We start from the raw sequence: 72,076 nt of genomic DNA on the forward strand, positions 1-72,076 counted from the left end.
ACAGAACCAAGGCCTTGCATGGTCCTCGGACTCAAGCCTATGGGGAAACCAAGTACATAGAAAGATCATAAGTTTTGGACAGAACCAAGCCCTTGCATGGTCCTCGGATTCAAGCCTATGGGGAAACCACGTACATAAAAAGATCATAAGTTTTGGACAGAGCCAAGGCCTTGCATGGTCCACGGACTCAAGCCTATGGGGAAACCAAGTACATAGAAAGATCATAAGTTTTGGACAGAACCAAGGCCTTGCATGGTCCTCGGACTCAAGCCTATGGGGAAACCAAGTAGAAAAAAGAAAGCTCATAAGTTTTGGACAGAACCAAGGCCTTGCATGGTCCTCGGACTCAAGCCTATGGGGAAACCAAGTACAAAAAAGAAAGCTCATAAGTTTTGGACAGAACCAAGGCCTTGCATGGTCCTCGGACTCAAGCCTATGGGGAAACCAAGTACAAAAAAGAAAGCTCATAAGTTTTGGACAGAACCAAGGCCTTGCATGGTCCCCGGACTCAAGCCTATGGGGAAACCAAGTACAAAAGAGAAATATTACAAGTTTTGGACAGAACCAAGGCCTTGCATGGTCCCCGGACTCAAGCCTATGGGGAAACCAAGTACATAGAAAGATCATAAGTTTTGGACAGAACCAAGGCCTTGCATGGTCCTCGGACTCAAGCCTATGGGGAAACCACGTACATAAAAAGATCATAAGTTTTGGACAGAACCAAGGCCTTGCATGGTCCACGGACTCAAGCCTATGGGGAAACCACGTACATAGAAAGATCATAAGTTTTGGACAGAACCAAGGCCTTGCATGGTCCACGGACTCAAGCCTATGGGGAAACCAAGTACATAGAAAGAATCTTATAAGTTTTGGACAGAACCAAGGCCTTGCATGGTCCTCGGACTCAAGCCTATGGGGAAACCAAGTACACAAAATAAAAACTGTTACTAGAGCATTAAAATCCATCCGAAGAGGACTTCTCGTTAACAGTTGGGTCAGTCTTTAATTGCACGGGTTCCCCGGTCTACCCGCAGATCCCTAGTGCCAAAGGGGCTAATACGATACGGCATAGTATGTTGTCCCAAGGGCACGATCCAAGTCCATCGCTGCTCGGCTGCTCTCTCGGATATTCGTCTAGCGTGCATCACGCAGCGCTCAGCAGCTATCTCGGTTAGTTCCATAAATTCAATCTATTGAGGATTATCATTGTTATACTTGATAATATTTGCGAGTTTAAACTAATAAGGGTTTGTATTAAAGCGTTCTTCCGTCCAGAATATTGTTAAAGGCATGTTTAGACTTAATATTTAGACCCAAAGTGGTTGTTGCAAAAAAAATAACATATGCATAAAGAAATAAACACATCTTTTATTAAGACAAAAGAACAATACAGTGTACAATAAAAGCTGAAACCAGCTTACATTAGAGTTAACTGCGTAAGCAAAAGAAAAGCACAAAAGAGTAAAGATGATGCCGAGGAGATATCTCAGAGGAGAGGTTGGCTACTGTTCCAAGATGTCGTCTAAGGAAACTATTCCTCGACGCTTCTACATGCCCATAACTCAGGCAGCCAAAGAACCTGACCTCAGGCTAACACCATCTACAGAAAAGATGCAGGGAGCCGGAAGTTGGGAAGCCCCCGCAGAAATTTGCCTGCTACAAGGCAGACGGCGCTGATGGCGGAAATTCCTTCTTCGGGCATACCAAAAATCTGGCATGACCAGAACCTGCTTCGGATTTTGACTAAAAGAAGGAGAAACATCCTTTCCCCTCTCTCGAACTGAAATATTCTCTTGAGTCTACGCCTCCTTGGCCCGTACCTCACTATCTGGAATCTCAAGAAGACACGGCACTTTTGTGGCGGAGAGAGCTCCTTTGCCCCAATCCTCGCCTCAAACATGATGTACTGAGAGAGGAGACTGAAGAATTCGTGCGAAGGTAAAGCAACTCTCTCTCCTATTTATTTAAAAGATGAGGTGATGGCATTTAATTCACGCAGCATCCCAAGGAACGCTACAGACAAAATGTCTCCGGCTCGATTTCCCATGCCGTCTGCAACCCTAAGATTAAAGGAGCCTCGTGAAGACGCACCTCGAATACTGGGACGCCAAAAAGTACCGCGTGACCAAAGACTACGGAAATGCCTCTAAATCTGTGGGCCTAATAAATTCGCGGCCCAGGCCCGTTCAGCATGGAAGCCCACGGACTATGACCCACACCAAGAAATAACCTTCGCCGAGGACAACTACTTGCTCGGCAGATTATGAGACACCTAAGGAAAGGGCATAAAGTTTTGGACAGAACCAAGGCCTTGTATGGTCCTCAGACTCAAGCCTATGGGGAAACCAAGTACAAAAAAATTATTATTATTGAAGTTTTGGACAGAACCAAGGCCTTGTAGGTCCTCGGACTCAAGCCTATGGGGAAACCAAGTACAAAAAGTTATTATTATTAAAGTTTTGGACAGAACCAAGGCCTTGTATGGTCCTCAGACTCAAGCCTATGGGGAAACCAAGTACAAAAAAAATTATTATTATTAAAGTTTTGGACAGAACCAAGGCCTTGTATGGTCCTCGGACTCAAGCCTATGGGGAAACCAAGTACAAAAAAATTATTATTATTGAAGTTTTGGACAGAATCAAGGCCTTGTAGGTCCTCGGACTCAAGCCTATGGGGAAACCAAGTACAAAAAATTATTATTATTAAAGTTTTGGACAGAACCAAGGCCTTGTATGGTCCTCGGACTCACGCCTATGGGGAAACCAAGTACAAAAAAAATTATTATTATTAAAGTTTTGGACAGAACCAAGGCCTTGTATGGTCCTCGGACTCAAGCCTATGGGGAAACCAAGTACAAAAAAAATTATTATTATTGAAGTTTTGGACAGAACCAAGGCCTTGTATGGTCCTCGGACTCAAGCCTATGGGGAAACCAAGTACAAAAATTATTATTATTAAAGTTTTGGACAGAACCAAGGCCTTGCATGGTCCTCGGACCCAAGCCAGGGGGTAAGTATTACTTTTTATTGGTCTGCCTTATCATGCCAGGCACTTCCATTAAAGTTATGGCAACATCTTTTTATTATTAAGTATTTTGGTCTTAGTCGTCATTGATTTAGATGCTATATGATTGTGCCGAGCGGCGCTTACAAATTTATAAAAAACAAAGAGACCGAACATGCAAAGTGAAATAGAAACAAGTTTTATTAATATGAAAAATTATTACATATATATATACAAAGAGAGGCTTCAACCAGCCTATACAAAAGAGGGGCTGCCGAAGCAGTACTAACATCCACAGTACAGATAAGCAAACGGTCAAGCGCCTTTTTAAACTTGTCTTCAAGGTCCCTCCGATCTCTGCCTCATAGCTGCTCATACTAAGAGAAGAACTCACTTTAAAAAAAAAAAAAAAAACGAAGAAGAAGGAAATAGTAAGGAAGAAATCAATGAAGAAGATGGAGGAGATGGATGAAGAAGATGGAGGACATGAGTAAGGAAGGAGGAGAAGAAGAGAGAAGAGATAAAAAGAAAGAAAAGGAGCAAAAGAGGGAGAAGCAAAAGCACTTAGCCCCTGCCTCAGCCCTAACTCCTAACACGCTGGTGCCATATTAGGTACGCTCGTGAGGAGCCGGGTGGTGCTGGTCTTGGTTGTTCTCGACTCAGTCATGCCGAGAATTCGACATGACGAGCCCCTGCTTCGGATTTTGGCTAAAAGAGAGGCGGAACAGATCTTAAGTCTGCGCCACCCTTGCCCTGACCGAGCCATTTCCAGTTTTGTCAGGATATGGTGTTTTGAGGAGGAGTGTGTCTCCTTCATCATTCGTTATGGAGGACGTGTACGGATATGATGTATAACAAACAGGCTAAGCAGACGCTAAAAGAGGCTACGGGTTTCAGATCTCAGAAGGAAGGGGAGGAGTCTGTACGAAAGTGATTGCCTCCTACTTGCCTTCTTATAGGAAGAACCAAACAGAGGGAATTAAACGCATTCAAAGTTTCCAAAAGAATCTGAAGAAAAAGAGGCGTCCATTCCGCTTCCCCACCTTATCAGATGAGCCGCCGGACATAAATGAGCCTCGTAAAGGGGATTTACTAAAGGCGTGTCTGGGATAGTTAATCGGCAGGAGCAGATCACGAGCAGATTAAACGGACTCCCTTGAAAAACGGCTAACTTCGTGGACAGGCGGAAAACCGCTCACATAAATGCGGGGTCAAATTAAATGGGCCATATTGAGGGCCCGGGTTTGCCAAAACCCTCCTTTCCAACCCGGAAGTCGGACAGAAGGGTTTTGAGGGGCTATTGTGGGGCCCAACAATTCGTGGACCAGGCCCATTTATCCTTAGAGCGTCCGAAGGCCCAATCCGAGGAGAGCTGTGGCCCAAGCTCTACAACGCAGAGCACAAAACAATTTTTGGAAAGCAGCCGAGGACAGTTTAGTCCTCGGCAGATCCATAATCCCACCAGAATAAAGGGGCAAAACTGGTATAGGGACGAATTAGTAAGGAAATCCAGAATATCTTGGGGAAGTTATCCATACTACCCTTCTAGATAAGGCCCAACGCCTGACAGAGCCGTACTCTGCAGCTTTATCAAACCATCCCCAACAATTCCGGGATTGGACTGATGGGACAAATGTCAGTGTTCGTAAAGATTGACCCTACACGTGGACGAAGGGCAATGAATGCAAGCTAGTATAAAATAAGGAAGTAAGTAGATCTGAAGGGGGTCCCTTTTTCCACCTCTGAAAAAAGAGAGACGACATGGGAAAACATCTCAGGAACACCGAACTTCATGGAAGAAAGTCCGTCGTTGGGCAACCGAGAGAAGACCTCAACAGGTCCTCGGATCAACTCCGAGGAGCTCCATCCCACGGGGTACGACGCCTCAGGGCTTAAATGTTCATACCCAATCCCCTTTTTCTACGTAGATTCCTCTAAAGCCATGACCGGACAACGCCACTTGACCAACGGCTAGCTTTTCAAGCCCACTCTCTACAAATTATATTGTGAGGGATCTTCCGTATGCGAGCCCAACATCCTTATTGGACCGCCAGAGAATTGTGTCCTTACATTTCTCATGACTCAAAGTTTTTCTGAGCATCAATTGGGATCAAATTCTAATGGAATCAGATGCCTCCCCATGCGTTTGATTTTCAGTTTTCGATAAAAGCTATTTGGACTTGACTTTTTCTTTCTAATGGGTAGGTATTTGATTTGTTGGATTTTCTACTTGATGTCTGTACCCTTTTTTCCTTTGCAGTTGTCATGTTGTTCTCTTTCGTCTTTTGCTGACTTCCCTCGTTGGTTATTTATTACTCCTTTACTTTTCATTTATTAGGCGGCCCAATCCAATGCCTTTTAAAATGATTAAACTTTAGTAAGTGTAGGAGAAGTTACGCATACACGTGGCATATGCATTACCTTTCTTATAATATGTAAATTATTTTCACAATAGAGTGTAATCAATATATTGTGAGAGATAATACTAAATTGATATGTTAGATATATGAGATAATTATTGATAAGTAAATGACACATAAACTGATTAAAAGATTTGCATGTCTTATTGAGATCAAAGAAACAATAAAAATTATTTAAATGATAAGTGAATGCAAAAGTAATATTACTTTAATTATAATTTGTCACTTTAATAAGTTTGCAGAAAAAAATGGTGAAAAAAAATAGGACAGATAGGTCTACTAAATTATTGTGAAATGGTATTCTCTTTCGTACTCACGTGTAATCAAAGTTGTCAAAATCGGAATCTTATGTAGGATTGTGAGAGGTAAGTGGGATTGTGGACCTTAGGATCGGATTGTGAATTGTAAAATCCTATATTATTTGAGAAAAAAAACACATTGATATGTCAAATAATTACATAAATTATACATTTATTCTTAAAAAACCAAAAATTTACGAAAAATTATTAAATATTCCCGGAGTACCATAAATGCGTACTCTCTCCTCTCACATGAATGGTAGGTCCCACCAATGGTAGGTCCTACCATGAATTGGTGGGACCTATCATTTATGTGAGAGGAGGGAGTACGTATTTATGGTACTCCGAGAATACACAATAATTTCCCAAAATTTACATCAATTTAATATAATTATCATACATCATTACATCCATTCATAAGTATCATTTAAAGATGCCAAAAACCTTAAAATGTGGCACTCTACTCTCCGCCCATATTCCCATTCCCACCTACCACCACCATTTGTTCTCCTTTTCCTCCTACGTTACTTTACATTCCTTTATCTCCCTCTTCTACCATTCACTTTCTCCTTCATTTGAACTCAAACTCTCTAATTATGAACTATGAATCATCAATGGATAGGAAGAATAAAGATCTACTTCAATTTTTTTTTTTTACTTCTTGATATGTATTTATCTCGCTTTTACAAACATGTAGGTATCACTGTACATGTAAGTATCATCGTTGTGGGTTTGTTTCGGTTAAATTTTGTACTCTGTTTTTTCTCATAACACCTAGAATAGCAAAACTGAGTCTATTAGGATGTTATTTTTCATTTGGGTCCAACTAAGCCTTCTGTCAAGTTAGAGAAGATTACAAGAAACCAGTATCGTTTATTGTTTAGGATCGTCAAAATTGTACGATCCTATCGATCCTGAATGATCGAAGTGATCCTACTAAAGATTTTTAAAAGATCCAGATAATTTTGGATAGGTGGAATCATAAAATCTTAGGATCGTAGGATCCAAATTAGAATTTTGATAATCATACATGTAACACAGTTATAGAAAGACAATTTTTTTTTTTTTTTTGTTTTTTTGTGGTAAATATGAGTGAACAATATAAAGAATAAGGAACAACATTTCTAACTAAGAGACATCAGACTAATGGTGTATCTCTCAATTAGTGAGTTGCAAAAACAATAAATAAGTCAAACAAATATGAAATCATGGATATAAAAATGGCTGCTTGATATGGTTATAATTCTTAAGTAAAACTCCATTAATGAGCAAAAATTCACGGTGAAGAATTGGATTTTCAATTAATGGGAAAATAAATTACAAATATTATTTTCTATTAAAATATCCCAATTGTAACAAATATACAGCTGAATTTTTCATATATAGATGTAAGGTAAATTATATATAATTATCTTTATAATTTAGTTTGTGTTTTAAACTTTATTAAGGACAACACTTACTTATAATTCCTTTTAAGTGTTGTGGTGGGCATAGATAGATAACTAGCGTGTTACTTTTTGCACACACAATTCATTTTTAGAGGTGGGATGCAAGGTCAACCTTTAAATACCCAATTATATGATAGATAATGATAATCATATTAATTTCAAATGTGAAGTAAGTGTATTCAATGAGAAAAAGCTCTGAAAACACTAAGTGTTCGTCCTCAGGTTTGGTCCGAGGAAGATGTTACAATTGGATAATCTCTCTCTTTCTCTTCTATTTTTCTCTCACCCAAAACCAGCCTCCATTGATCCAAGTGCTTCTTGGCTTTATATAGTTAGCCAAAATGCATTTGGACTTTACATTTGGAGGGTTAGGATTAGACTTTCTTGATACCTGTCTCATCAAAGCCTTGCTAGAAGGCTTTACACTTAGGTGTGAGTTATGTGGGCACTGTTTATAGTCACTTCCTCATTAATGCGGCTAGCTAAGTGGTTGCAATGCATTTAATGCGAAAGGGATGACTACTTTGTCCTTCATTTTTCTTCTCTTTCTTGTTCAACGCCAAGCTACCCTTTTCCACCCGTAGGTTGCGTCGTGCTCCCTTTAACCCTGATTCTTGGCTTTCCGAGGTTAGGTAGGCATCCTCGGTGCCCTTGCCAATTATGGTTGCTCAACCTCTCCATGAGTTAAGTGTGTACGACATTCCACTAATATTTCCCAAGGTTTACTTCCTCATAAATACCCTCACCTATCTCATCAACTGTTTTTGGATCCTCGTCCCCCCACAAGTGTTGTATTTTAGATTCTCCATATAATTATTATCAAAAAAATAAAATCCATCCAATTAAATTCAATTATATTTATATTAACCAATGTAATAAAAAGCTTTTTTTTTTTTAAAGTCAAATTCAATCATTTTTTTTTTAATTACAAATACAAGCTGCCCAAATACTCTAAAAATGTGACAGTCACCACTGCACATCCTTGATGCGATGGTTACTCCATAAGTATAAATGTTTGTAGGGTGTGGGGGGTAAGGGTCGGGATTTAAGTTTTCATGAGGAAGTTTCACATGTATATATATTTATAAATTAGGTTAGAGTAGAATTCTATCTTGTAAAAAAAATTAAAAAAAAAAAAGAAAAAGAAGAAGAAGAAGAAGAAGAGTGACAGTCGAAATCATTTTGGCAGTGTGTGTAAAACACACTGTCTGCTAATTTTATCCAATTGTTTATACTTTATATAGCCAATGGCATCACCAAGCCGTGAATACCAGGTCATCGTTAATTTGTGTTAATTATGAACTACCTAGCTAAAATGCACACGTGTTATTCCTCCTGTTATAACAGTTTCTTCGTCCCCACCTGCCTGGCGTTTTCTTTATACTATATATTCTAGTGTCTCCTTCTTTCTCAAAGCATGTTACTGCGCTCTTCCATCGTAGCCAACAAAAGATTTTGCCTCCTTTCCATTTATAATATTATTTTTAGTGCTCAGTGCCTATTGAATAATACAAAGCTGTGTTGGAAAAAATTCAACACTACTGTCTTTTCTAGAATGGCATGATGAATTACTTGCAACGAGAAAGAACAAAACAAAAATAGTAGTAAAGCAGGTATGATTTTACTTTAAGCAAGTTGGCAATGGCATGCCATGATGATATTTTAGACTTTCTTCTAGAGCATTAATCCAAAGATGCAAAAAAAAAAAAAAAAACTCTATTTTACCTTCTCAAACATTATTTTATAACTCATCTAATATTTTAGTTTTATTTTTATATACAACTCATTAAAATAATACAAACCATCCCATCAAATAACAATATAAATATAAAGTGCGTGAGACAAAGTGAAAGGGAGAGAAAAAAAAATTGAATAAAATATATTATTTTAGTTTACAAACTCATGAATAGTAAGTTCTAAATATAAGACCTTACTATTCACATGTTGTAAAAAAAATTTAATATACGTCCCCAGATGGAGCTTTATTTTAGCAACTTAGGGGGTTTTACACCCCTCAATGCTAATGCTCTAATATTTTAGGCTTTCTTTTGTTACCGGTGTCCTTAAAAATTTATTAATTGATTATTTTTAAAAAATTAATATTATTTTTATGAGAAATATAAATAGTTATTAAAAAAATAAGTTGTTATTTTTCTTTTCCTATAAAAAAAATTTTCTAAAAATAATTGTTATATCAATGCTCTTAGGACATTTGTTAACTTTTCCCATTAACTAATTATACATTTTCTTTGGTTAGTTTCAATAGAAGGGTTGACTATACTAAAAACCACAACTATCTACCATATAAGCAAGAGAGGCAGTTGTCTAAGGCCCCCAAGTAAAAAAGGTATTTTCATTTTAAGCAATAGAGTTATTTTTTTCATTGTAATAGTATTAATTAAGCCCAAGCATTAGCCAATAAATAAAATAATATTTTTTTATCAAAAGAGAAATTCTTCGTTCACAATATTTTTCACAATAAATCTTAAGTGATAGGTTATTACTAGCTATTATTGGTAGTTAAAAATGCAATTTCAATGGTGAGTTTAAATTAAAACTAGTTACAACTTAACATTTAGGATCTGTTGTGAAAATATTGTGAATGTAGCACTTCTAAAAAAAAGAGTAATACACAATAAATTTCACATTTTTCATAACAGTTAAGTTGACAAACTTTTATTAGTTCTTATCAATGTTAAGCACTAACATTGCTTTTTTACTTGCCACTACTGATTTGCCACATCAATAGCTGTGAAAAGTTTTGTCAAATCTTTTTTTGCATTTATAGATTTTATCCAAAAACAATTTTACATGGTTCATGTTAATTAATAATTTTGCATCTAAACACAAGAGAATAGAGTTTAAGTAATTTTAATTTTTTTTAAAATCATAATTGTAGGGTCACAATTTGGAGCCCAAGCCCAAAATGTATGAAGTCTTGGTCCAATGAGCCCAATACAATGAATTTATAGAGAATTGGTTGGAAACTTAGACCTTAGCGAATCAGACGATCGACAAACAAGTATAAATGATAAAGAAAAAAAGATAACATAGGTTTACTAGGGAGAGACGTTATCGGATTTTATCTGAGGAAGTTGATTCTTAATATACTGTTCGTAATACTTTGTTACCAGTCCCGTCCCCCCTTTTGTTCTCCCATTCTCTTTTATTTTATACTATTTTCCTCTCATTTCCACCATCCACGTGTAAATTTAGATTGATAGTGCTGATACTTGTCCCTTCAGCTCCTCCCTGAAGTCGTTGGGAGTGATTGTAAAGGCTGAAAAACATGGTTCAGTTAGTTGCAGAGCACTTAATGCAATAGTAGCAGCTTTCTCTTAGATATTTTCATGCCTTCCTTTGTCATTTTCTTTCTTAATACTTATCCTCTTCCATGGAATAGTCTGGAGTGTCACTCTTAATGGCAGGCCGTTCGCTTTGTCCTCGGCCTTACTTGGCCGAGGAGGAGTTCTTCCTTGGACTGGGCCCTTGGCCCAACGTATACATTAGTATGGGCTCCCAGGTTTGTTACCCCCACAATATTTAATATATAAAAGGCCTCAATTCATTTTTCGCCTTAAGCCCCCAAATGCATCAAGCTGCCTTTGCTAAAAATATGTTTACTGGTGTTTTGATTTAATGATAAAAATAATTATTATAGAATGGACATCATAAATTTTAAATCTTGTTGTATTGTTTATCAAAGAAGAAGAAGAAGGAGGGGATAGATTGCCTACTATTTTGTGGATGTGAAGTTAAAATTATACTACTATTTTTCAACCTTATGAATGACATATTTAATGTAAAAGTCTTATGGTTCAATAGTATTGTTTAGTCTCTTTTATAAGAAGAATCTAAATTCAAATCCTCTACCTCCTCACTTGTTGTAAGCCAAGGTAAAACTCAACTTGAATTTTTGTTAAAGACAAGTAGTATGAGAGATATTTTTGTATTTAATTTAGTAATACTCAGTATTGGAATTCAAATAAATTTTAGTTAGATTCAAGTAAAGCTTTCATCAAAATTGTTCTCTTCGATTTGCTTTAAACAGATTTAGTCAATTCCTTAGTTCTATCCGACATATTTTATGTTAGTTTTTGCTTTCATATTTACTTTGTTTTCTCTTTCTTTTTCATTAAGAATTTAAAAGTATTATTGATTGAGGTATTACCAAACTTATTAAATTTCACTCCAAATTGAATTCATTTATTGTGTTAGAATTAGAAATTATTTGTATTCAAACAATGTATTTTAATTAAATTATGAATTTGGATTTTTCTTTTGTGGTGGGCCTTTTTTGCAACTCTAGGCTGGATTGTTTCCTGCCACGTTATAGCCTAATGGATTTGGGTTAGGAGAGTTGGGACTGGCTTAACTGCAACACACCCCAAGCCAACTTGTGCACAAGCTAGAACCCCTTTGCTAGGACCTTGGACACGTGCCAACGATAGAGGATGCTGTTACAAAAACGTTATGGAAGATAGGTGTAATATAACAAAAATAAGAAGAATATGCTTACTGTCAGTCAAAAACAAAAAAAAAAAAAACTAAATCATTTTCTTAGTAAAGGATGAAATAATACAGTGATATAAATGCGGCAAAAATGAGTTAATAATAACAATAAAAAGAAAATGAAATAATATTAATGCTTGATCAATAAAAGGTAGAAAGATTAGTCTGTCGTGCTTGATTTCTCAACAGAGTTAAGTCTAGAAAGGGAAGCACTCTTCAATGTGGGCAATCTCACAGGGAAGTCCTACCATAGAAATTGCCCACTTTGAAAGAATGGGCCTAGATGGCTTGTCCTCGAATTCCTTAATCCTCACTATATAGCAGACTACTAGAGGAAGAAAAGGGAATAGCCTATTGGTCCATGCCCACCGTCGCACTCTTACTCACTCTCTGTTTTTCCTTTTTTTTTTTTATATTCCTTTTTCCTTTCTAAGTTTCCTATTTTCTCTCTTATCTTTCACTTCTTTTCTTACTTGTTTTTTTTTTTTTTTTTTTTTTTTTTATCTCTCCTGTTTTCCTTCCCCCTTCTTCTATTCTCCTCCCCTCATTGTCCCTACTATGCATAGCTAAGACCCTTTTTATATTTCTTGTCGTGACAAGTTTTTACTATTTTACCCCTTAACTGCTTTTGTCCTGGTATAAGTGTCCCTCCCAGACCACCCACTGGTCTATTGGCTGCCCAACCATCACTACTTACCTATGTTGGCCGTGCCACATTCCATACCTAGACAAAAAGAGTTTTATTTTGTTTTCTTGCTCTCTGTGGCATTCTCATCCAGATAAGGGTGGGTATTCTCTCTTACTAACCCCTATGGCATGCACCTAGTGATTCCAGCTCATCTTTTTCTCTTTTGGATGGTATGTCATTCCAATAGGATATTTCCCCCAAAAGAGCTTGAACGGGAACCCCAGAATAGGCTTCCCCTTTCTCCCCACTGTCAGACCGCATCCTCTCTTACCTTTGAACCATGGCCCACCACTCCTGTATTGATTGGGTACAAGTGAGTGATGCCTAAGCCTTATGCGTACTCCACTTCCATGTGAGTCTAGGGCTTGTCTGCCATTCATGCATTTGCCATGGCCTAAGGGCTTGTCTGGTCTTCACTACCCGTTCTGCCACTTATTCTTAATCTCTTGTGGCGTGGATGAGTTACTAGGTCTTCGTTCTTTGTATCTTGCTTTCTCCCTGGGTTGAGTTTTGCTTAAGCATGAGTCTTTCCTTCTTCAATCAAGCCCTTGCCTTCTTTGTGGGTTGGCTGACACCTTTGCCATGTCGCCTTGTTGTTTCTGCCATGTTATCATTTCACTTGTGCTTGCTGGACCTTTTTTGGGCTTGTTATACACTTTCCTTATGCTTAGTTCCCATAGCCCAACACTGTCGTTGGGCTTGTACTCACGCCGTTTTGGGCTTTCTTGGTCCATTTCATTCATTTGGGGCTTCCTTGGCCCATTTTATTCCTTTGGGCATCCTCGGCCCGTTTCATTTCTTCGGCATCCTCAGCTCATTCCAATCCTTCATTCCCACGAGTTTTGCTAAGTCTTTTGGGCTTCCCTGGCCCAAATTATCATATCCTTTACTTTCGAGGTTTATAAGCTTTTCCACTAACCCCATTTACTTAGTTCTTTCCTTTGGGCTTCTTCAGCCCATTTTTACTTACTTTCCATTTCTCATAATGCCCATGGGTTTACTACTTTCTTATTTGGACTCCTTTGGACTCGCTTGTTTTTTTTTTGAGATACTTTTACTATTTTACAAGCCTATGGACCATTATTCCTGTTATTCGGGCTTGATGGTTTTTTTCTCAATTTGCTAATTCTTCTTTTTTATTCCTTCCCATATTGTTGGACTTCTTCTTATTATTGGGCCTCCTTGCCAAAGTGGGCATCAACATCTTTTTAATCCCAAACCAAATTTGTATCAATTTCAAGTCACACTCTTGAAAGATCTAATTATTAAGGATTTGGATCAGACTAAACACGAGGTAATTACTGATCCAATTGACCATGATTCCAGATTTGTTAATTACATGTTATCAACACAAATAAATTTACAACTTTTTCACGATTACCTTACAAGATAAATTATAACTTATCCTGAGAAGATTTGTGATAAAAGTTGTATATTTGTTTATGGTAGTAGATTTTTATTTTTATTTTGGAATGAGATGACCTTATCATTTACTTTGAGAAATCAATGTGAATATAAAAATAATTAAAAGTACATGCATGCCATCTCCCTAAAAGAAAAAAATAGAATTGGTCGGGCCAGTCTAAACTCCAATATTACTGGAATTAGTCTGGTTGGCTTTCCTGTCATTTCAGACAGCAAAACCAAAAACCAATCCCATTGAGATTCTCTAAACCACACGTGTGACTCAAAGTTGGTACGGCACGTGCAGTAAAAAGTGAATGGAAAAGTAAAATCTCTCTTTCTCTAGCAAAATAGATCTGATTCAGATCTATCTACTTTATGAGTAATGCTAAAGTGGACATTAAACATGGCATAATTTTATGCTATAATTTGTGATATAGCAAATTATGATTATTGGGAGTGTATTTTCACATGACTTATTATTCTCATATTTTTATCGGTTACAACTTATCACATCATAAATTATATTCAAAATTGTACCAAATTTAGTGTACATCACGACCTCTTGCTTTATATTTACAGTTCCCTCGTTCCACTGGAGGAGGGTCCGTTTTGTCGTACCTGTCACTAGCCAAAAAAAGCAGATCAGTAGGTGGCTTTAGCATGTCACTTGTCAGCGCATCGTACGGATACTATACTATGCTATACTAGAAGGACTGGTTTAGAACCCAATAAATATCAGGGTCTTCTGCCACAAAAAGACAATAGAAACTCCATCCCTCCCACTTTTCATTTCACACACAGTTTTCCTTCTCTCTCTTCTACCTGGTCCACTCTAATCGTTGAATACATGTTATTTCCGTGAAGAAGACTCACAAAAGTCTAGATAACCCATCTCTCTCTTGTGGTGGAGTAGGAGGTGCGTCTAGTTTCTTCAGCTTTTGTGTGAGTTCATATGCATTTTTCTCTCTTTGAAATGTGCATGTTTTCTGTCCAAATATATTATTTTTTGTGATCAAATTATTGTCTTTTGAATTAGCAGATGGGTTTTTTTTTTTTTTTTTTGGGTTATTAATAAATTAATTTGGTATGAAAAGCTCAAGTGATTGCTCTTGGAAATACTTTGAGATCTTGATGTTATTTTTTGTTCATTTTTTATCATTGTTATTGTTTTTGTTGTTAGTTTGTTACTTGTTTGGAGATAAAAAAGAAAAAAAAAAAAAGCTCAAGAAATTTTTATTATTCTTGAAATATGAAATACCTCCCACCTAAAATTAAGGGAAATAAATGGTGTTTGTGTGGGTTAAGCAGAGGCTTTTGACTTAGGGACCATGTGATACTATAGGTGAATCTCAAAGTTCTAATTGCATTTCCTCTGCTCTAAGAAAGGAGCAGAATGAAAACTTAGTTCTTCAGATTTGAGTTTAGAGCTGTATAATTGGAATTAAAACATCTTAAGGTGATTGATTTTATTTGTATGGTTTCAATTTGAGAATATTAACACAAGTCCAATTGCAATCTTAATTTTTCTGGGGGGAGGGGCTATATGCCTATATGACTCATGCTTCATCTGTTGATGTAAAATAAAATTGGACAGTATATCAATAATATTCATAACAATTTATTGTTAATGTTGTTGTTTTAGTAATTCTTATATATATAATCACTTGGGTCAACGGGGGTTGGTACTTACGGTGAACACAGAATTTGATCTAGACATCTAATAATATACAATGGATTTCTAATGTTGTATTTAAAAAAGAAAAAGAAGAGGTCGTTTTTATCTATCGTGTGATACATGCCTTTCTCATCCTGTTTGCCAGATTGTTGAGTGGCCATTTTCCTGTAAAAGCTGGTACAGAATACACACACATATTTGAATGTTCTTATGTGATTTTTGATGTTGTAGGTTAAACTTGGTTGCCAAATTGTGGTATCAGACTACCAGAGAGGCAGAGACCATGTTTAGCCGTTGGACTAATTCTCATCATGATCAGGAGAATGATCCACATGAGGCTGAGTTAAAGGTGATGATAAATTGGAAGTTGCAGAGATTGTGAAGACAATAATTCATTTGACTATGTTAAGCTCCTTTCAATTTTTAAAATACAATGGCTTTGCACCTGCTAGCCATCATTTCCATTGGTAGAAAATCTATCAAATAGCCTAACTCAACTGATCTAATCCCAAACACTTGGGTTAGGCACTAGACGGGTTCTTCTTCATGATTGAACTTTATCTACGGCATAGCTCTTTTTGGTGTCCAGTTGATATATAGAAACAATTTTTGTGATAAAGGATCTCCTTTGTCATAATTGATTTTTACTCTTACAGTTCCACAGAAATAAGATTTTTCAGTTCAGCTTCGAAAATAGATGTCATTATTAATTTGCATGCAGGTCAATGAACTTAAGGATGCAATTGGACCTCAATCTGGACGTAGTTTACAGTTTTGTACCAATGCATGCTTTAGGAGATATTTGGAAGCTAGGAACTGGAATGTAGAGAAATCAAAAAAAATGTTGGAAGAGACACTCAAATGGAGATCAACCTTTAAACCTGAGGAAATTCGATGGGTATGTTGGGTTTGATATTCACATGTTCAGTAGTGCTTACAAAGGCCAGAAATTAATTCTGATAATAGTTCAATTGAAAATCACTATATATAATGATTTTGTTGCCAGAATGAAGTTGCAATAGAAGGTGAGACTGGAAAAATATACAGAGCAAATTTTCATGACCGAAATGGGAGGAGCGTTCTTATACTAAGGCCAGGAATGCAGGTAGTATTTATTTAGCTAGCACAGATATTTCTTGTGCTTACTGGTTTTTGAAATTAATGTCTCTCCAAATGCTGCAGAACACTGCATCTTTGGATAATCAGATGCGACATCTAGTGTATCTCTTAGAGAACGCTATCCTTAACCTTCCAGAGGGTCAAGAACAAATGTCATGGTTGATTGACTTCACTGGGTGGTCAATAACCAACAATGTGCCCATCAAATCTGCTCGAGAGACTATCAATATTTTGCAGAATCACTACCCTGAGAGGCTCGCCATAGCATTTCTCTACAATCCCCCACGGATTTTTGAAGCATTCTGGAAGGTTTGAGTTTAACCCTCCCTGATTGCACTCTGCTTCATCAATAAATAGCATAATGACCACTAGAATTGAAATTACTCAAATGAATGAGTAGTAACTAAAGAATAAAACAAATATGGACCATTTTTCATGTGCTCTCTGTCCAGAAGAGGCTCGTAGGTGATGTTAGCAGAAATAAGTTGAATATAGCAGAATAGTTGACCAAAGTACTTGCACCACAACTAGAAACCCGTTTATACTCCCTCCTGCACAAGGTTATTTGAACCAAGAGCCCTCTTTTTTAGAATGTTGATTTGTGGGTTTGGTGTCCTCACCACTAATATACGCTTGAAGATAAGAGCAACATATGATTGTTGCTTGTTGGATGGATGGATGGATGCCCTGTTTAGACCAAGTAGCTTAAAATATTGTAATCCTACGAATAGATGCTTCTATGCGCTAGCAGCTCCTACTATGTGTGACTAACATTGCATAGTGCTTTCCACAACCTTAGGTAAACTTGCTGAAATAATATTGAGGAATCACCCAGAAAAAATGAGAGAATTTAACCAAGATTTCTCTATATTCCAATCACCTTCTCCCTTTTTCTTTTTCTTTGTTCCTTTATGTACGATTCTTCTTTTAGGATATATAATGTGTTCTACTTCCAATTCAGATTGTCAAGTATTTCTTGGAGGCAAAGACATTCCAGAAGGTGAAGTTTGTGTACCCTAAAAATAAAGATAGCGTGGAGCTCATGAGGACATACTTCGACGAGCAAAATCTTCCCAAAGAGTTTGGAGGAAAAGCCTTATTGAATTATGACTACGAGGAGTTCTCAAAAATGATGACTCAAGATGATGTCAAATCCGCTGCCCTGTGGGGATTGGACATCAAGCTTCAACAAGCTGGCAATGGATATTCAGGAGCTGAGGTGGCTCCGGAGCCAGTGTGTCTTGCACCAGCAGCTGGCTGAGCCAATTATGCTAATGCCCATTGTATTATGGTAATAAAGTTATAGAATTCTCACCATGCCTGAAATGCTTGTTGGACTGACTAAAAGAGATGGATCCGAATTTAACTAAGAGTAGCCGTAAGTGTTGTTCCGGCTTAGGATAAACAAATTCAATGTCAACTCCCTACTATCTAACGGGAATTTATCTATTTTTAATATACCTCACTTTGTTGCCAACATCATCCTCCCATCTCACCTTGAAATAAAGATGTGAAGTGAAATAGGCATATGATGGCATGGGTCCCCTACTAGCTTCCTTGAAGTAAAGAAATGAAAGAATTCCGGCATATGATGGGTTTATCTCTTTCTCTTGCGTTTGCCATTGTGATAAATCATTTTTCATGAATGATCCTGCATAATATCTGACACCGTTTATTAGTATGATGATTATTATTATGACACAAACTGTTGTTTCACCTTCACACCTTGTTCTCAGGACTCGATTCTCCCTATAATGCCATATCATATGATGCTCTCTCTCTCTCTCTCTCTCTCTCTCTCATCCTTGTGGATAAACATAGTTTACAATGACAAATTGGAATATACCTGACATATTGTTGAGTAGATGTAACTTGGGTAAAGGGTGAATTTATGTGATGGACCAACATAAATCTGTCATATAAGCACCACTAGATGGAAGAATAAATGGCGAGACTGCACCAAAGTAGGACGTTCTATCTCTTTCTCTTGCGTTTTCCATTGTGATAAATCATTTTTCATGAAAGATCCTGCATGATATCTGACACCGCTGTTTATTATTATGATGATGATTATTATTATATTTTTATGATAGAAACTGTTTTTTTTTTTTTTTAATCAATGTATAACATATGACATTTCTTATCCTATAATTTCCACAAATTCTGCATTTAGGTGAGTTGAGCCCCGAACTTCCTTGATGGCACATTTTATTATTTCACCACACCTTGTTCTCGGGACTCGGTTCTCCCTATAATGCCATATCATATGATGCTCTCTCTCTCTCTCTCTCTCTCTCATCCTTGTGGATAAGCATAGTTTACAATGACAAATTGGAATATACCAAACATATTGTTGAGTAGATGTAACTTGGGTAAAGGGTGATTTTACGTGATGGACCAACATAAATCGGTCATATCAGCACCACTAGATGGAAGAATAAATGGCGAAACTGCACCAAGGTAGGGCATTCTACACTGACGGCTACTTGTCACCAGTCATGATAAATTAGAGGGTTGGTGATCCATTAAAACCAGGCTTTAGGCATAGATGATTTTTTTGCTTGGATTGAAGAGTCCTTGTTTTTTAGAACAAGCTCTTCTCCCGGATGTAGTTTTTATTTCTCCATCTGAATAAAATTCTTAGTCTTCCCATAAACAAAATGGCAACTTAGCTGAAGGGATGAAGATGGTGCATAAACACAGCAAGTATAGGAACTATTTCCTATACATCACTTGATACAAGCATACGCATTTAAACTGTTGACAATAGTTTTTATACAACCTTTTGTCTAGGTTGCTGGGCTAAAGTCCCATGATGAAAGAGAATCTAGTAAATCTAGAGGTAGAGCAATCATAGAACCATGAAAGAAAGTGGCAATTATCCACTCTTTTGAACTTAACGAGTTTTTTTAAATCATTAGTGTTATCATCATGCCATATTACCAATATAGTACGCAATATTAATTACAAGCACTCCATAAAAGGATTCAACATTCATTACAAGCACTTCATAAAAAAATTCAAAGTAGACACATAATCATCTGAATAGAACACTACACTTTCTTGTTGCTTTCAAAGAAAAGAATGTAAAAGATTCAAGATTGATCCAAAGCTAAAAGCATCCTAACTATGGAGAAGGAAAATGTATGATTACAAAAAAAATGCCAAAATGCAGGAGAACTTAGGGGCTACATCTCAAAACTTAGATTAAAGATGTCGGTACTAATGAAGAAAATACAAGACATGAATGATTAAAAAGCTGTAAAATTCTGCAGCTAGTAAAAGGCAAAGAAGGCCATATGCCAAAAAAGGCAAAGAAAAGATCTCTTGAATAGTGGAACCGAATTTGAGTGTTTCAAAACTTATACAGAAAACAAAGATACTGAAGCTCTTGACTCAATACAAATGTGTACCCCTCATCCCTAAATGTGCAATTGTGCATGCCTACTCATTCACATAGATTATAAATTCTCTAACAGAATGCAAATTTTATTTATGAAAGTACACATGATTGATACATAACAGCAACTCAACAAAACTTATAAGATTGATTTCTTTGATGTTGGGGGAAAATTTGCAGTCATCTATTACAGTAGTATAGCAACTAGTAAAATAGTTTTCTCATGGCTATATCAACAATAGAATGCAATCAATGCATGTTATAGTGACACCATCTTAAATTAAGTACAGGAATTAACTTAACTTAAAACAAAGAAATCATAAGTAGAACCATCCAAAGGCATCTTGGAAAGGAAAAATGAAGACAACTGATCCTCATCCTCAATCTGGTTGGGGATGGTGAAACTGTGCACCACACACTATCTTTTGCCTCTGTATTAACTGAAGAGTTGCATTAGTCCACTCTCCAGCCCCAGTTTTCAAGAGGCAACCTTTTGAGGAAATATAAATTCTGTAGATAATGTCCTAAGGCTGCTTGGAGACAATCTACATAGAACCAAGAGTCCCTTCAAAAAACCTGAGAAGGCCAATACCCATTAATCTTTGCCTCCTAACTAAGCCAATATGGCATATGAATCTGATAACCCATTCTTAATTGAAGCTAGAATAAAAGGGGAAAAGTACACAACCTTGCTGTTGTTTCTCCCTAGGACATGGAACCAACTGAAGTTTTAAATGTAACACTTCACCCCCTGTGGTATTGTTATATATGTAAAGCAATAAATATCCATCAAGATAAACAGTAAATTGCTAAGGTAATGACATGTGTTGATATTCAGAGTTACATTTTGATATAAAAAAAATACCGCATGTGGGTTTTGTGTTATACTTAATATCCCATGGGGTTAAGTGTTACACAATTAACAGTTTATTTTTACATATAAAATAACACCACATGTGGGTTTAGTATTACACTCATTACTTAGATTTTGTTTTTTTATGGAAAATTACAGGAAGATTTGTAAATTTTTTCTCAAGAACAAACTGCAAAAATGCTTATCAATAGGTCACTTTCAAAAACACAGTCACCTCACCCCTCTTTCATTAAGGACTAACCCGAACCCATAATTAAGATCTCTGAATCATTTTATCAATAGGCCACCTAAAATAAATAAATAAAATCTAAGTGATTTGTACAGGTTAATCACCTGTAATCAATAATGACATCACCAGAAGCACTCTTGAAGGATTTTCAGGTCCCAAAATAATCAAATCAAACCCAATTTTATTTTTCAACTAACACCATTTCATTTCCCCTACTTAATAGTGAACTCCAAGTTCCAACATAACTAATAATGGTAATTTCAATATGTAATAATGTTTATTTTATTGAGTAAAGTTGTAGTTTTAGGCTACAATCAATTTTGTAGCTAAATTTTGTCATTTCATCAATTAAATCATAACAGGACAATTAAATCATAACAGGAAAAAATATGGCTGAATTTCTATTCCTACCAAGGGTAATTTCGTCAATTACTCCTCAGCTCAAATCAAATGAGTTTCGAGGAGTGGCTCGAGATAGTTATCAAACCAACTCGCGACTCTATCACGGCGAAAATGGGTAAATACCCATAGAAAACAAACTAATTAGTTAATAGGGTCTGTTTACAAACTATATATATTTTTAGCAACTCGAGCCTCAAAGACTCGATTTTGGGCTCCTAAATCGACCCTCTGAGGCTCGATTTTCATGGGTTATTTCTCTCTGATGTGGCACTTTGTCCAGGTGGCGTCTACATGAAAATCGAGTCTCTAAAACTCGATTTCCAACCCAAAAATAAAATATTAATAACCCAAAATGCAACCACAAATGCAGAATCAGCGGAAAAAACGCAGAAAGAAAGAAAAAAAAAAAGGAAAGAGAAGAAGAAGAAGAAGGAATGGAGATCAGCTCAAGCCGACCCAGGCCGCGACAGATCCAGGCCGGCGACCCGGCCCAGGCCTCGCGCGACCAGGTCGCCGCGCGACCCAGGTCGCACCGCGCGACCCAGGTCGCACCCCGCGACCCAGGCCGCCGCGCGACCCAGGTCGCACCCCGCGACCCAGGCCGCCGCGCGACCCAGGTCGCCGACTGTTTCTGGATTTTTTTTTTCTTTCTTCTCTGATGAACCCCATTCTTCTCTGTTTTTTTTTTTTTTTTTTTTTTTTTTTTTCTAATGAACAAGTTGTAGTAGTTTTTGTTTTCTTTTTATATGTAAATCGAGCCTCAGAGACTTGATTTTCATTCAGACGCCACCTGAAAAATTTGCCAGATCAGATGTGAACGATCCATGAAAATCGAGCCTTAAAAACTCGATTTAGAGCCCAAAATCGAGCCTTTAAGGCTCGAGTTGCTAAAATCCCAAATTCTTTACAAACCGGACCAACTAACTGAATAGTTAGATTTTTATGGGTAATTACCCATTTTCGCCCTCTATCACTGCACAGAACTAATTCTGTTATGCAAAAGAACTAACTCCCCGTCAACACCACTATCCAAGTCAACCTTTCACTGTCCAAAATTTCTGATTGACTCCCATCTAAAAGATCAACGGCTTAGATTCGAAAATCAAAATTTATACTATTACAACAAACTAGCCCGCTAAAAAAACCCGCATAATCCATGGTATATAAAAACTTAAAAAAGCAAGAGCAATTCTAACAGCTTTTCACTCCTAAATTTTCAAGCTCTTCAAAATCTCTCTCACAGAATCCATGGCTCGTAGAGTAAGAACACCGTTGAATTTCTTTGTTCTGATACTGATTGTTCTTCCAACTTTGGTATTCGCAATTCGAACTCTGAGAAATGCGCCTTTAAGTGAGGAAGATCGTCAGTACAATGAAGGAGATTATATTCCTCTGTTCGCCAACAAAGTTTATTCTAATCAAGAAGATTCATGGTAATTTCTCTTTGAATCTCATCTGTTCAACATTTTCTAATGTTCTTCCATGTGAATTTGAATTTGAGCTTGCTTTACTTTAGTTGCTGAGATTTTTTTTTGGTTTAAAGTAATGGAAATTTTAGGTCTCAATATTTTGATTTTGATTCAGAAAAACTGTTTAATTTCTAGAGAAAATGATCTTAAGTATATCATTTTAAAGTTCAATTCCATTAGACTGAAATACGTCTTTTCCAGCACTTGCCAAACAGAGCATTACAGGTCTTTAATTTTGTTCTCAAAATTTGTTTATACTTTTGTGAATGCCTAAGGTTATCTGTAGTGATCTCTCATCAAATCAAAAGGAAAAAGAAAAAAATTACTTTCAGCTCAATCTTTGATTTTGTTATAATGTCTGCAGGCGCAGGCCTCAGGCCTGAGTGTTCATATTTTGAGCTTCGTGATATTACTTATAAATGGAGAGAAAAATTTTCATTACATTAATCCTCTTTTATTTATTTATTTATATTTTCTGGGCCTCCTTATGAACTTGATGCATCTCTGTTTGTATATTAATTCGAAAGTTTTTTCCACATGCAGTGAGTAATATTCATATTTTGATTTGCCATTCTGCTCTCCTGGAGGTAAGAATAACTTTTTAACTCTCTTGGTTTGTGGAAAAATCATTAACATTATCTGCTCTCACATTATTATAAATATATAAATTATAAAATTTAACTTTGTTACAATTTTACAATTTGCACATATTCGTCTTATGAACATAGTTTCTAGGCATAGATAATTAATTCATTGGTTCTATTGTAATTAGAGACATTCAGATTAACCAAAAAAAAAATAGAGACATTCAGATTATAATCCACTACCATTATGATTGGAAAATTGTTAGTTGCAAACAAGTTTGGAGTTCTCTTTATATAACTTACTAGGGCAATTTATAAGACCATCCATATGTAGTTTTCATCATGTAACTTTTTTTAATTAGTCATATAATTTGTCTATATATTTATGTAATATCTAAAAGTTGATGGATAGCATTTATTGTTGTTACACTCTTGTTGAGCCCTATTAGCGTAGCATTTCAGTCTAATTCGGTCCCATTTAGTTTATTTTAGTCCCGTTCGATCTATTTTGGTACAATTCAGTCTACTCAGGTCCTATCGGTCCACTTAGGTCCAATTCGGTCCATTTAGTCTACTTTGGTTCTATTCGGTCTACTTAGGTCCTAACGATCCACTTCGGTTTTATATGGTCTATTTGGTCAACCTTTGTCCTATCAATCCACTTGGGTCTCATTCGGTTTATTTAGTCCAATTCGGTCCAATATAGTCCATTTGCTCTATTTTGGACTAATTGAACATTTAAATTAATTCTTTTTGTAGGTTTCCTTTTCAATTTTGAACTCAAAATTTTTTTCCTTAATTTTTAGGTTGAAAAGTATGAAATTTTATTCTATTTGAGCCAAATTCTTTAATTTTTTGGTTTAAAAATACAAACAAAATAGGTATTAGAAATTAGAGATATTGGCTAAAAAATAAATAAGTAAAAATGATAAATATTCAAAAGATTACCTTAAAACTCAAGTTTCAATAATATAGGCATTCTACTTATATTTGAAATGAAAAGAAAAAAATAAATGCTACCATCCTAAACTTATATAGTATTTTAACTTAATGTAACATGTTACATGTGTTCCATGAAATGTAGACTGTACATTTTTTTATAAATATCTTGAATAGGTTCAAATTAGTCTACTAATTATAGTATATTTGAAAAAAAAAATCATTTTAATAACATAATTAATAGTCATGAATATTGGATAGTCTTATAAATCATCATGTAATAGTCATGATTAGCATTCCTATGCACTTACCACCGAGAAAGGTGGTCTAGTGGTCTTGGTGCAAACACAAGTGTAGCGCTGCTTGAGGTCCCATGTTTGAACCCCAATGGGTGGAATGTGGGAATTCCCTCCTACAGCTAGTCTAAGGGTACTAGCCTTCTTGTAGGGTTAGGGTGAGATCTGTTGTCACCCGGACAGCAATAATTATGACTCAATCCAACATTCCCTAGTAGATAGTGCCCCAATAGTCACACCCATGAGGGTCTGCCACAATGGTCGCCCCCGCTCACCCATTTCATTCATCAAAAAAAAAAAAAAGCATTCCTATGCACTTTCTAACAGACATCTCTATGTATAGATCCAACACCCGACAGGAAGAGATCCTTTAAAGAACTTTTAGCAGGGGATTGCTATGTCAACACTCAATATGAATTGAGGTTCAAGATGGGAACAACAGGGAAACTCCTTTGTGAGAAAAATTTGACAAGAGAAGAAGTTGCAATATTTAGAAATGCCATTGGAAACAAATATATGTACGAGATGTACTTTGATAGCATTCACTTGTCAAAGAACATTGGAAACAATACTAAAGATTCCTTTTGCGACTACATCTGTTCAAGTCGTAGGTTTTTTCTTATCAACCACCTGCGCTTTTATCCTCATTACTTAGGAAACAAAGTGAAAGAAATACATGTTGTTGGTGACCATGATTCTGCTTTGGATATAACTGAAGATGCTGAAATCAAAGTCAACTTCACTTATTCTGTCTTCTGGAAAGAATTTGAATCCAAGCAAGAGATTCAGGATTGGGTTCGTGACTTGTCGGAGCACATTGGAGAAGATAATCCTATGCATTATACTAATGCTATCATCATTTGTGGCTGGTTGTGTTTGCTTTGTACAGTGATTGTGCTATACCTTAGATATTATTTTACTCGGTGTCACTCCATCCATCTCTCCATTCCTTATGTTGTGTAGTTCCAAGCAGGACACTGTAATGACATGCATTCAGCTAAATCTAATGATGATTAAATCAACTTCCACTGCAGGAATTCTTTTGGAGATGTAATGGTAGAAGCTACAGGGGTTATTTGTCCATGTCATATTCATGGTAATGCATGTAGATGTCCTCAGTACTCGTCCCTACTTGGGGCCATTCTGGGTGTTGGAAAACAGTTATTATGTAAGCCATATCTGCCACATGCTTGCTAATTCAATTTTGTTTCCCCAGTTCTGAATTCTCGCATCTCTTGATAACACTTTATTGCCTTAATCCATTCTTTTGTTGAGAGTTTATAGCAATTTCGGGTTTTTTGGTCCGATTTTATTATGAAAGATGTTTGCACTTGCCAGTAGTCTTTTGTCGGAGTTTTGCGTAACAGCTATCTTAAACATTCAGCAAAAAAAAAAAAAAGAAAAAAAAAAAGCTATCTTAAACTTGCTAACACCTGGCTCCCTCAGTTAGACTTCTCACAGGCATACTAAAGTTACTTCAATATATTTATAGATTGACATGACAAAAAATATAATTAGTGTTATTTCAACACATAATAAAATTTTCTTTTTGGAGAATCAAATAAAGGTCTTTATTACTATTTTGTAATGTACACATCGCTTTTGTAGTATCCCAAGTATTACTTAAGAAAAAATGTCATGAATCTCTGAAAAAGTTGTAGTTTCATAATTAACAAGTGCAATTCATCAAAAAAAACAAGTGCAGATTGGGGTGTGATGTGCATACTGTATACAGAATACATGTCTAAGTAATGACAGTCAGATTTAGTGATAAGTTGGGAATGAACAGAAGTTTTTTTCTGATTATTCGATAGTTGGGAATGTACAGCAGTTAAAAAGATGAATGATAAGTCATTATGGAAATATGCATGGAGTAATGACACAAGCACCATTTCAGAGCATCAATTTGGACTTGTTTATGTGACTACAACTTCACAGATTCATATGACATTTTTTTCTTGTGTGTTGTTCTGACAATTTGTTCTGACAAACCTTACCAAATGCTTATCTACATTTTCATCCTCTTACGGGTGTTTTAACTAACATGACTTCTATTAGTTGTTACTTTAGCATGCAGATGCAAATTTGTAAGCCATTCAAGTCTTATGTTGCATATGTTTGCATAGTAGTGAACTAAGTGACTATAATAAAGAACCCTAAACAGGGCTTCATCCATTAAACCACGCTGCCAAAAGCAATTAAACAGGGCTTCTTCTTTTTTTGTGCTCAAATCAAAAGTCAAAACAATAAATTAAGGAGGCCGAAACACAGGGTTTCTATTTTAAGAAGTTGATCCATATATCAAAGCTGTTTGTTCACTTTCCAAAGACATTTATTTACAGGGAAACACAAGCTTCGATGTGTATAACTTCATGAACCACATAGATGTCACCTTTCCCAATCTCAGGAACTACTAATTGTCGGTCAAAATCACGCGATTTGAACAAAAGAGCATTACCTACAGAAAGAACTACTTACTCAAAGCCCACAAGGAAAAATGCATGTCAAACAAACATGCACATTAGAAAAAAGATGAGGTTAGCTGCCTTTGGATTTTTAGGGAACCTATTGTATCATAGTTCTGATAAAAGGATCAAATGGGCCGTCTTTTGAAGTTACGAGTAGTTGATTGGTAAGTACGGACCAGCAATCCAACTCCTATACCAAGTCCAAGGCAAATACCAAGGCCAATCCCAACGCCAACCCTTACACCAGCATTGAACCAGGATAATTCGCCATCTTCACCATCTATGTATTCTGTCCTCCTCCAGTACATGTTGTTGTAGTCATCTTCATTTTCTGTTTTGTAGGCTCTGTAATCTGCCACCTACAATTCAAAAAACCCAATAATTGGGATTAAAATAGTCAAGCATACATAAGATATAAAGTACATAGCTAACAAAACAACAAAAAGTATGTCACTTCACAAGTAAGGCTAAGAAAGGTAGCTGTATTTGCTGTTAACAGTTCTAGATTAACTAAATCTCTCTTCTATACATGCAGCAACCTAATCCAGCAAAACATAGTGACTTGTTTGATGAACCAACAAAGTAAATGGCCCAACTGGTGGTTCACATCCATTTGAGTTAGCTTACCCGAAAAAAAAAAAAAACTGCCACATAAGCAAATATATGGAAGAATAAACGGCGAAACAGCACCAAAGTAGGACAGTCAACTCCGATAGCTACTTTTTACCGGTCATGATAAATTAGAGAGTTCATGATTCATTATTATAGAAACTTAGCCGAAGGGATGAACATGGTGCACGTACACAGCAAGTATAGGAACTATTTCTTTTACATCAAATTGACACAAGCATAAGCATTTAAGTGACGACAATAGTTTTTATACAACCTTTTGTCTAGGTGGCTCGACTAATGTCCCATGATGAAAGATAATCAAGCAAAATGTAGAGGTAAAGTAATCATAGAACCATGAAAGAAAGTAAGTGGCAATTATCCATACTTTTGAACCTAACAAGTTTTTTTTTTTTTTTTCTAAGCATTATCCATATCATCATGTCAAGAGTACCATTACAGAATACTCAATATTAATTACAAGAACTCCATAAAAAGATTCAACTTTCATTACAAGCACCCCATAATAATATTCAATATTAATTACAAGCACTCCATAAAAATATTCAAAGCAGGCACATAATCATCTGAATAGAACAACACTTTCTTGCAGCTCTCAAAGAAAAGTATCTAAAAGATTCAAGATTGATCCAAAGGAAAAATTTGCAGAGGGTTTCATCAAAGCTAAAAGCATCCTATGGTGAAAAAAATTGTATGATTACAACAAAATACCAAAAAGCAGAGAGAACATAGGGGCTACATCTGAAAACTTAGATCTAGATGTCAATAATAAATGAAGAAAACACAAGACATGAATAAAAAGAGCCAAAACTCTGCAGCTTACAAGAGAACTCCAAGTGCAGCAGTGTTCTCATCTAGAAGGCCATATGCCACAATCAACAACAGGCAAAGAAAAGATCTCGTGAATAGTGGAACCGAATTTCAGTGTTTCAGAACTCTCAGAAAACAAAGATACTGAAGCTCTTGACACAATACAAATGTAGCACCCTCATCCCCAAATGTGCAATTGTGCATACCCACTCATTCACAGAGATTAAAAATTCTGAGAGAACATAATCAATCCATAACAGCAACTCAATAAAACTTATAAGATTGATTTCTTTGATGTTGGGAGAAAATTTGAAGAGTCATCTATTAGTGACTACAAAAATAGTTTTCTCAAGGCGATATCAACAGCGGGATGCATGTTATAGTGACAGACAATGAATTAAGGACAGGAATTAACTTAATAATGATATCCTGTGTGCAAGGACAGCAAGGGAGGAAAAGAACCATCTCAGTACTAAACACTGTGCTAATCCTTCATCCAGTGTATTAAGTTTGAGAAACATTCGATATACGCGACAGACTAAAAAATATCCTGAGATTTTTGCTGGCTAATATAAGGTCTCTTTGGAAAGTATGAGCACAAATCACCTCTCTCCGCTAATTCAACATGCATTAATGATAAAAACTCGTCAGACAAGATTTTTGTGTCAGTCGAGGATATCTGAGCAGAAGTAAATTTACTGGCTCAGTCGAAGCTGCTTAAGGAACTAAATAGAAAAATCATAAACAGCCCATTTAAGCTCAAGCACGTATAATGTAGTTGCCAATGTGGCCTCCAGAAAAAAATCACACAAAAATATTGGAGTGGGCCCCACATATACGGACCATCCTTCATGTGGCATTTAGATGAGGCTCATGCGCATCAGACTATGACAGAAGATGGGTATTGAAAACAATGCAACAGAAAACAAAAAGGGTGAATGCCCATTCTTTGTAACTTATGTGCCCTGCCCAAACCCCCTCAAATGACACTTCTAGGGTAAGATTCACTTCACCGGCCCAGACATCCAAAAATTGGAACATTTTGTAACGGAAAACATGTTTCAACACAGGAAGCATATATAGCTAGCCATAACAGAAAGGTAAACAAACATGATTCTCTACTGCACTGTTGTTTTGGATCACAGAATTCTTACAATGGAGGGGTTGTTCAGTCCATCCATTGATTGGAAATTGCTAAAACTTTATAGAACCTAAATAGATAGAGTTTGCTACCCTTAAAAAATGCAAATTATTGTACTGTACTAAAGCACTAGATGAATGACAATAAATTAAAAACCAGAGAAACAAAGAGAATATCACAAAATTTGAATTCTAATGTAAAATATTATCCAGTAGAATACCCGTAGATCTTCAGCAGACACATCTTTCTGGGATTCAGCTGTATCATACTCCGGGATCGCATCCAACGTGCCCTTCCGATTGTACTTCTTTCGAAAACTAAGCTGTAAGGTCTTGGTCAAGATGATCGGGGTTCCAGAGAAGGAGCCTGCAACATAAACCTCGATTGTTGGTGTAGGAAATTCGGGACCATCAAGATGTTTTCCCTTTAAGAATCCAGTGCCTGCGTTGATCACTGATTCACAATTCATGCTCCACCGCTTGGTACTGTTTTTTGATTCCCCAGTGAAACCATTGCTATTAGACATCTCCAAAACCCCAGAGAGAATTAGAACATCTTTATCAAAAACCTCGAATTTCATACTCCTTGTCAATTTTACACTATCTGTGCTCACAAATGTGGCTTCATCCGATTTCTTATCTACCCGATCCCTTCTAAGAAGGGAAGAGGCTCCATCAGAATAACTGCAACTTCTTGCACCATTGACTTCCAAAAGGGTGTCAGGGCTTGAAGGAATATGATTCAGAGTAAGAAACTCTGGAGTTGAATCATCGGCACGAAAATTGCTGATCCTCACATAGAAGACTCTCAAACTAAACCATGGTGATAATAGTAGTTTTGTGTAGGGTTGGTACCTAATAATCTGAAGGCTGTGATTGGCTGCTTCACCATTGCCCAATGTCTCACAAGGATCCTCCATAATTCAGAAGCTCAATCTTCACTAATTCGACATTGGAAGCAACATGTGAGTTGGAATCAGATTGCCAGCAACAACCTGTTTTAACCCAAAGTAAAATATATTTAAATAATAACATACAAAAATTCAGCTTTTCTATCCTAGCTTTTGGGTAAGTTTAGAAACAAAAAAATAGGGAGAAAAAATAAAATAAAAAAAGAAAAAGAAAAAAACCCAGAATCCAGATGTTAGTCAATATCTTATATCTATATATAAACAGAAAAAAAGCTAAATAAAGGTTCACATGCCAATTATTATAAGTATGACTAAAAAATAAAACCAAAATTTTAGGAACAGAAACCCTTGATCTATGGAAAAAAAATGAAGACCAAATCACAACTGCAAGATGATGCTGGTTGACCAGGAAACCAAAAAAATAGTCTACTAATATGTATGAAATACAAATTTCACTTTCAGAGAGTTAACCTTCATGCTTTTCCTCTAACTCCGCCCTCAAAATAAAGTTCAAGATGGATCATTTATCTTAAGAAGAATGAAGAACCAAAAAAAAATGCAGAATTTATCATTGCACGAATATATCACAGAACAAGAAATTTTAACGATTTGGATTTGTAAAAAAAAAAAAAAAAAAAAAAAAAAAAAAAAAAAAAAAAGAAAGAAAAGAAAAGTGTACCCACCAGCAACCTCATGGATTAATAGCCAAGCCAACAGAAATTTCCCTTCTATATCTTCAGTATCATAAACTAAAGATTGAATAACCTATCAACTCTCCGAAGAAAAAACAAATACAGAGAAACAACAAATATATATTTCAAAAAAACAAAAAGAGAAGCCAGATTCATATCCCAACAAAACTGCCGGCTGTTAGAAAAAAAAATCACACGCGTCACACACCCCCACCAAATCTCTCTCTCTTTTTCTCTCTCTAGAATGATAGTTTTTTTTTGTTCTCAATCAGAATATACTTACCATGAAAAAAAGAAAAAAAGAAAACTTTGATCGATAATCTCAAATTGAGTTATACAATATGATTGATGACACCCATATATATTCTTATGCCGACTTCTGAAAAGTAAAAATCACTTTCAGTCCACCAAAAGGTTGTTGTTGTATAGCTTTCGATTTTCCAAATGCGCAAAGCTTTTTTTTTGAGAAGGAAATGCGTAAAACTCGTGGCCACCGATCTATGATACCAAAATAGTCTAATACAAGGACGACTATTGGTCTTCAAAAATCAGGTTATCAACCACTTATTTTTTCGTGGGTCAGATATTTCGACGAAGTTACAGAATATAAGTTGTAGAACTGTACTAGATTAAGACTAGCTATTGCTATGCCTAGTTGTAGGGGTAACCTGATTATGACCAAAATATATATATAAAAAGTGTGACACATAAAAATTAAAAAAAAAGTGGAAATAGCGTGATGGGATGGGATAAATTGACATGATTTTTGCCATAATTTGAATAAAAAAGTGTGTTTTCACTCAAATTTCAGAAAAATTTTAATAAAAATTGTGCAATTTTATGCGTCTTACCATTACTTAGCTAGGAAGGAAATGGGCGAACCTGACCCGATTACTCCGATCTTATCGGATTAGGACTTAGGAGGCAAGAATTTGCATTCACGAGGGAGGCCGGTCCCTTTCTGATTTGAAAGGGATGTGAAAAGCTTAGAGACTACTTAACGGCTCTACCCTTAACCAAGCCACATGCATCCTCACTCCTCAGCCGTTGTTTTTTTTTTTTTTTCTTTTTTTTCCTAATCAACAACGTTATCATTCAACTAGCAAAAACGATGGCTGTCAGCCTCACAAGTATTTGCAATTATTACATGAAGACTACACTCCTCAGCCGTTGTTTGTTATAGTTATACTAACATACAAGTATTTTCAAAGATTAAATAATGAAATTTTACAGGTCCATCTGAGGAGGAAATCTGTGAAATTTTAGGATCAAATTGTATATTTTTGTTCTCTTTTTTTTTTTTTTTTGGTTAAAAAAATTATACTTTATCCTTATATTATATCATTTTACACCATAAACTATCAAAGTGCATACGTATCACTTAAATTATGAGTATGCATACTTACTTCCCTAAACTATTATTTAAAGTGTAAACTAAACAATTAATTAGGATATAAAGTATTATACGGATAATAATTTAGGAGTAATGTACTGTACATTTTCATAATTTATGAAGTAAAGGTAAAAAGTAGTATAATTTAGGAAAATAGAGTATAATTTCCATCTTCTTTTTTCGTCATTTTCAAAATGAACAGATAAATAAATTTTTATTACTATGAAGTTATCCAATATGAAAATTATCAACCAATATCTTTAGCTATTAATTGAAAATTGATCATAGGGATGACCTGAGTCCACTAAGGCACCAACACCTTAATGAAAGAAAGCATCAAGTGAGCCGCATGTGATGGCCAACGGGGATACTTTGGGATTGAAGTCAAACAGTATATAGCTTACAATTCTTATGAAATTATGAATATATCAGAATATGTTGTTCATAAATTTTCTTAGAGGATGACCACATTTTATGTGTTCTTCATGGGAGAGATTTTCTCTTTAATTTATGTCATAGGTTTGAAATTCAAACTGTGGCGAGAATTCTAGCTCATTAGATGGTATCTCATGATCTTAGTGATTTAATATCGAAATTCTTGATGCCTAATTGAGGCTTAAATGTCTTCTTTATTTTGGATGTCACTCTTGAAAATCTATGTTACTTCTTAGTTGAAGTATGCTTGAGATAGTCGAGCATGCATGTCATTATGAATGGCTGAACTATTTAATTAGCTCATGAGGATCGAGCTGCTAGCTAAATTAGATCAAGCTATTTTAGGGTAATTACAATTATAGGTAACAACTAGTTTAGTTGCCTTATTTGGAGAGTTTACAAGAGAAAAAAAAATCTCTCTTCTTCTCCATTTTCCTATTTTTAAATAGTATACGAATTAAGTCACTCTAGTGGGGCTCATTCCAAAAAGCCATTCTCATGCCTTTCATTTACTTTAAACAGTTGATCCAAACAAACTGTATCTATCAAGCATGTTAGCGTATGGGACCATTATTGTTAACATATATTGAATTACATGAAATAAAATAATTAAAAAGAAAAATTAAAAGAAAAATGAGTTTTTACGGATCCAATAAAATCTCGCAATATTTTTATAATACACTGAGATGTCAGACTGTCAAGTTATTATAAGCCAAAATAAAATAAGATAAACTATATCAAGACTCACCACAGTTTAAAACAAGAGTGTTACCAAAATGTTATGAGAATTTGTTATGTCCCTAAACTTTCTCCCCAAAAAAATGCTGATTTGTTTCGAAGTTGCCCAATAAATTGGAGGAAGACTGGGTAGTAGGTACTGTAAGAGTGGGAAGCTATGGCTTCTCTAGCTCACACACCAGATAACAGGGGGAAAAAATATAGAGAAAAGAAAAATATGGATTTGTAATGAGTTGGTCAACCTAGAAATTAAAGAGGTGGGTTCCAATCTTAATTTACGAAACACCAGTATTGATTTACTTGGATAAGGAATTATAATGACTTCCTTGATGGCTCAGGGCATTGGCATTATAGTTGAATTGTCACCTCATCATGCATAAAGTATAGGGGTCTAGGAGGGAAAATGTTCGATTTGCGTGATTAGCAACATATTGTAATTATCTCAAAAAAAAAAAAAAAAAACCGTGCATTCAATACACTAAGGGGGTGTTTGATCATTCGCTATGATGTGCTCTTAATGTGATGCACATTATAATGATGTGACATTAAAATTTTTGGTATATTTTATTTTTTCTAATATTACCATAATTTAATATTAAAAAATTATCACATCATCTTAATCTCATCACATTCTTAGACAATATAATGTTGTATTATTGTATTGACATTATATTAATGTAAGATTACAATAACATAATATTATGACGTAATGTAATATTACAGATAACCAAGTGCCCCTTAATTGTGATCCCTTTCCAAAAAATCAAATCAAAATGTTTCATTTTTCTCCGATCTCAAACACATCATCCTCCCCTTGCCCAACTGCCTTGTTTTCATCTTCACCTTTAATCTTGATTCGTAGTTTTCAATTTCACCCTCACATCATCATGACAAATTGACAATGATTCTCAGTGATGTTTTCATGATATATGTTGATATTTGAACGCATAAGAGATACTGTAAAAGTCAGACAGCACATATGATAAAAGCTACTGTCTTCACATCACATGTGAAGATGCTATAGTATTATTTTGAAATTGTTCACTGCATGATTGAAACCCCGGCAAGAGTCACATTTCCTACGCGATTAATAACCTTGGATCCGGAAAGGGATACGCTAGTCGCCTCACTGGCTTTATCAGTGTTCGAATGGCAACAAAACAAGAGGTTATTTGTTTTTACCTAATTAAATATAAGAGAAAAAGATATAATTTTTGGTAGTTTTTAGGCTTAAATTTGTGATAAACTATAGTAAAGTTAGGGTCTAACTTTATATATATAAACACACTAGTGAACATGTGTAGTTTTATACACATTATGAACTAGTATAACACACACATGTTATGCATATAATACTCAAGATCAATATATAAAATCATTCAGCAAAAAAAAAAAATATATATATATATATATATATACACACACACAAAATCAAATACCACTCACGCGAATATTAAGTGGTAATTTAATATTAGATTACCCATAAAAAAATACTACATTAACTATATTATATCTACTTGTTAATTTACTTTATCTAAATAAGTTGTGTTATAATTTTTTTCATAAGAAAATTTTCATTTTTAATTCTCTTATAGTGATTTTAGAAATTTAATAAAACTTAAGTACAACTCATATAAGTTTTTGTTAAACTCATAAAATAACTAAACCATAACAATTTTACACTATATAGTAACCATTTTGTGTTTAGAATTTTAGAGCTTAACTTGGAAAAAAAAAATTCATTTTATGAATTTTATTATATAGTTAGTTCCAACTTTTATTACTTACACACAATTTTTTTGGTATGGAACTTATACACAATTTTCCGATAAATAAAAAGTTACTACATAAATAATTTAAAGTTCTAATACTTTTAAAAGGTAGCAATATTTTTTTGTACTTTCTTTTCCTCTTGAATTAACTTTTGCCCTTTTATTTCCTGTTTTGATGACCTTGACATAAAGGGAATAATATTTTTGTATTTTTTTCATTGAAACTTAATCTATAAAACAGATACATTAAAAAAAAAGAACAAAAAAGAACATAAAACTAATTAAAAGAGAAACTGAAAATATATATTTGTAGGGTGAGTTTTGGCCCTATTAATTAATTTGGGTGTGGCCGGGGGCAATTGCCCCCCTTGCCTCCTTGGTGACAAAAGGATAATAGTTACCTTATTTATTTATTTTTTAAAAAAATGTTATTTAAAAAAAAAAAAAAAAAGTCTGAAACCAAAAAAATAAATAAAAAACAAGTTAATGGAATCAGGTTCGTACCAAGGCACCAAAAAAGGATCACCATCCCAAGCATTGAGAAAACAGTAGCATATTTAAACCTAGAAATATTAAAGCAAAAGTGGAGCAGAGCCTGGGAAACACAAACACATCACCATCCTTAACCAAACCAACAATGCTCATATGTCCAGCTGCCATAGGCAACCGGCTGATGTAGAACAAGCCCCACTTGTACTCGTCAATCTGCTGGTGCCGAACCTGATCTAGCAAGTCCTCGGGTCGAACCGGGGTGCAACCCAGGACCTGAACCGGTCCAGAAAGGTCAACAAACTCGCCCCCAACCACCTCACTTTCCAGTGTAGGAAGATACAAACAGTATGCAAGGAAAGAAGTGGAGGGAGTGAAGAAAATGTACGTGGGAATAGAAAGCTCTTTGCAGATATCGAAAGCTTGGGAACAAAAAAGATCAATGAAAAGAGCTTTTGTTTCTCAAAAAAAAAAGAAAAGAGAAACTACCTTTTTTTTTTTTTTAAATCACGTTTTGGTTCTATTTGTTTGTTTATGACATTTTACCTCTGTCAAATATATATAAATATATATATATATATATATATATAATATATGTATGTCATGTTCTCTACGAGTTCTTCACAAATTGACTAGATTCCCGGACGAATAAAGAGTTAAAAGACGTGGGTCTGTTCGGCAGCCTTACTCAAACACAGAATTATACATTTTAAACAATATAACACATTTTTTTACACATTTTTTTATCCACATATATATTAAAAACACTCAAATAATATTACTCAAACTAACACACCAAACAGGTTATTCAAATAAAAAAATAGTTTACTAGGCTCTTATCCTCTTTTATTTTATATTGTTTATATTTTAGATTTAATATTATAATATTTAAAAATGAGATAAAGATTTTTTATGTGAGGGAGGCCGGTGCCTTTTTTGATTTGAAAGGGATGTGAAAAGCTTAGAGACTACTTAACGGCTCTACCCTTAACCACGTGCCTCCTCACTCTTCGGCCGTTGTTTTTTTTATTTTTTGCTAAACAACAACGTTATCGTTCAACTAGCAAAAACGATGGCTGTCAGCCTCACAAGCACCTGCAATTACTACAGGAAGACTACCCTCCTCAGCCGTCGTTTGTTATAGTTATACTAACATACAAGTATTTTCAAAGATTACAAGGGGGAGATGAGCCCATTGGACTAGGATTTAAATAATGAAATTTTACAGGCCCAGCTGAGGAGTAAATCTGTGAAATTTTAGGATCAAATTGTATATTTTTGTTCCCTTCTTTTTTTTTTTTTTCTTTTTTGTGGAAAAAATTTCACATTACCCTTAAATTATATCCATTTTTATACCATAAACTATCAAAATACATATGTATCCTTTAAACTATGAGAATACATACTTATTTTCTTAAATTATCGTCTAAGGTGCAAACTAAACAACTAACTAGGGTACAAACTATCATACGGGTAGGGATGGCAATGAGGCGGGGCGGGGCCGAAGGATGAGGTCTTCGTCCCCGTCCCGTATGGCGAGGAAAACTTTCTAACCCTATCCCTGCCCCTTGGGGCCCCGTGAAACCCCGTCCTACTCCGTAAAACTCTACTTTTTGTTAATTTGCTCTACAACTAGTACAATTTTTTTAATGAAACCTATTTCATTAATAAAAATATACTTAAAATTACAACTAAATTTATCCCATCAAATCAAATCAATTTTTAGAAAAAATTAAATAATATATCCAAGTGTTTAACAAGACAATTATATAAAAATAATAATAATCTCATAGTATAACACATAACAAAATAAAGGCAAAGAACCATATTGGGTAGAATAAAATAAACTAATATTGATATGATTATTTAAATAGTGGGGTTTTAAGATATAAAAAATTTACAATTATAACCCTTAGCAACGCAGGACAGGGCGGGGATGGGGAGGGGCGGGGTGGGGTGGGTCTAAAAAGTTTAAACCCATCCCCGTCCCGCCAGCCCGTGGTGCGGGACTAAAATCTTGTCCCATCCCAGCCTCGCCTTTGCGGGGCGAGGAAAACCCGCACGAGGCGAAGTGGAGAGGGGTGGGGAAAAATTGCCATCCCTATATACGGGTAATAGTTTAGGGATAAATGTAAAAGTAGTATAATTTAGGGAAATAAGTATAATTTCCTCCTTCTTCTTCTTTTTTCATTTTCAAAATAAATAGATAAATAAATTTTTATTACTATGAAGTTATCCAATATGAAAATTAATACTTACTTTCCTAAACTATCCTCTAAGGTGCAAACTAAACAATTAACTAGGGTGCAAAGTGTTATACTAGTAATAGTTTAGGGATAAATGTAAAAAGTAGTATAATTTAGGAAAATAGAGTATAATTTCCTTCTTCTTCTTTTCTCATTTTCAAAATAAATAGATAAATAAATTTTTATTACTATGAAGTCATCCAATATGAAAATTATCAACCAATATCTTTAGCTATAAATTGAAAATTGATCATAGGGATGACCTGAGTCCACTAAGGCACCAACACATTAATGAAAGAAAGCATCAAGTGAGCCGTATGTGATTGCCAAAGGGAATACTTTGGTATTGAAGTCAAAGAGTATATAGCTTACAATTCTTATGAAATTATGAATATATCAGAATATGTCGTTCATAAATTTTCTTCGAGGATGACCACATTTTATGTGTTCTTCATGGGAGAGATTTTCTCTTTAATTTATGTCATAAGTTTGAAATTCAAACTGTGTCGAGAATTCTAGCTCATTAGATGGTATCTCATGATCTTAGTGATTTAATATCGAAATTCTTGATGCCTAATTGAGGCTTAAATGTCTTTCTTATTTTGGATGTCATTCTTGAAAAACTATGTTACTTCTTAGTTGAAGTATACTTGAGATAGTTGAGCATGCATGTCATTATGAATGGCTGAACTATTTAATTAGTTCATGAGGATCAAGCGGCTAGCTAAATTAGATCAAACTATTTTAGGGTAATTACAATTATAGGTAACAACTAGCTTAGTTGCCATATTTGGAGAGTTTACAAGAGATAGAAATTGGAAAGAAAAAGAAAAAGAAAAAAACCCATTTTTCTCTCTTCTTCGATCTCCATTTTCCTATTTTTAAACAGTATACGAATAAAGTCTCTCTAGTAGGCCTCATTCCACAAAGCCATTTTCATGCCTTTCATTTACTCTAAACAGTTGATCCAAACAAACTGTATCTATCAAGGATGTTAGCGTACGGGACCATTGTTGTTAACATATATTGAATTACATAAAATAAAATAATTAATAAGAAAAATTCAAGGAAAAAAGAGCTTTTACAGATCCAATAAAATCTCGCAATATTTTTATAATACACTGAGATGTCAGACTGTCAGGTTATCATAAATCAAAATAAAATAAGATAAACTATATTAGGACTCACCACAGTTTAAAACAAGAGTGATTTCCAAGATGTTATGAGAATTTGTTATGCCCCTAAACTTTCTCCCAAAAAAAATGCAGATTTGTTTCGAAGCTGCCCAATAAATTGGAGGAAGACTAGGTAGCAGGTACTGTAAGAGTGGGAAGCTATGGCTTCTTTAGCTCACACACCAGATAACAGGGGAAAAAATAGAGAAGAAAAATTTGGATTTATAATGAGTTGGTCAACCTAAAAATTAAAGAGGTGGGTTCCAATCTTAATTTACGAAACACCGGTATTAATTTATTTGATTAATGGACTTCTACAAAAGGTTCTCCTTATAATATAAGTGACCTTAAATAATTAGTAATTGCATAAGGAATTAGAAAGACTTCTTTTATGCCCAGGGCATTATAACTGAATTGTCATCTCTTCTTGCATTAAGTACAAGGGATTTAGGAGAGAAAATGTTCAAATTGCGAGATTAGCAATATATTGTAATTATCTCTTAAAAAAAAAAAAAAAAAAGTCCTGCATTCAATACACTAATTGTGATCCCTTTTCCAAAAAGTCAAATCAAAATGTTTCATTTTGCTCCAGTCTCAAGCACATTATCCTCCCCTTGCCCGACTGCCTTGTTTTCATTTTCACCTTTAATCTTGATTCCTAGTTTTCAATTTCACCCTTACATCATCATGACAAATTGACAATGATTCTCAGTGATGTTTTCATGATATATGTTGATGTTTGAACACATAAGAGATCGATACTGTAAAAGTCAGACAGCACATAAGATAAAAACTACTGTCTCCACATCACATGTGAAGATGCTAGAGTATTATTTTGAAATTGTTCACTGCATGATTGAGACCCCGGCAACAGTCACATTTCCAACGCCGAAAGGGATACGCTAGTCGCCTCACTAGCTTTATCAGTGTTCGTATGGCAACAAAACAAGAGGTTATTTGGTTTTACCTAATTAAATACAAGAGAAAAAGATATAATTTTTGGTAGTTTTTATGCTTATATGTGTGATAAACTATAGTAAAGCTAGGATCTAACGTTAATATATATATACACACTAGTGAACATGCGTAGTTTTATACACATTATAAACCAGTACAACACACACAGGATATGCATATAATACTCAAGATCAATATATAAAATCATTCAACCAAAAAAAAAAAAATATATATATATATATATACACACAAAATCAAATACCACTCAAGTGAATATTTAGTGGTAATTTAATATTAGATTACCAATAAAAAAATACTATATTAACTGTAAGGACGCGATTCGTGGTGGACCGTAACAGTGTCGGGTTCGCACGTAAAAAGGCCCCTAACAATATCATTTGTAGAGCGTGGGTTTGGAAGACTAGGCCCTGGTTGACAGGCAGTGGGTTTTTCGCGGTGTTCGTACAAGTTTAAGTTTTCCTTCACCCCTGGAGTCTTTCTCCTGGAGGTGGACTGGGAGGCTCTGGTTTTTTTTCCACCTTTCCCAACCCCCCCCTTAGGTTACTTGTTTTTTCCTTTTATATTCGCCTGCGTTCATTGTCCTTCGTCCACGTATAGGGTCAACCTTTCCAAGATTGATACTTGTCCCATCAGCCCATATTCAAAGTTGTTGGGGGTGGTTGTAAAAGCCAAAGAATGCGGCTATGTCAGGTTCAGAGTATTGAATGGCAGTAAGGGCAGCTTTCCCTGGATATTTTAGATCTTTCTTCCTAGTTTCAGTCCTATACCGTTTTTACCCTTCTTTCAGGGGGGACTTTGGGTCTGCCGAGGACTGAGCTGTCCTCGGCGGTATCCATAGTCTATTTTGTCGAGCTTGGGCCGTAGCCCTCCTCGGCTTGGGCCTTCGGATTCTCCCCGGGTAGATGGGCCTGGCCCATAAATCATTTGGGCCCCACAATAGCCCCTCAAAACCCAGCTGTCCAACCTCTTGGTTGGAAAGGGGGGTTTTGGTGATGCCGAACCTCTTCCTACGGCCCAATCAATTTGGCCCATTTAATAATACTGGCGGCTCTTCATCTGTCCAAGAAATGCGCCGATCTATGAGACAGTTTTTGATTTCGCGCTTGATGCGCTCTTATCGTTTGGGTTTCCCAAAACGTGCTTTTAATGACCACTATTTACGAGACTACTTTAATTCGGCGGTTTGTTTTGATGGGGTGGAGAAACGGAACCGGCATGTTGGTGTTGGCAGATTCCTTTGGAGATCTGAACCTATTAAATGTCTCCCGCTCCACCCTCTGTATAAGAAGGAAGGGAGGAGGTTATTATTTTCGTAAAGAATTCCTTCTCATCTTTCTGAGATTTGAAATACTTGGCCTCCCCTAGGGTTCATTTTACCCACTAGTTCACAAACTAAATCGTGGTATACTTTATCATAACAACGAGTGATGCAGGAGCCAAACCCCTCCCATAAACGCCATGTTCCAATAAAGCTCATTATAGCTCGATCGGGACAAGGATGGCGAAGACTCAAAATCAACCTCACCCTTCTTTCAGTCAAAATCCGAAGCAGGGGCTTGTCACGTCCAACTTTCGGCGTGACTGAGTCGAGAACACCTACCATCAGTACCAACCGCTCTCCTATGAGCATACCTAGTATGGCTCCAGTGTGTTGGGAGTTAGGATCGAGGCAGGGACTAAGTGCCCCTACTTCTTCCTCTCTTCCTTCACTGGTGCTATCCTCCGTCTCCCTTTCTTAGTCTTCCCAACACCAGTTCCATCCTGGTACTTTCACTTCTCCCTCTTTTACTCATTTTTCTTTCTTTTCATCTCTTCTCTCTTCTTCTCCTCCTTCTTTACTCATGTCCTCCATCTTCTTCATTCATCTCCTCCATCTTCTTCATTGATTTCTTCCTTACTATTTCCTTCTCCTTCATTCATTTTTTTTCAAAGAAGGTTCTTATCGTAATATGAGCAGTATTGAGGCAGAGATTGGAGAGACTTTAAAGACGAGTTTAAAAGACGCCTGACAGTTTACTTATCTGTACTACGGATGTAATTGTTGCTTAGACAGTTCTCATTTTGTATAGGCTCACTTGAGCCCCTCTTTGTACGTTGTAATAATTTTTCGTATTAATAAAAATTGTTGTTACTTTATTTCGCATGTTTTCTCTCTATGGCTTTTTTTTTTTTTTAAAAATTTACAAACGCTGCTCGGCACAATAATATAGCATCTAAATCAATGACGACTAAGACCAAAATACTTGATAATAAAAAGATGTCGCCATAACTTTAATAGAAACGCTTGGCACAATAAGGCCGACCAGTGAAAAGTAATACTTACCCCATGCTAGCCGAGGAGTAAAACGAAGGTTTGATGCCGTGTGAGGAATAACCATTTGAAGATATCTCACTCACCAAATGAACAGCCTTCTTATGCGACTTAATGCTGGGGCGTTTCACCACCTTCCTCACAACTTTACTGGTCTTAACCTCTTTATGGTGTTTAAGCCGTGGGTGAAGTGACCTGACATTTTTATCAAGTAACCCATCTTACAAAATTCAAACCTTTCCTTGTCCAAGTATTTGGTTTCCCCATTGGCTTGGGTCCGAGGACCATACAAGGCCTTGGTTCTGTCCAAAACTTGTGATTTTTTCGTTTTTGTACTTGGTTCCCCCATAGGCTTGAGTCCGAGGACCATGCAAGGCCTTGATTCTGTCCAAAACTTGTGATTTTTTCTTTTTTGTACTTGGTTTCCCCATAGGCTTGAGTCCGAGGATCATGCAAGGCCTTGGTTCTGTCCAAAACTTGTGATTTTTTTCTTTTTTGTACTTGGTTTCCCCATAGGCTTGAGTCCGAGGACCATGCAAGGCCTTGGTTCTGTCTAAAACTTGTGATTTTTTTTCTTTTTTGTACTCGGTTTCCCCATAGGCTTGAGTCCGAGGACCATGCAAGGCCTTGGTTCTGTCCAAAACTTGTGATTTTTTTCTTTTTTGTACTTGGTTTCCCCATAGGCTTAAGTCCGAGGACCATGCAAGGCCTTGGTTCTGTCCCTGGGCCCATATGCTGAACGGGCCTGGGCCGCGAATTTACTGGGCCCATAAATTAAGAGGTATTTCCATAGTCTTTGATCACGCGGTACTTTTTGGCGTCCCAGTGTTCGAGGTGCGCTTTCTCGAGACTTCTTTAACCTCAAGGCTGCAGAAGGCGTTGGAAATCGAGCCTGAGACGTTTTGTCTGTAGCGTTCCTTGGGACGCTGCGTGAATTAAATGCCACCGGTTTATTTCTGGGTATAAATGGGATAGGGGGTCACTTCACTTGCACATGAACTCTCATGTTCCCTTCAGAACCATACTTCTTCCATATCCGCGATCTCTCTTTCTAGTGCCACTGCCTCAAAGCAAGATGTTTGAGGCGTGGATGGGGATGAAAGGTCTCCACCCGCTTCAGAGGCACCGAATCCTCAAGGTGATGTGGTATGGACAAGGATGGCACAGATCCAAGCCAGTCCTCCGCCTTGACAGGAGGAAGATAGTATTCCTCCTTCTTTTAGCCAAAATCCGAAGCAGGTTCTGGTCATGCCAGATTTTTGGTATGTCAGAAAAAAGAATTTCCGCCATCAGCGCCGTCTGCCTTGTAGCAGGCAAATTTTTGTGGGGGCTCCCCAACTTCCGGCTCCCTGCACCTTTCCTGTAGATGGTGTTAGCCTGAGGTCAGGTTCCCTGCACATTTTCTTCACCGGTGCAGGCCTCAAGTTGGGTTCTTTTGCTGCCTGAGTTATGGGCGCGCAGAAGCATTGAGGAGAAATAAGGTCTCGAGGCAGCAGTCAACCTCTCCTCTTTGCTACCTCCACGGCTTTATCTTCACTCTCTTGTATTTTTCGTTACTTACGTAGTTAGCTTCAATATAGGCTTTGTCTCGGCTTTTCATTGTACACTGTACTGTTCCTTTGTCTTAATAAAATATGTGTCTATTTCTCTATACATATCTTTCTTCTCCGTAACCACTACTTTGTGCATGAATGTTAAATATAAGCTTGCCCTTAATGACATTCTAGGCAGAAAAATGTCTTAACACAGATTCATACTAGTTTAAACTTACAAATATTATCAAGCATAACAAGGTTAATCATCAATAAATTAAACTCTTCGAACTAACCGGGATAACCGCTGAGTGCTGCGCGATGCATACTAGAGCGATGTCCGAGAACGATAAACTCTAAATCATTCGTCCGAGAGGGTAGCCGAGTATCGAGGGGCTTTGGTTGTGCTTTTGGGTAATATGTTGCGCCGTATCGCATCAACCCCTTTGATACTGGGGATCTGAGGGTAGACCGAGGAATCCGCGCAATCAAGGTATTAACCCATCTGTTAACGCGGAGTTCTCTTTGGATGGATTTCGAGATTTATGTGCCATAGTTTTTTTTCTAGATAGTTGGTTCCTCATCCAGGTAGTTGGTTTCCCCATAGGCTTGAGTCCGAGGACTATGCAATGCCTTGGTTCTGTCCAAAACTTAGTTTTCCTCATCCAGGTAGTTGGTTTCCCCATAGGCTTGAGTCCGAGACTATGCAATGCCTTGCTCTGTCCAAAACCTAGTTTTCCTCATCCAAGTAGTTGGTTTCCCATAGGCTTGAGTCCGAGGACTATGCAATGCCTTGGTTCTGTCCAAAACCTAGTTTTCCTCATCCAGGTAGTTGGTTTCCCCATAGGCTTGAGTCCGTGGACCATGCAATGCCCTGGTTCTGTCCAAAACCTAGTTTTCCTCATCCAAGTAGTTGGTTTCCCCATAGGCTTGAGTCCGAGGACCATGCAATGCCTTGGTTCTGTCCAAAACCTAGTTTTCCTCATCCAGGTAGTTGGTTTCCCCATAGGCTTGAGTCCGAGGACCATGCAATGCCTTGGTTCTGTCCAAAACCTAGTTTTCCTCATCCAGGTAGTTGGTTTCCCCATAGGCTTGAGTCCGAGGACCATGCAATGCCTGGTTCTGTCCAAAACCTAGTTTTCCTCATCCAGGTAGTTGGTTTCCCATAGGCTTGAGTCCGTGGACCATGCAATGCCCTGGTTCTGTCCAAACTAGTTTTCCTCATCCAGGTAGTTGGTTTCCCCATAGGCTTGAGTCCGTGGACCATGCAATGCCCTGGTTCTGTCCAAAACCTAGTTTTCCTCATCCAGGTATTGGTTTCCCCATAGGCTTGAGTCCGTGGACCATGCAATGCCCTGGTTCTGTCCAAAACCTAGTTTTCCTCATCCAGGTAGTTGGTTTCCCCATAGGCTTGAGTCCGTGGACCATGCAATGCCCTGGTTCTGTCCAAAACCTAATTTTCCTCATCCAGGTAGTTGGTTTCCCCATAGGCTTGAGTCCGTGGACCATGCAATGCCTTGGTTCTGTCCAAAATCTAGTTTTCCTCATCCAGGTAGTTGGTTTCCCCATAGGCTTGAGTCCGTGGACCATGCAATGCCCTGGTTCTGTCCAAAACCTAGTTTTCTCTTTACGGGGGACCTTGGCTTTAAAGGTGTTAATTCCTCAGCCAAGCCCCTAGTCAAGAAACGTAGCCCCTAGCAGAACTTTGTACTAGAACTCTATAACCAACGGTTAGAAATAACGAAGAAACTCTATCGACCCACATCCTATACCAACACGCAAGCCTTCCCTACAGACGGCGCCAATTGTAAGGACGCGATTCGTGGCGGACCGTAACAGTGTCGGGTTCGCACGTAAAAAGGCCCCTAACAATATCACTTGTAGAGCGTGGGTTTGGAAGGCTAGGCCTTGGTTGACAGGCGGTGGGTTTTTCGCGGTGTTCGTACAAGTTTAATTTTTCCTTCACCCCTGGAGTCTTTCTCCTGAAGGTGGGCTGGGAGGCTCTGGTTTTTTTTCCACCTTTCCCAACCCCCCCCCCCTTAGGTTACTTGTTTTTTCCTTTTATATTCGCCTGCGTTCATTGTCCTTCGTCCACGTATAGGGTCAACCTTTCCAAGATTGATACTTGTCCCATCAGCCCATATTCAAAGTCGTTGGGGGGTGGTTGTAAAAGCCAAAGAATGCGGCTATGTCAGGTTCAGAGCATTGAATGGCAGTAAGGGCAGCTTTCCCTGGATATTTTAGATCTTTCTTCCTAGTTTCAGTCCTATACCGTTTTTACCCTTCTTTCAGGGGGGGACTTTGGGTTTGCCGAGGACTGAGCTGTCCTCGGCGGTATCCATAGACTATTTTGTCGAGCTTGGGCCGTAGCCCTCCTCGGCTTGGGCCTTCGGATTCTCCCCGGGTAGATGGGCCTGGCCCATAAATCATTTGGGCCCCACATTAACTATATTATATCTACTTGTTAATTTATTTTATCTAAATAAGCTATGTTATAATTTTTTTCATAATACAATTTTCATTTTTAATTCTCATATAGTGATTTTAGAAATTTAATAAAACTTAAGCACAACTTATATAAGTTTTTGTTAGACTCATAAAATTACTAAACTATAACAATTTCACACTATATAGTAACCATTTCGTGTTTAGAATTTTAGAGCTTAACTTGGGAAAAGAAATTCATTTTATGAATTTTATTATATAGTTAGTTCCAACTTTTATTACTTACACACAATTTTTTTTTTTTTTTGGAATGGAACTTATACACAATTTTATGAAAAATAAAAAAAATTACTACATAAATAATTTAAAGTTCTAACACTTTCAAAAGGTAGCAATATTTTTTTGTACTGTCTTTTCCTCTTGAATTAACTTTTGCCCTTTTCTTTCCTGTTTTGATGACTTTGACATAAAGGGAATAATTTATTTATATTTTTTCATTGAAACTTAATCTATAAAACAGATACATTTAAAAAAAATAAAAGAACTAGAAGAGAAACTGAAAATATATATTTGTAGGGTGAGTTGGCCCTTGTGGCCGGGGGCAATTGCCCCCCTTGGCTCCGTCCCTGCTGCCTCCTTGGTGACAAAAAGATAATAGTTACCTTATTTATTTATTTATTTATTAAAAATATTATTTTAAAAAAAAAGGGAAAAAAAAAGTTAATGGAATCAGGTTCGTACCCAGGCACCAAAAAGGATCACCATCCCAAGCATTGAGAAAACAGTAGCAAATTTAAACCTAGAAATATTAAAGCAAAAGTGGAGCAGAGCCTGGGAAACACAAACACTACATGACCATCCTTAACCAAATAACAAACAATGCTCATATTTTAAATTTCGTGACCGTGCTCACCTGAAAGTTGAAACCAAAAAATCGCCTGCTAAAGTAAGCATCAATAAATAATGTATTTTTGACCAAAGAAAACGACACATCGACAAAGTTTATTTGGGCATTCATCGCCAAAAGCTCCTAGGGATCATTAACAGTAAACACTAATATTTCTGAAGCAAACTTCATTCTCCAGAGTCCAGAGGAGTCTCTCAAGTCTCAACCAGTCTTAATTCTGATTCCACGAGAACTCCAAACAAATCATAAAGCGCAAACATGCTAAATGATCTTTTATTAGCATACTACTCTAAAACAACAGACTACTACTTTGACCTTTTTACTTCTACTACTGTTTAATTACTACTAACCTTTAATTAGACTCAGATTTTATGCTCATCCTCTCATTCTTTGACCACTTTGAAAAAAGTATTTCGTATCAAATAATACTATATAATATCAAAATTTAATAAATATTTTATATCAAATAATACTATATGATATCAAAATTTAATAAATAAGATATATATATATATATAATTACCTACTAACACATATTTTTTATTTATAAATAAATAGATATCTTTTACTGACATATCTCGTACCTATTGAATTTTAACACAAACCAAATACAGCTGCCAAATTTCAAAGTTTTCACTGCACTCTTTTAGCTCTCTTGCCTTACGGCTCATCACGTTTCCTTCTTCACTCTCTAGCACCAACCTCACCACCCTCTCGATTTCCTCTTTATCCACCACTCCTTTTCCTGGTATTCCCACTGGCTTAACAGCCACACCAACCTCTTCAACTAACATCGTTGCATTCATTTTCTGCTCTGCATAAAGCGTCCACGCAATCATAGGCACACCGTGATCAGTAGTCATGCTCTCCAGAATCGAGTTCCACAAACAGTGAGACAAAAACGCACCAGTTGATGGGTGTTGAAGCACCGAAACCATGTGAAGCCCAAGTCGGAACCACCTAACCCACCTCCTTGGTCCTCTCTAAAAACCCATCAGGCAAATAAGCCTTTGAATCATTAACATTTTCACCCACGTTGAAAAATGTAGCTGAAGCGGAGGCACACGCATCAGTTGGCTTACGAGCCACTAATATAAACCTTTTCTGACTCAGTTCCAAACCCAAAGCCAACTCAGTGAGTTGTGCTGCCGAGAGAGTCCCTCCACTTTCAAGTGCTGCAAAAAGAACAGAATTTAATGGTTGTTTGTCTAGCCAAGCGCAAGCTAAACATTCATCTTCTGATTCAGGCTTGTCCTCTTGTTTTATAAGCGGACCAACTGGGTGAACAGGCGGTTTAGGAATTTGCTTATAAAATGGGTGCTCTCAATTAGCTCTAAGCGAAGTGGGTTCAAAATCTTCCCACGAGTTTAAGAAGATACCAGCTGCCATAGGCAACCGGCTGATGTGGAACAAGCCCCACTTGTACTCGTCAATCTGCTGGTGCCGAACCTGATCTAGCAAGTCCTCGGGTCGAACCGGGGTGCAACCCGGGACCTGAACCGGTCCAGAAAGGTCAACAAACTCGCCCCCATCCACCTCACTTTCCAGTGTAGGAAGATACAAACAGTATGCAAGGAAAGAAGTGGAGGGAGTGAAGAAAATGTACGTGGGAATAGAAAGCTCTTTGCAGAGATCCAAAGCTTGGGGACAAAAAAATCAATGAAAAGAGCTTGTGGCTTTCCTAGCTTGATGAGGATAGACTTTAGAGGCTTGACATTTTCTTCCACGTTATTGATACATATCCTAGTGAGGATGAGAGTGTCTTCGTTGACCAAAGCTGAAATGTCAACAGGTGGGATCGATGTCTATAATGTCGAGGCCAATAGGGAGTGTTGGTGAATGGAGGAGTTGGGTTTGGGCTGTGGAAGCTTCGGTAGGGATCAGAGGCGTAACTAGAAATTTTTGTTTAGGAGGCCAACTTATGATATTAATTTATTAGTTTATACAAATTTTCATATACACATACATCTATATACATATATAATTTAGTATCTTTCATAGTAAATCCTTAAAATTTTCATTTTTAATATAAGTTACCAAATTGTCTATCAAAGTGGGGCGTAGTCAGAAATTTTTGTTTGGAGGGCCAACTTATGATACTAATTTATTAGTTTATACAAATTTTCATAAACACATACATCTATACACACATATAATTTAGTATCTTTCATAGTGAATCCTTAAAATTTTCATTTTTAATATAAGTTACCAAATTGTCTACCAAAGTGAGTAAAAAAATTTCAATTGAACTAATGAAGTATTCAAAGATATGAAAGATCCAAGACTTTAATAGACACAAAAACACATTTTATAATAAAAAATAAATGTGAAGAAAAAAAAATTCTCTATAACTACTAGATCCATTGGAAAACTTTTTTAAGAATATCATTGGACTAGCTCAAATATTTGAGGGGTCCGAGTCCCATTTTTGTAGGCTAATAATTAAAATGTTAAATATTTATATATAGTATTAAAGTATTTTTAAAATTTTTGGGGAGGCCATGGCCCCCCCACGCATTCAAGTAGCTCCGCCCCTGGTAGTGATGTTGAGGAAGCTCACATGGATGCCATGCTCGACGAGGAGGCACTTGGCGAGCTCGAGGAGAGGGGTGACGTGGCCATGCCTGGACTTGGGAGGACTGCGCGCAATGCGTGGTTTATCGGTTTTTGTTTCAGCTACTACCATGGTTTTTATAGTTTGGCCTATGTGGGCTAATATCAAGGACAGCCAGATGAATCTGGGGTGATAATTGATTATCTTATTTTAATTGTAAAATTATTACTAATTAATATGAACTATATTGAATTTTTTTTCTTTTTTAAAAAATTTTATAGACAAAAAAAAATTGGTAAACTTTTTCATACTTGTTGATATGGTAGATTAATAGTGATAAGTTAGTAAGTAAAAGAGTGGCATTAGTAGTAGACTTAAATAAAAACTAGTAAAAGTTTGCTAACTAAACTCTTAGGGTTCGTTTGGATACAACTGAAAACTGAAAAATATTGTAGCAAAATAATTTTTAAATATGTGAATAGTACCGTGAGACCCATTTTTAATGAAAATGTGGTTAAAAAGTGAAATTTGTGAGTTCGTGAACAGTGCATGGTGTGCACTGATTTGCTGAAAAAGAGTGAGAAAAGTCAAATTTTGCAGCTATTGTTTATGAACAGTGCATGAACATAAGTCTCACAAACGCGTGCCAAAAAAAAAAAAAAAAAAAAACGCCAGATGCAGACGCTAGGTTTTTCAGCCCAATCCAAACGTAACTTTATTATTATTCTTAGTTTTTTTTTAAATGTAACATTCATAATATTTTTTACAACAAATCTTAAGTTTTAAATTGCATTTTGTTTTTTATTTGAAATTATCACAATAATTTTTTTTTTGCTATCAATAACAAACTGAAACAACCTGTTACTTAGTATTAGTTGTAAAAGTATTGTAAAAAATATTATAAATATTGCATTTTTTCTATTTTTTTTATCTGTAAAAAAATATTATTTTATTTATTGATTATAAATAATTTTATTGTTTAAAATTTGAAAACTTTTTTTTTACTTGGAGAATTATTAAAGGACTGCATCTCTTACTACACAGTTCAGCTGGCTTTGCTAAAATAACACTAACATTCCGTATGCAATGTAGGTAAGGTTGTCACTTGTCACCTTTTACTTTTAAAAAAGTTGTCACCTTTTATCCACATGCAAAAAAGGGAAATTTACTATAACTAGTATTTTTTTTTTGATGAGTACTATAATTAGTATGAGAATATATTCAATCAGGTCATAAATCACGATGTCAACAGCATTATTATTCATCCAAAAAAAAGCATCAGTTTACTAAACGATGAAATACGTACGTGTGCAACACATAACCACATCTTAAAAACCAAATTCATAAATAAATAAATCACTCACCTTCAGCTCACACGCACCGCACATGATTGATGAACAAAAAGTCCCAGCCTCCAACCACTAGAGATGCTGCCATTGGAGAAATTAATTCTATTTCTTCAATCATCTTCCCCTTCCCACCGTGCCACCATCACAATTATTTTCTTCTAAAATTAATGGAAAACTCAAACATTTAACAAAAACAGTCATTTTCCTTTTAACTATCGAGATAACCAAACAAATCCTATAACTTTTTCACCACACGTCCTATAAATCCTGAAAATCTAATGGCCTAGCAACTATAAATTCCTCCTGAAGAAAAACAAAAAGATATTCAATTCACCACCTTTGATTGATTTTCACTCTCTAATTCATCAATTTCACTGAAGATTTAGAATGAAACCATTTAATTTCATCAGCTGAACAAACTTTAAAGAAATGCATTAAATCTGAAAAATGCTGATAAGAACTAAGCTTAGATCTCACATTAAACAAAGCCGCACAGCACAAAAATACATTTGAAACAACGGCGGCTCTAGCGAGTTGTACTAGTGGAAGTGGAAGATGATTAAGGAGGGTTGGGTTTGTAACCACCACGCAAACTGCGGATCCAGTGGCTTTTCTACACTATCCGGCAGCTTCTTCAATGGTGTCATCTCTGGTGGTTGGAGGTTGGGGCTTTTTGTTTTTCAGCCATGTCTATGTGTTATGCGTGTGAGCTGAAGGTGGAGTGTATTTTTTTTTTTTTTTTTTTAATTTTAATTATTTTATTTATTTATGAATTTGTGACTTTTTTTTATACAACATAGAAATTCTATTATAGTATAATCTAAGTGTATATGTGCATGAAACTCTCTCCTAGAAACTTGAACCCCGACTCTTGCCCCCTACACCCCACAAGCACTAATACTTGTGGAGTTATCATTATACTAAAAGTATGCATTGATTATGAGTTTGTGTTTTAAGGAGTGATTGTTTGTGGCATGTATATTTTATTGTTTAGTAAAATGCTGACATGGCATATTATTATTGGTGGGTGTAAAGTGGGGGTGTTTACACCATGACCAAATTGAATGTATTCTCAATTACTATAAATGTTGTTATGAAAAATTGTTAAATCTATTACAAATTTTACCATAACATATTTATAAATTAATGTATATCTCTCGAATTGGTGAACTTAATTGACATGATAAATAATTGCTTGAATTCATTTTTTATAGTCGGTGACAAATAAGTTTGCAAAAATTATTTAGTAAAATTTGTAATACCTTTAATTATCTCGATCTCTTTTAGACTTTTACAGTTTTACTATAAAAGATTTACAAAGTTATGTGACAATCAATGTAATTTGTTCACTTCAACAACATTTTTATTGTGAATTGGTGTTATATTAAATTTGTTTGTAAAATTTGTAATATTGCTATCATCACTTCAAGACAATAAAATAATAATTATAAAATTTTATTTATTATGTTACGCATTGAACACAATTATTGTTGTAGGGGTAAAATTCTTAAAGTCAACAATGGGCCTTGGGCCCCACACGGAACCCAACCATGACCCAAAGGGAAAATGGGGACCAAAAGACTTCTGGCCCAATCCTGTTGAGCCCAATTTATTTTAAAAGACGTCTGAGGAGGAATGTCTCCTCGGACACACAAATATGGGCCCAATGTGCGCCCCCTCCACAGTGAAGAACCATCCCAGACAAACGTGGGTAGAAGGATGAGCCTCACACAACAAGAAAGAGGAAAATGTAAGACGTCCAGAGAGAAGCCACAACTGCCGCATTAAATGCAAGGAAGCTACTTTTTCAACCGCATTAATGTGGAGAAGACAGGCGAACAGTGTTACATTGGCCAGTGCAGCTCACAGAAAGATAAGGTGGATGTCCGATGGGACAGACACTCAAGTGAAGGTCCAGGTGGTTAACAAGCGTAAGGTCCTTATCAATTTAAGGAGGCTATATAAGAGAAGGAAATCCCCATGAAGAGGGGATCGGAAAATTGAGAGAAAAAGAGAGAAAGGTTAAAGAATTTTGTAGTCTTTAACCAGAGCAAGAGGTGCACTTATACGTCTCCTCGAACTGGTATCCTGTAAACTTAAACGGGATATTCTCACGTTCAGACTGATGCATGGCATACAACTAACTAACGTTCACTTCGTCCAGTCCTAGTTCTGTAACCCGTTCTCTACAAATTCATTGTCTAGGGACTTTTGGGCCAGAACCACTTACTTGTTGGGCCTGGGCCCCAAAAACCGCCCCTACAATTGTCATGTCTAATTTTTTTTTTTTTTTCTTAAAGTAAAATTGTTTAGAGCTTTATCATATTACCTTTATATCAAATCACCATAACACCATTTGTGGTTATTAGACATTTGCTCTCTTACACAATATCACAATTTGTTATTAAAAAAAAAAAATCACAATTGATGCGTTGATGTACACCATCTAAAAAGAAAAAAGAAAATGTCCACATTCAATACAAGAAAATAGACGTGAGGTAATCACTAGTTCACTACCCTTGTGTAATTCCATACTTCACTAGTAAATCCATTAAATATTGTGCAAGCAGCAATTTTCAAAAGGCTAGGGTAATTGTTATCAAACATGTATTATTATGCATCGTTCCCTATTTCACGTTTTTAATGTGGATATCCTAAAAACATATATATCAACATTGCGTGTGAAATTGTAGATGTTGAGTGAATAGTGTACATTAAGTCATTAAAAATGTGTAAGAACATTTATGTATTTGCTTAGGTCTAGTGGATATTTATGAGTACTCTCAATTTTATACAAAAAACATATTTCAGTTTCTAACCATATAGTATGTTTAGTTTTTTTTTTTTTTTTTCAAAACTAATTTTCTAGGTGTTTTGAGAAATTATTCTAAGAAAATAGTTTTTAAAGGTTTTTTCACCCACAATTTGTTTGGCTCTTATTGTCTACTCCTCTTAAATGAAAATAATAATAATAATTTGTACTAAAGCATCAAAACCGGGCAAACCACAAACCCATTGGCAAAGGCACGAACCCATCACTCAAACAAACCACAACAAACACTTAACCGACTTGCTGTTATGTAAAAAATTTTAAACTTTAAACAAATGGTGTGGTGAGTGAATCAAAACTAAGGATGCTTGGAAGATTAATGTAACGCGATGTAGATGAAGGAAACGTGGAGAAGAGGAGAGAAGGTTTCCTTAATTAATTGTTAATTCAAAAGCTTAACCTACGCCAAATGTGAAGTGTAAAATTGCAAATTTTCAGTACTTGGACGAACAATGAGCTTGAATGTGGTAAAACTGACCTATATAACAAGCTTAACAAGGTTCATGTCAATCTCTTTTAACACCAGAAAATTTATACATATTTATTTCTTCATTGGAAAAGAATATGCTCATTTCGCAAAACAAAACATTCGGAGTGTACACCTTAACCATTTATATATACTGATTTTATAATAACAAAATTCTCCCTTTAAGGCCTTAACTCCATACTGACGTGACAACTGATTAAAAGTCACAGCGTAATATATAGTAAAATCGTGACATTTAAGGTACAAAGTGGAAGAAGGGTCACAATACACTAGCCAAATGATGCCCCACCAGCTTCAACAGCTAAAGAAACTCATCAAAGGCATTAAGAACTATACATCATTTCCATCAGAATTTCCTTATGTTTCCCAGAAGAGCAATCAGAGAATGCCATTAACTCCAATATTCACAAGTTCAACAAAAACTTGTTTCTCTAAATATACCCGTATATATAGCAGTATGGCACTTTAATTAATACTTTTCATAGATTCTATTTTTCGCTTCAATTGTCTCTAGAAGTTTATCAAAAGCTTTTTATTGATAAGTACAATTCCTTTGTCATCAATATCATCCAATGAAATATTTCCTTCTACAACTTCTGCACCGTTTGACATTGCAATTTGAGAAGTTGGCAGGAGAAACTACTTCAGGGAACATCAGCTGATCAGCAACATTTCTGAACGTGACTTTTTTCATCTTTAGGAGGGAGCATCAACATATACTTTTATGATATTAATGATGGTGCTAACTTGTTACATGTTGGGGTTTGACTTCTACGTGCCTTTAGTTTTACCAAGCTTTGATGGTACCTAGCTAGTGAGAAGAGTGTGTCAACTGTTAATATGAATAGAAATGGATAATAGCATTGTCTAATACACAAAATTGTTTTACACAGTTTCACATATTTTCAAAAACAATTGAAACTAGGACTTATATAAAATAATTTGTGTGCAACAAGTTTAACCTAATTAATGGAGAAAGGTTTCATTGTTAAATATCTAGATGTATGCTAATTGTTAGTCTATTACATTATTCAAAATTTTAAACAATGTGTTCAGATATGTAATATTTGATTTGAGCCATGAAATTGATCTATTTTAAATGGAAAGAATCATCTTCCATTAATTCAAAATATAGTTAGGCGACAAATTATGATTAGAGGAAAAAAATTGTGATCGAGGATGTAACATTTTTCTAATTAAATTTTTTATTTTTGAAATACAATCATAAACCAAATTGAAAATCCAAATTATCTAAATGTAGTCTAGTTTTGCCTCAAGTGTCTAACTTAATTTTCTTAATTTTGGTGTCAAGTGACCAATTCATAATACTCAACGCGAAAAACAAAATGACCACCTCACTTATTAAGGTAAAAACACTTCAACATCACTATTGTTGAATGTTTCAATGCGTAAATACAAATTACAACCTAGTAGACCAATTATTAACTCAACCTTATTACAATATTATTCAACAATTGTGAAAGTAATGTTCACAAATACTCCTAGGACAATTGTTAGGGAGGATAAAATGGATCACACCACATTTTGAAGCAAGATAAATTAATAGCAAAAGTTAATAAAAAGTTAAACTATTTTTTACTGAAAATAGTTGATCGATTGCCTAGAAAAGACAAAACGGCACATTGTAAATTTCATCTTAATTGTACCGTGGAAAGAAAAACATATAAATTTTATTAGGTTTGATTAATATGTACTTTTAAAACATTTGTTAATAAAATATTTTAGAAAATTTTTTATATCATTTTTATGAGAAATATAAAAAACTAACCAAAAAAAATCAATTGTTATTCTTTTTCCTCTATAAAACTTTTTTATTTCCTAACTTTTCTCAATTTTACTATATAACTTTAACAAACGCATATGATAATGAATTTGATTAATACATTTATTGACAAAAGTAAGTGTTAACTCCAATCACCAATGCATTGGAGCCGACACTAGCCGACATACCGTAAAAATGGGACAATTATCCATATGAAATAACCCGTGTCTTGTTAACAAAACGTAATGAATGAATGTCACGCTGGGGGTTCAGTAAATGAGGAAGAAAGATTTTGCATTGAATGGCGGAGAATGATGAAGGCTGGCCCACGAAGCCAATAAATCAACGACGAAGTTAAATTTGCTCGCAAGGGTGGCATCATTTATTTGTCACCGGCAATTCAATAGGAGAAGAGGGAATTGTTACGCCGACGCGTACTCATGACTTTTCACGGCACGCGTGCGTTCAATTCATGTTACAACTTTCGAGCTCATGTCACAAAGCTGTCATCCAAGACATACCTTACGTCACTTTTATAAATTATTTCTTTAATTTAAATTCAAATAATATATATATATATAGGCAAGACGTATGTAAAATATTTAGATTTTTTTTTTTAATTTTTATTTTAAAATTTTGTTATGTAGATTTTTTTTCATAAGATGAAATTGTATTTTTTAGATAAATAGTCATATAGTTGAATTTTAAGAACAATACTTAAAGTATTATACATAAATTTTGTCATATATATATATATATACACACACTTTTCAATTTAAGACTAAGAATATGAGATAGGATAAATAATCTCTTCTAAAATTGAAATCCATGATCAATTTAATTTAATGATTTGAAATATAATGCTCTTTGAATTATGATCCATTACTTGTTTCAATTAAATTTAAAAATTTAAGAACACTTTCCTTAATATTATTGCCTTTACTTTTTCTTTTTCTTTTTGAATGAAATTAAATGTCATTAAAACTAAAGGGAAAAAAAAAATTAACCACATTCTTTTCCTGTTGGTCTTATTTCCTTCAGGAAAAAGAATATAGCCAGAGTGCCGCACACAATTTTTTTTTTTTCTTTTAATAAATCAATAGTTATAAGTTATAACAGATAGAGCATCCTGAATCTTAGATGTTTTAGTTATAAATTCTAAAACATGTAAATTGAGCTATAAGGCTTTACGACATATAACTATTTTCATTACAATGAAATGTTTACACCGGTGGTGAGTGAGCACCATATTCCTTCCTCTGTTCACCCAAACAAAAATCAAATTTGATGACAGTCACATAATAATAAATTAAGCCACAAATATGGTCCATAATCTATATATATATATATATATATATATATATAAAATCGAAGCCTTTGCTGGCACCACAATTTTCCACGTCAGCACAATATTTAAAAAATAAAAAATAAATAAAAATTATAACTCCTCAAAACCCTAGCAACCTTACCCCTCTCTCAAGTTAAGAAATATAAAGCCACGGTTTCTGCAAACCACAATTTTCCACGTCAGCACAATATTTAAAAAATAAAAAACAAATAAAAATTATAACTCCTCAAAACCCTAGCAACCTTACCCCTCTCTCAAGTTAAGAAATATAAAGCCACGGTTTCTGCAAACTCTCTCTCTCTCTCCAGACGTAGGAAACCCTAAAGCATTCAAGATCTACAATGCACGGTATAGATTTTAGCTTATAAAGTTCAGCTTTTGTAAGGTTAGTTTTGTTTATATATTAATTAATACATAGTACTTTGTTCACCATTGAATACTCATATAATCAATTTCCAATTCAGTGTTCAAGAATTAAACCAAAATTCTAACTGCGCTATCATAAAATATTATTATCCTCTGAAAATTTTATTTCTTTGATTTTATTATATTGTGTTTCTTAAGCTATAGAGAGATTTTCTTTGATTTCTGCAAACTCTCTCTCTCTCCAGATGTAGGAAGCCCTAAACGCACGGTATAACATTCAAGATCTACAACTCACGGTATAGATTTTAGCTTATAAAGTTCAGCTTTTGTAAGGTTAGTTTGTTTATATATTTAGTCCTTACGTTTAGGTTTAGATTTAGGTTTAGGTTTGAAGAGATTTATATATTACTACTATGTGGCTAAATTTCCCGTGACATCAGTTTTATGTTTTTAACCAAATACATCAGGAAAGCAAGAGAAGGCCCATAAATATTTAGTCCTTACGTTTAGGTTTAGGTTTTAAGAGATTTATATATTACTACTATATGGCTGAATTTCCCGTGACATCAGTTTTATGTTTTTTTATTTATTTTTTATTTTTTATTTTTTATTTTTTATGTAAGGTTAGTTTGTTTACATTAGTTCTTTATCTCAAAGATAAGACTTTTATTTCTACCGCAAGAACTATTTAGGTATGTATCCTTTGCAAGCACACATGAACTTAAATTGTCTTTTAATATATGCATTCATTATTATTTTCTAATAGTTTTCCCATGCATCGCACGGGTTAGCGACTAGTTTTTTTAATGTCTCAGCTGACACTTTTAGAGCAATGCACCATACTATTAAGAATATCCTTTGTCTTATTATCATTATGCGACCGACAATTAGGACATATTAAGTTGCAGAGTACTACTGCTACCATCAAAATTTATGAAAACAAACAAAAAAATAAAAATTATGAAAACATGTCGTACTATGCAAGTTATGCGCCATATATATATATACATTGGCATTATATGAAATAACGAAAATGTATTTTGAAAAAATATTTGCTATTTTCGTTTACACAATGATTATTAGGATAATATCAAGGAGCTTAATTTTACATCCTAACTAAATTAATCAATAGTTGAACGACAAAAATAAAATAAGAAGTATAATTTTAGGGCCAAAGTCATATTAAATTCTATTCTTGCATTAACCTATATATATATATATATATATATAACTAAATTGTTACACATGAGTGAGTACATAGGATTTGAACTCCAGCTCTTTTTATAAAAAGGAGACCAATCAAAACCATTGAGTTACAAAGTTTTTGACACTAACTCATAAAATATTGTGTTTTATATTGAGATGGTTTGTTGCCAAATCATAGTTTCTCACTCTTACTAAATAGGTTTTAATTTTTGAATGAATATATTAATTTCCGAATCTTCTCTTTGAATTATTTAATACAAACGGATAATGAAAAACAAGAGGAACCAATCTATTAAAGCTACTCCCATTAATTTAGCCATTATCAGGATATTAGAAGTTGCGTTTAATTCTCTTCCATTAATCCTATGTCCTTCCTTAATAAGTTTAGGTTAATACCAATGGGTCTAACTTACCTTCAATAGTTTTTCAATTGGACATTCTGTTAGTTTCCCATTGAGATAAAATGATGTGATATTGGGGTTTTAATCTCCTCCAAATGTTTAGTTAATGGATGATGTATCAATTTCTCATTAAAACAAAAGAAAATGTCCAATTAAAAAACTATTAGAAGTAAGTCAACCCGTTTTATAAAGCATTCCTCTCATGTTTGGCAGGGACAGTTCCACGAGATAATTTCTTCAAATATAAGATGTTGATGTATAGCCGTATAGGTACTACACCACTCTAGGTTTCATTCAAGCCAAACCCTTGTTGGACTATTTATATATAACCTTGAGTTTTTTTTGTTTTTTCTTTTTGTTTCTAAAGAATATATAAGTATAACCATAAGTTTATCATAACTTCAAAAGTGTTCTCGTCACTTATTTGCCAGTTTCTACATGGAATGTAAAATGTATGGTAGTGACACTGACTCTTCATGACTCGTGTGCACAGCAGTGACAGCACTATAATCAAGAGAAACAAGATTTAGTGACTTTACAAATTGGTTTGGACAGAACAAGACGAATTTCTCCTGAGTGCACTCTTTTCTTTATGTCGTGACCATTAACCAAACATGCTTCCTTGCTTCCTTGGCTACCAGACATTACTTGATTAGTGTTTTCTTATCGTTACTCGATTAATTTTCGTTTATCTAAGATGTACTAAGATATTCCAGTAAACCCATTTTGGCCATCTAGATTAGCATGGAGTAAATAAAATGACGTTATTATATGGAGAAAAACTTCATTTCAATGGCAAATCTATAGTGTCCCTCAACTTTAAAGGAAAGCCTTATAATCACAATATATTTGACTTGCACTGTATTATATGCTGGTAAATCAACTTTAGACTGCTTTAAATCAATTTAAAATACCTCTGTGCGCACCAATAATATTTGATATTAATGATCTCTCTCTCTCTCTCTCTCATATTAAGATAAGAGATACAAAATTCCAGACTACGAATGAATTAGGATAAACATTTTAGGGTCTTGGTGAACTAGTGTTAAGATAAGGGGCACATGTGTAAAGAATATTAAAAATTCAATTATCAGTAGTAATGTATATTTGTTTGAAAGAAAAAAAAAAAATACACAACTCAAATGTTCATTGTTTTGCAAACACAAATTAAGATGATTTTACGTATTTTTCTTGATATTTGAGTTCAACTTGATGTTAAATTATTCAATCCTCCTAGACAGAGATGTCATCTTTGCCCAATGATCCTCCAAAGTCCAAATCAATAGTTAAGTACCATGTAACATGTAACTAACTAAGTGATGTTAAGATATTACAAATTTATTATGTAAAGCTTACAAACCGATGTGTCACTAATCATCAAAACTAAAACCAAAAACAAAACAAGCCAAAAAAAAAAATATATATATATATATATTTATTAAGTGGTGCACACCAATCAAATCCATTATCATGTTGTAAACTTTTTTATGCAATAAGACTTGTATTATCTTTAATATTTTTCTAACTAAAATGAACTTAGTGACAAAGTAGTTGTGTCATGTAAACTAAATATCTTCAACCCTAATCACCTTTAGACAGTAAATAACCAAGTGTAATGCTCTCAGCTATTGTTTATGAGGACCATCAAACAAAGATACTATAATTTTTCAGTAGTGAATAAATTTTCACTTGGAAAAAGTATAAAAAATATCTACTAATTAAGTATTAAGTAATACTTGAAATACATAAAAATGCACAACTTTATGCTATAACTCGCCATGTGACAAGTTATTTTTGTGGCACAAAGTTGTAAGTGGTGGAGGTGTGATGGTGGGCCATGTGGGGACAAACCTCCACTACTCACAACTTATCACGTGACGAGTTATAACACAAAGTTGTGCACTTTTATGTGTCCCAAGCATTACTCTTAAGTATTATATAGATTTTAATTTGTATTATTAGGAGGCCTTAATGAAAGGCAATTTTTACTTAGTCTTGGAGCAATACCTCCGAGCTTTCATAAATGAATGGACTCCATAGTAGATTCCGCGTGTGAGAATCCAAAGCACTACTTTGAAACTATGTAAACAAAAGCCAAATTTTTATGGCATTAAAGATTCTTGTATTTTCTACCCAATTTTTTTTTTCTTGTATTATATTATTGAAAAGAAAAAAAAATTTGTGTGAGAAACAAATAAAAATCGTATTCTGGTTTGTGATTCATCAAGTGTAGTATGTCTGATTATTATTATTTTTTTCTATCTTAAAATTTCATTATGTTATAAGAATTGAAAAAATTATAGCAATCAGTGACATTCTGTCATCACTCATTGTTTTGTTTTTTTGTTTTTTTTTTGAGTAAACACTCATTAGTTTAGTTAAGTATAAAGAGGAACACACGGTATTTATTTATTAAACTCGGTTCTATTTTAATTCAACTCGTGAGAGCAATGGACTAGGAACTAGGAAGCCAAACCAGATCAGTCTACCTCGTGGGTTTGGTTTGCTTATGGTCTTGGTCTTGCTTTTTTTTTATAACAATGTACTATGAACTAGGAAGTAGGAAGCCAAACCAGATCAGTCTACCTCGTGGTCTTGGTCTTGTTCATATATACAGTTCTATTTTATTTTATGTTTTTGGTTCATATAGTTGTATTGTTTATTTATTTTAACTCCGTGGAACTTGAGCCACACAATACCAATCATGATGTTGAAGCAGCGAATATTCATAGTCATCAACGATCAGTTACCACAGACCAGATTGGCCGTACACCTCAAGACTAGCTCATCAAACCTCAGAGACTCGAAACCCCGGAAGATACACAACAAGTGGTCATACTGAGACACTGAGTCCGAGTCGTACAGTGCACTAACCTTAGCTACGTAAACTAAACTCCGCATGCCCTTTTCAATCAAAGGAACAACCTTTGCTTCCAAGTTCCAACCCTTATAACCCTAACCATGGTTAGCTAACCCTTCCCCTTATTTTTTTTTTCCTCTCTTCGCTGCCTTACAACCACACTTCCTTCCTAGTCTTTTTAGCTCTGCAAGGAAAGAATATACGATACATAGGGATGGGTTGGATAAACAGTCATCAAGAGAGAAAAGGGAAAGATGAATTTAGTGGCTTTTCAGCCTTTAAAGTTTAACGAATTTCTTATTCTATTCATTGGGCTTTGGATGAGAGAGAGAAAGAGAGGGAGAAAGGGATGGTTTCTATGGGGTTTTCAAAATCTAGGTGTTGGTCAAACATATTAGTACAGCTGCTTTAGGATCTTTATATAGAGAGAGAGAGAGAGTTGTGAACTTGGGATTAAAAAAAAAAATACTGGGTCTCTTTTTGGAATGATTTTTGGAAACCAATACTAGAGGCAAAAAAGGATTTGAACATCAAAGTTAATGAAAGATTTTGATTTTAGGTGTGGTCTCTTGTTTTTTTTTTTTTTTGATCCAGTGTGGTCTCTTGTTTGTGTTATAGGGATATCTGGGTACACATATTAATATAGCAATAAGATTATTTGTTTGTACTTTTGTTGATTGAGATATATATCTATAGGTTTAGATTGAGAAAGATCGATGGGCAAGAAGAAGCCTCAAAAAACGAAGGAACTTTCAGTAGCAATAGCAGAAGCTTCAATAACAGGAGATGAAGGCCAGCAACAGCCACAGTCTCAGACTCCCAGAAAGAGAGGTAGGCCTCGCAAGATCATTGAGAAACCTGAAAGCCAAGATAAAAAAGAAGAAGAATCAGAATCAGTAGCTAAAGAAGCTGAAGACACTACTAATGAGAGTCAATCGAAGAGAGTTAAAACGAGTGAGGAAGAAGAAGAAGAACAGCCAAAAGGTGAGGGTTCTTCTGCCTCTATGGGACTGGGAGCTTCAAAGAAAGAAGAGGATCAGACAGAGAAGAGGGAGGTATTACCAAAAGAGCCTCCGGCTCCAAGAAGCAGAGCTAGGCGAAAGAGTAAACCCAGAAAGAGCAGCTAGCTGAAGCTTAAATTAGTGGTAATATTAATTTAAGCCCCGCTCTTTTATTTTTCTTTATTATTACGTCTAGCAAATCAAGGAATAGATTTTTCCTTCCTTTTTGTTCCCTTCATGCTGTGTAGCTTCCCGATTCACTATTTGCTTCTCTCTTTTAATTCACAAAGATAGAAATTAAAGGGCATAGCTTTCGTATTGATTGCTTCAAGTAATTGTGCTTATCATTCTGTATTTGAATATTTTCTTAGTTTTTCTTTTATGGGTCCCAAAAAAGAATTCATTTTTTCTATATAAAAGGGTTAGATTGTTATCATCATCTTCTTTACAATTTCTATTGTAAAAAATGGTAAATACAGTTATTTTATTTAGCGTACATGGAAGCTTTGAGACTTGAAAGTAGGTCCATTTCTTCAGGTAGATTTTTTTCCAGGGTTTTTAATGATATGGAATAAGCTTTTCTGTTCTCACTAAATAAAGTCATAGTAGAAGAAGAAAAGTAGTTCAACGAAAACAAAAGAAGATACAATGAATGAGTGAGTTGTGGGGGAAGGGAAGCAAGAAAGAAATAGTTGGGGGAGATTTTGCAATATGAAAGGGAAGGTGGGGGAAGCAGCTAATGTAGTGTGTTGTGTAGCTAAGATTGGTAAACAGAAATCGAATTTACGAATTCAGAGAGTTGGTACCAGTGGCAGTGCCAGCTTTGTGCGATTACGAAGAGACACAAACTAACATTTGATGCCCAACTCAATGCCTATAGCACGTGACAGTCACGTTCCAATAATGAAATAATATTTATATGTTGAGTCCAACTCTCTTTTGCGTAGCTCGCTGCCCCGGTGAACCAATGGATGACTGATAGTTGACAGGGCTTGACGCTTTTGAACGTGGCACCCACGGCATTGAAGGGCGCGTCAGTGACACACACAGGAGATGAGCCCAAGTTTCATAAACCAATGGGGCAAAGGGTCTTATATAATAAATAAATGAATTGGCAGAGTCAAAAAAGTAGAAAAAAGTAGCAGAGCTGTGTGATGTTGCAGAAGGGCAGTGAGTGAGTAGAGAGAGACGTCCTGGATATGTCTTATGGATTACGGGATTAGTATGAATGGACTCGGGACGTTCGGGTACACTAACTTTATTGCACACTTCTCTAAATTTTATGCTGACCGAAATCATTATTATTATTTTATTTAATAACTTCTAGATCATGACAAAATAAATAGAGGATTTGATCAAAAAGTTTAGAGATATACCGCCGTTTGTTATGGTAATTTATACCGCAGGATTTTCTCACATTTTTTGCCAATGTATATTTTAAAAAAATGCAGACAACGTTATTAGAAATCACTTACAAAATGAGTCCAAATTCTTCCACACTACTTTACAACGACTACTAATATATATGCTAGAGCATTTATATTGTTACCATAATTTTAGTTATTTGGCTTTATTGAAAGTTATTTTATCTAATTTACTTTCCCACTTTACAAAACATCAAATATCAGTGGTTTTATTTTAGCTTTCAACACAATAAAATAACATAAACACCACAACAAAAAACAAACACCACAACCACCTCCACCAATAGCCAACTCCACCAATGACCACAACCACCACTCTACTCTGGCAACCACAACACAATGTAGAAAAAAAAAAACAAAAAAAACAAATAAACGAAACCATAACCACAATCACAACCCCATCACCACCAGCCACCACAACCACCAGCTATGACAACCAACCATCACAACCACAACCCACTGCCACAACTACAACCATAACCATAAACCACGAAACTCAGCCAAAATCCACAAAACCCACTGCCAAAGCCAAAATCATCCACTACCACCACAACCAAAATCCATAATCCCACTGCTAAAATCATCCATCACCACCACCATAGCCAAAATCAACCACCACTACAGCCACCAAACTCATATGAAAACACAAAAAATACCCAATCATAGCGAAGAGAGAAGAGAGATGGGCGGTAGCGGTGACTTGAGGCTTGGGGCTTGGGTCGGAGCAGGCAAGCTGGGTTTGTGGCGGCTGGGCGAGGCGAGATTGGCAAATGGAGGAAGAGATCGAAAAACGAAGGAAGATGAGCGATTGATGATGTATGTTTGGGGTGGCTGGGTTAGGTGAGATCGACGATCGGTGATGGGCGAGCTGGGTCGATGAGTGTAGAGTGGAGAAAAAATGGAGAGAGAAAGCATGGGATGAACTAAAAAGTAAAAGAAAAAAAAATAAAAAAATAAGAGAAAGGAAATTAATAAAATATTTAAACTAGTGTGAACACTAGTTTTTTTTACCTTGGAGCTAAAGTGCATAGCCAAAAGTAGTTGTGGAGCCAAATTATTTGACTTTGGCTCCACCAATGTAGCCATATTTTTTGTATTTGGTGGTAGCACCACCAATATAAATGCTCTTAAACTGGTACACATGTCAAAGTGGCGATTAGATTGTGATTTTTTTGTATAAATGACATAATTCAATTATACTAACAAAGGCTGGTTAATCATCTATTTTTTTAAAAAAAAATTTATAGAAATTTGAAAAAACTGTTAAAAAAGTTAATTTTTTTTTTCCATAAATTGTTTTCTTAAATGGTTTCTTAATATGCCCTTATGGTATTGGAGAGTTATTTTTAGAAATATTTTATTAGGAGAGTGATAAAACAATAAATTTTGTTGATAGTTTTTTATATTTCTCATGAAAGTAGTGTGAAAATTTTCTTGGTATATGCCCGGGCATGCATTAGTAAAACTCTATTAACAAATATGCAATTATGTTGTGTGACAAAATGTTTGTGAACTTGTATTTGATTACTAAAAGGAAAAGAAACGCTTCATCCAAAAACAATAAAAAAATAAAAAGGAAAAGAAACACTAGGAGCTGTCAGGCCCAGGCTTTGACCTCGCTTGCTTCCGGTAGGACCCTAGCGTATCCCCCATTCCCTAGTGGGGGTTTCGCTTTCAAACTGAAACGACTGGGTACTGTTTGATTGAAGTATATTAAAACCGAAAAGAAAACCAAACCAAACCAAACCACACCGAGTATGGATTGAAGATACATGTAGGTGTCCGTTTGTTTTAAGCGACTATTTCTATTGATTCTCAAAGGAATTAAAAAGAGACTTTTTCTATTTGGGCGACATGCAGAAAGACTCGTGCGGATTGGGTCAATATTAGCGTTATTGATCTATTGGGTTTGACAAATGGTAAAATTGCTCGAATTAATTTTTAAACAGACTGTTTGATTAGAAGTACACATTGATGCTCATATAAATGTCCAACCAAAATACCTAATACATTTTTTTTTTTTTTTTTATTAATATAGAAGCAAATACCTAATACATTAATAGAAGTTGTAGAAAGGTAGAGGTAAATGATAATTTGGCCTATTAGCACTTTTGCTAGTTGTGGGGTGAGATCCGAGAGTTGAACGCCCTTAATAGCAAATAAATTATCCAACAAACACTATTGTTTCTCGATTCCATTTAAATATATTCTCTCGTTAATTACCTATCTCTCCTTTTTCAATCTCTCTCCCCAAGCAGACCCAACTCTTCTCTTTTTTGCCTTCACGGCGGCAATTTTGTCGTAAATGCTGCAGCGGCAATGGATGGGATCATGTGGTTGTTTTGATTGGCTGCAAGATTTATCAATGGGTTCCTTTCCATTCAACTCCCCAACAAGATTACATTCCATTCTAGTCATTTTCTTTCAAATATAAGAGAAATATTTAATTCCTTGACATTCTTTTATATTCCATTCCATTTCCTTTATAAACTCTCAAACATAATGCTAGGATATATTTGTTAGGGAGTGAGACTGGGAGAGGAGGAAAGGGGGGAGGGGAGGAGAGGAATGGAGAATACAATACGATAGAGAGAAAGGTGCCCAAATATAGTATACTCCGACCAACTTTCCCACTACTTTCACCATCTCCCTCCATCCAAAACTAGGCTTAGGCCCTCACATTCTCGGTTGCAAATTTCCCTCAATAAATCCCATGGACCGACCACGCTTTCTCTCATGCAAATCCAGAGAATTTCTTCTATTTTAGGGTAAAGCAAATAATAATACTAATAATAATAATTGAAAATACCCAGCTAGAAAAGAACAACAAAATGAGAAAACAGCTGTCCTATTCCTCAATAATGCTCCTGAGATCATGTCAGTCCAACAGCGGTTACCACTCGCTGCATCTTCTAGCTCAGTTAAAAGTGAATGAAATTTGGCTAGGTTCGTTTATTAATTTTCCAGTTTTCACTGGTCCCCACCGCAGATGAAAGATCCCATGTCAGGGCAGAATGTTTTTCACTCCCTTGTTTACAATGTGACATGATTTTTCTTAACTAAATTAATAAGATATGAACCATATAAACATTTGACTCTTAACCATTTTGTGAGAATTAACCATCTGATTACAACTGAAGGCATGACAATTCGTCCACAATTGAATAAATGTTCTTTTTCAAAAGAAATAATACAATGATAGCTCACAAACGAGAAAAAAGGTTGGGAACTGGATAATGCATATACCTCAAATCACATAATAATATCCCATTAATTCCTGAGAAAGAAAGTTGGAAAATGGATTGGATGGGATGAATATGGCGCGAATTGAATTTTCTTCACCCAACTTCCATGGCAATGGGTTTAGTACAAGAAGCCACTTAAAATTCAAATATTAGGCCGTTTCTAAATATAGGACCTTTCGCAGGTCAAGAAGTAGACAGGGATATGCAGCGGCTTAAAGTATCATTATGCTGCATAGAACACTATTATCATCATGACACTCAGAAAATTAACAGAAATGCTGACTAGTCAGACAACTGGAGTTCAAGAAAGGTAATGCATACTTGGTCCATGATGAGCCCGTATCCTAAAAGTTGGATAATGAAATGGATGAGCCTTAAGGTTTCAAATCTGTCTTGACTTAACAAAATCAGGAGTGAACTTATCCAAATGCTTATGTACACTGCAACTAACAGAGTTGCTGACTAATCTGGACAACTAGAGTTCAAGAAAGGCAAAGTATACTAGGTCTGTGATGAGCCCATTTCCTCAAAGTTGGATGGTGAGCCTTAAGGTTTCAAATCTTTCTTGATTTTTTCAAAATAGTGAACAAATTACCCAAATGCTTATGCACAAAAGTTAAGTGAGGTAAAACACTACTCATTTCTACTGCACTATAACAGAGTTGCAAGACTCAGATAATAGCAGTTAATATCTGGTTCTGCGTTCTATTCTCAAAGAAGCGGACAGCTGGAATTTGTCATCGGATGATAAACAGTAAAGCTACCCCAAGATATAGAAAGCTGGTTAAAACGGTGATGCGCAAGCAAAAGGGGCCTAAGTTCTTGATTTTGGTCATACTCAGCCTATACCGTAAAAATTATGCAATTTGTCAACTACTGTCAACAATTTCTGCATGAAAATAATTGATGGAACAAATATACATCAGACGTAATGTCCGTTTGGAAAAGATTATTTTTGCCAACTTATTTTACTATTCAACTTATTTTTGGTACAATTCATGGGTCCAATTGCACTTTTTGGTATTATTCATGAGTCCCACTGTACTATTTCAACTAATTTTTATCTTTATTTACAGTATTTTTAACAAAAAGTTTCAGTTTCAGTAAAATAAGTGGATCCCAAACGGACTCGTAATTTACTCACAAATAAGCAGTTTTCTTAGACCAAAACTAGCAAGCCAAAATCTTTGACACTCGTATAATCACTTGTTACATCAGATAAAACCACTAATAATGTTTTCATTGAATTTCTATGAATTGAATTTTGATACAAGTGGAGCAATGATTGACCTCTCTAACCAAACAATTACAAAGTATAACCTTGACAAAACATTAGGTACTACAAAGTAACATTTTAAAAACATATTATTAAAAAATAAACAAAAATGTAAAAGACAAGGGCAACATGCTATCACATCAACCTGGACTTTTGGGCTCTCATCAATTGCCAGTTAGCCAGAGTGCAGTAAAATATAACCTATAATTAATATAAAATTTTTCCTGTCAACTCAACTAATTCAAGTGTCTAACCTGGTCAGTCAGTGCTGGATTTGTGGCGTCGCTCCTTCTTATACCGAGACTGACCCGGATCAAATCCACCTTCTTCTGCTCCATAGACAGCCCATGATGGTGTGGCAGCCATGTAATCCACGCTGCTAAACGGTTTTCTAGAAGCCACCTGCATTTCCAATGATAGTAAAATCAGTAACTAAAAAACCTATCAATCTAAATTAAACCAGAAACAAAAATGGTGCTGTTTCTAACCAAGTTGTGGAACTTTTCATAATCTATCCATGTGAACCACTTGCCGTTGACCTTAAACTTATCAATTTTTGCCAGGAGTACACAACAGGAGTGCACATGTTCACATGCAACCTCGTACTCTCCTTGGCTTCTTAGAGCTAAGGCCTCAGAAAAAGCTTTCACATCAGAATGCCAGGGTACATTTTCCATTGTCAATTTTGATGTAGCAGACCTGAAAAGTTATCAAAATTATCATGCAGTTCAAGAGACCAACAGGGACAGGGGGAAGAGTATTGGGGCAACTCACGTTCCACAATATGTAACACCTTTGATTTCAACAAAATCAGGTTTTCCAACACTAAAGAGCTTAGAATAAGCATCAATGTCTTCTGTATTCCAGCCTTTCACCAGCGTCAAGCGGTAGACAGTTCGCTGTTGTTTCTCCCTGAGAGCTTTTAAGGAGTCCTGCCAAATATTTCCACAGGCATTAAAATGATAGTTCCAGTCAGTTAAGTTATACCAAGTTAAAAGATCAAGAAAAGGAAAACAGAGTGGCAGTGAGACATATTGTGTTACTTCATAACATGCACAGAAATTTGGGACCAATTATCAGATGGTTCACAGGTCCCAGAGATTGACATCTTTAAATAACAGCCATATGATAGTCAGTCATTTGAAAAAAAAAAATTTTAATTATGATATGCAGTATTTTGAACCAACTGCTGTGCTGCTATCTAATTTATAACTGACATCTACATCAGCACAGACAAAAGCAGTGAAGAAGTAAAGACAGAAACTGTGCTGCCCACCCCCCTTTTTCAACCTTCCAATTAGCCACAATTTGATTGTTGCTGTTCATTTGATACAGAGAAGGCATCTAGACCTCTTTGGCTTTATACCAAGGATGGTGTACCATCATGTTTACATAGGATCTTTTGTCACTAATGGTTCATCAGTAGGATTTGTAAGTGGATTTCCATCAACTTTATTATTTTTCAACCAAACCATGAAAAAAAAAAAAGCAAAGGACCAATTGGAGCCAACCTCTCAAATAATTGAAGAAAAGAAACAAAGTTTTTTCTTCTGTATGATAAGAAGTAGAGCAAATAATGAATTCAGTAGGAGATTTTTATTTATTTGGATTTATACTCTCTTAAGAGTTGATCTCTACAGTGCATAGAGGTTAATCAATAATCTAAACAGTTTGCAAACAGTCAGACTACGATGACAGTAGAGGTTTGAGTGCCAAATAGTTTTAGCTCCTAAATACTGAAAGAAGTTTACATACAATGAAGCGCTCCCAAAAATCCCCAAAGAGTGGCCTATCAATTGCCTTCAAGCTATCCTTTGTCGCAGCATCTACACTTACATATAACTGCAAAAGTAAAAAAAATATACATATCAATTGGGTTTGCGATTTATTAGACCTGCAAGGATCTTCTGATGCAAGATTCTTTTTGACAAAGAATTTACTGGGACATGCAAACCTGGGTGACAGGCCTCAGCATTTCAATTTTTTCAGGAAACTGTGCATTTGTTACTAGGAAAGTAGAAATTTGCCGCCGGTGCAGCTCATCCACAAGTGTATTGATCTCTGGGTACATAATTGGTTCACCAACAAGTGATAAGGCACAATGCCTAGG

General features: G+C 35.5%; 5 protein-coding genes and 1 pseudogene across 8 annotated transcripts in view; 3 read left to right on the plus strand and 3 right to left on the minus strand.

Annotated features, from left to right (window-relative positions):
- Nucleotides 1-14,486: 14,486 nt before the first annotated feature.
- LOC115974328 (phosphatidylinositol transfer protein 3) lies at nt 14,487-18,176 on the plus strand. Of its 2 annotated transcripts, none has more exons than XM_031094623.1 (6): nt 14,487-14,719; nt 15,684-15,801; nt 16,174-16,350; nt 16,459-16,557; nt 16,635-16,880; nt 17,533-18,176. In XM_031094623.1, the coding sequence occupies exons 2-6, from the start codon at nt 15,736-15,738 to the stop codon at nt 17,830-17,832; spliced, it is 888 nt and encodes a 295-aa protein (XP_030950483.1). In that variant the 5' UTR covers nt 14,487-14,719; nt 15,684-15,735; the 3' UTR covers nt 17,833-18,176. The 2 variants fall into 2 exon arrangements, with proteins under 2 accessions (XP_030950483.1, XP_030950485.1); XM_031094625.1 differs by having other exon boundaries at nt 14,487-14,693.
- A 4,548-nt stretch (nt 18,177-22,724) lies between these two features.
- On the plus strand, nt 22,725-25,961 carry LOC115958559 (transmembrane 9 superfamily member 4-like). The gene is made up of 3 exons (XM_031076988.1): nt 22,725-22,909; nt 25,124-25,633; nt 25,799-25,961. Exons 1-3 carry the CDS (start codon nt 22,725-22,727, stop codon nt 25,959-25,961), a joined length of 858 nt encoding a protein of 285 aa, XP_030932848.1.
- A 1,034-nt stretch (nt 25,962-26,995) lies between these two features.
- Nucleotides 26,996-32,400, minus strand: LOC115974329 (uncharacterized protein At1g01500). 3 transcript variants are annotated; one of them, XM_031094628.1, is made up of 3 exons: nt 32,267-32,400; nt 30,034-30,807; nt 26,996-27,591 (listed from the first exon to the last, which is right to left on the minus strand). In XM_031094628.1, the coding sequence occupies exons 2-3, from the start codon at nt 30,730-30,732 to the stop codon at nt 27,358-27,360; spliced, it is 933 nt and encodes a 310-aa protein (XP_030950488.1). In that variant the 5' UTR covers nt 30,733-30,807; nt 32,267-32,400; the 3' UTR covers nt 26,996-27,357. The 3 variants fall into 3 exon arrangements, with proteins under 3 accessions (XP_030950488.1, XP_030950487.1, XP_030950486.1); XM_031094627.1 differs by lacking the exon at nt 32,267-32,400 and adding an exon at nt 31,699-32,036; XM_031094626.1 differs by lacking the exon at nt 32,267-32,400 and adding an exon at nt 31,407-31,702.
- Nucleotides 32,401-48,420: 16,020 nt separating this feature from the next.
- Nucleotides 48,421-50,522, minus strand: LOC115958568 (annotated as a pseudogene).
- A 12,421-nt stretch (nt 50,523-62,943) lies between these two features.
- LOC115977742 (neuromodulin-like) lies at nt 62,944-64,392 on the plus strand. The gene is made up of 2 exons (XM_031099761.1): nt 62,944-63,579; nt 63,717-64,392. The coding sequence occupies exon 2, from the start codon at nt 63,737-63,739 to the stop codon at nt 64,145-64,147; it is 411 nt and encodes a 136-aa protein (XP_030955621.1). The 5' UTR covers nt 62,944-63,579; nt 63,717-63,736; the 3' UTR covers nt 64,148-64,392.
- A 5,512-nt stretch (nt 64,393-69,904) lies between these two features.
- Nucleotides 69,905-72,076, minus strand: part of LOC115974331 (S-adenosyl-L-methionine-dependent tRNA 4-demethylwyosine synthase) — an 18,902-nt gene continuing 16,730 nt past the window's right edge. Inside the window, exons 5-9 of the mRNA XM_031094631.1 lie at nt 71,921-72,071; nt 71,722-71,808; nt 70,741-70,898; nt 70,455-70,665; nt 69,905-70,368 (exon numbers count right to left, since the gene is read on the minus strand). Coding sequence (XP_030950491.1) covers nt 70,225-70,368; nt 70,455-70,665; nt 70,741-70,898; nt 71,722-71,808; nt 71,921-72,071 — 751 coding nt within the window. The 3' untranslated portion in view covers nt 69,905-70,224. The remainder of the gene's footprint in view (nt 70,369-70,454; nt 70,666-70,740; nt 70,899-71,721; nt 71,809-71,920; nt 72,072-72,076) is intronic.

This window comes from Quercus lobata, chromosome 2 (assembly GCF_001633185.2).
Source record: "Quercus lobata isolate SW786 chromosome 2, ValleyOak3.0 Primary Assembly, whole genome shotgun sequence".
Lineage (NCBI taxonomy): Eukaryota > Viridiplantae > Streptophyta > Magnoliopsida > Fagales > Fagaceae > Quercus > Quercus lobata.

Excerpts from the sequence above, each read along its gene's own strand:
- LOC115974328 (XM_031094623.1), top strand. The coding sequence starts at position 15,736 with ATGTTTAGCCGTTGGACTAATTCTCATCATGATCAGGAGAATGATCCA. Across the intron at positions 16,558-16,634 it reads TACTAAGGCCAGGAATGCAG|AACACTGCATCTTTGGATAA; the intron begins GTAGTATTTATT and ends CAAATGCTGCAG. Across the intron at positions 16,881-17,532 it reads TTTTTGAAGCATTCTGGAAG|ATTGTCAAGTATTTCTTGGA; the intron begins GTTTGAGTTTAA and ends CTTCCAATTCAG.
- LOC115958559 (XM_031076988.1), top strand. The coding sequence starts at position 22,725 with ATGGCTCGTAGAGTAAGAACACCGTTGAATTTCTTTGTTCTGATACTG. Across the intron at positions 22,910-25,123 it reads TCTAATCAAGAAGATTCATG|GAAGAGATCCTTTAAAGAAC; the intron begins GTAATTTCTCTT and ends AACACCCGACAG. Across the intron at positions 25,634-25,798 it reads GCTATCATCATTTGTGGCTG|GAATTCTTTTGGAGATGTAA; the intron begins GTTGTGTTTGCT and ends CTTCCACTGCAG.
- LOC115974329 (XM_031094628.1), bottom strand. The coding sequence starts at position 30,732 with ATGGAGGATCCTTGTGAGACATTGGGCAATGGTGAAGCAGCCAATCAC. Across the intron at positions 27,592-30,033 it reads TGTCTGCTGAAGATCTACGG|GTGGCAGATTACAGAGCCTA; the intron begins GTATTCTACTGG and ends TTTGAATTGTAG.
- LOC115977742 (XM_031099761.1), top strand. The coding sequence starts at position 63,737 with ATGGGCAAGAAGAAGCCTCAAAAAACGAAGGAACTTTCAGTAGCAATA.